The sequence below is a fragment of the Dipteris shenzhenensis genome, chromosome 23 (assembly GCF_047967505.1).
Source record: "Dipteris shenzhenensis isolate YYH24624 ecotype China chromosome 23, Dip_SZ_1.0, whole genome shotgun sequence".
Lineage (NCBI taxonomy): Eukaryota > Viridiplantae > Streptophyta > Polypodiopsida > Gleicheniales > Dipteridaceae > Dipteris > Dipteris shenzhenensis.
Genome location: NC_141618.1, coordinates 14,255,276 through 14,327,364, shown reverse-complemented (window position 1 = coordinate 14,327,364; position 72,089 = coordinate 14,255,276). Strand labels below are relative to the sequence as shown.

The window sequence follows — 72,089 nt, the reverse complement described above, 5'->3', positions numbered from 1 at the left end:
ATATATTTTATGGCGGTTGTGGATAACACATGGTGAAAAACGGGATTTCTGGCGACTTCGATCATCTAGACCATATCTGATGGGTATGATACTTTGCACACACATCAAAATAGGTTGGATTGACACATGTGCAAAGTATCATCTCCCCATTAGGTGCGTGCATGTTTCAATAACACATCTTGAGCATGTTTTGGGTGGTTGTGTATGACATTTAGTGAAAAATATGATTTCTGGCGAGTTTGACCATCCAAAGCATATTCGATGACAATGCTTGGCACAAGACTCAAAAAAGGTTAAATTGACATGATTGAAAGGTATCGTGCCCATCAAGTATCTGCGCAATTAAATAACACACCTCAAATACTATTTTTTGGCGGTTGTGCATAATACTTGATGAAAAAGTGGGTTTGTGCCGACTTTGACTATCCAAAGCATATCGGATGGACTCAATACATTGCATGCATCTCAACATAGGTTGTATTGACATGTGTGTAAAGTATCATGCCCATTGGGTATGAGGGAATTTGAATAACACACCTCAGATGCTATTCTTTGGCACTTGTGCATAACACTTGGTGAAAAATGGAGTTTGTGACACGCTTGACCATCGAAAGAATATCCGATGGGAAAAATATTTTGCACATGCCTCAACATAAATTATATTGATGTGTATGCAAAGTATAGCACCCATCGGATATGAGGGCATTCGAATGACACACCTCAAATACTATTTTTTCAATATTGTGCATAGCACTTGGTTAAAAAATGGGATATGTGGCAACTTTGACTATCCAGAGCATATTTGATGTGCACAATACTTTGCATATAGATCAAGATAGGTTGTATTGATGATGAACTTGCAAAGTATCGTGCTCGTCGGGTATGTGTGCAATTGAATAACACACCTCAAAGGTGCCTCAAAGCGTGTGTTTTATACGGCTGTGCATAACACTTTGTGAAAAATGAGGTTTGTGGCAAGTTTGACCATCTAAATCATATTTGATCGACACGATACATTGCACAATCCTCAACATCTATTAGATTGACTTGTATCAATAGCCATAGCAATGACTGCCCTTATGGTTGCCATCCTTGCAATCGGACTAAATGTTTCTTCATAATCAATGCCATATGTCTGTGCATACCCCTTGACAACTGATCTTGCCTTGTATCTGTTCATAGAACCATTTGCATTGTGCTTCACCTTATAAACCGACTTGCAGCCAATTGCATTCTTGTCTTTAGGCAAACGCACCAATTCCCATGTAGCATTTGCTTCCAAGGCATCCATTTCTTCATCCATGGCTTTCTCCCATTTTTCTTTTCCCATGGCTTGATCAAAAGAAGTGGGTTCTGGTTCATGTATCACTTTGACCATATAGGCATAGTGAATGGCTGTAAATCCATCAAATTGCAGCCTATCCATAGGATACCTAGATCCGGTAGACTTGCGCAAAATAGGCTCACTACCAGCTGCTCTCAAAACATCCCTTGTCTTCCTTAGTCCATGTGTAACAACAGAAGGAATACCTAGCTCATCATCAAGGCTCTGTTCTGAGCCACTAGATTCACCATCCACATAAGAGTGACTTGCATTCACATCAACCATGGGCTGATCTACTTTCTCTTTTCCTTTTCGTGATACTTGCATACCACTATCTGCATTGCTTTGAGGAGATCCTCCTGATCTCAATCTGCCTGTCCATGGCAAAGTATGTGAACCACTGCTAGAGGACACTACAAGTCCACTAATATTTTGTGATTGCTACTATGAATTCTGTGCAGCATTACCATTTTGTGCATCTACATCATCAATCACATTTACTGGTTTATACCAGCTGCTCATCTTATAAAAAACATCTCTGCTCACTATAAACTTACGAGTAGAAGGGTTATAGCATCTATACCCTTTCTGCTGTAGAGAATAACCAATAAAGATGCACTTCTCAGCTTTTGGATCCAACTTGGATCTGAACTCATCTGGCACATGAACATAGGCAATGCAACCAAAAACTTCCAAATGAGAAATATCTGGTTTCCTACCAGTATACCTCTCCTCTAGCATTATGCCATGTATTGCTGCAGTGGGAGTCCTGTTCATTATGTAGACTGCTGTAGCAACTGCTTTAGCCCAATAATAATATGGCAGGTCTTTTTCATTGAGCATGGCACGAGATACCTCTTCAATATGCTTGTTTTTCCTTTCTGCAAGTCCATTTTGCTGTGGGGTATGACTGCATGAATATTGCTGCTTTATGCCATGCTCTTGCAGGAAACTTGCAAACTCATTTGAGAGGTACTCTCCCCCTCCATCTGACCTTAGGCATTTTATTTGCAGGCCTGTTTCTTTTTCAACCATAACTTTAAAAGCTTTGAAATGCCCAAACACTTCACTTTTCTTTTTCATAAAATACACCCAAACTTTTCTGTTGTATTCATCAATAAAAGTGACAAAATAATGATAGCCTCCAATAGATGCAGCTTTAGTAGTCCACACATCATAGTGGATTAATTCCAATGGCCTCTTACTCTCTTGAACATGTCTAGGAAATGGTTTCCTTGCCTGTTTTCCAAATTGATAGGCTTCACATACCTTATGCATTTCTGCAACCTTGAACTTAGGCAATCCTGCAACAATATTTTGGGCCTGCATTAATTTAAGTCGTTGTACATTAACATGACCAATGCGTTCATGCCAGATATCAATATCTGCAACTACACCGATCCCATGTGAAACTCTTTGGCACCCCCTGCCTCTAAAGTTACCACGTCCTCCTCCATAGGACTGGTTTTCTTGAATTTGCTGCATATTTTGATTTCTGCCATGGCCTCCAAATCGGCCTGCTCTACCTCTTCCAGTATTTGAGTAGAAGACAACTTCTTTTGAAGTTTCTCCTGAAGAAGATGCACCACCATTTCTCTGCTCTTCAAAAATTAGAAGAGCAATCAACTCCTCAAAATTAGGAAAATTCTCACGGACGGCAATGGATGTCCGGAATTGTGCATAATCCTTTCCTAGACCATTCAAGGTCACAAAAACTAAATCATCATCTTCCACTGGTGACCCAATAGAAGCAAGTGCATCTGCAATCTTCTTCACCTTCATGTGGTAGTCATTGATGCTCATATTTTCTCTCTGCACATTATGCAACTCTTGCTTGAGCTGCATTTTCCTAGCTTGCATATTTGTGTTATATATTTTTGTCAAAGTATCCCATGCCTCCTTCGGCGTGCTTGCATCCTGAATATGCACAATCATAGAATCTGAAATACTAATAGATAGCCAGTACATAACTTTTCTGGCTCTCTCATGCCAACCTTTAAATGCCTGCAACTCCTGTTGATTGGGAACATTAGGAATAACTAGTTCTTGTTCAGCTCCAGTAATGAACTCCCAATAGCCTTTTTACTTAAGGAAATTTGTCATTCTAAACTTCCATGCTTGGAAGTTGTTCTTGTCAAGCTTTTCAGTGACAATCTGTGAAAGAGCATCAGACGCCATTACAGAACACTGCAAAATATTCTGTCACTGCAAAAAAAAACACAACTTCTGCCTCACAAGGGCAAATCTGCAAAATTGATGAGAGTGGTATTTGACCACACAGTCACTTCCTAGTGACGATTATGCATCAACAGGCAATAAGAATGATTCTATCACTCCCAATATCTCTGTGTACAGGCATACGATATAATTTCTGCAATAACTTTTCACTGACCTGCAGAACAGTGGTCGCATAGCAAAACAGGGCACTTTCCTGAGTGCCTGTGGAAAACTTCTGCCATTTAGGGTATGGGGTGGAGTTACAAATATTAGCCATGCTACAAATATTAGCTTGTGAATTTGGTTTAAGTATAATTAAACTTCATTCACAAGTTTTTAATAAGCTGGAATTTGAAAATTCTAACCCTATAGATGACTTTAGATGGCTTATGTTGATCGATTTGAGGACTTGGAGGGCTAAATTTGGACCTCATACGATAAAGTTATGTTAATTTTTGGGTGAACTTATCAAATTTCAAGATTGAAAGATTAGCCACACTAGTTTGGAGAAGCTCCTAAATTCTTCTTTAGGAAAATATTCGTGCTTAAAAATTTATCTTGGGGAGGGTAGGAAAGAAAGAAAATTAATGGAATGGAGGAAAGGGGGAGGGGGAGGAAAAGGCAGGGAGGGGGAAAAGGGGAGAGGGGGGGGTGGAAGGGGGGAAAGGGAGGGGGAAAGGGGGGGGGAGGGGAGGGGAAAAGGGGGGAGAGGGGGAGGAATGGGGGGGAAAGGGGCTGGGGGGGGGCAAGGGGGAATTGGGAATGGGGGAAGGGGGAGGGAAGTTTGAATTCTAGAGCGAGAAGTTTGAATTCCTTGAGGGAATTATATTGACTCTCACCTCTCCCTCTCCCTTTGCAATCACACCCTCCCTCTCATCTTGTTCCCCTTCCTTCCTGTCTTACTCCCCCTTCCTCTCTCCCTCTTCCTTCTACTCTAGTCCTTCCTTCTACTCTCACTCCCATCGTGGTCCCCTCCCTTCCTCCCTCTCCCTCTCCCTCGTGTTGCGCTCCGTTTCCCCTCTCACTCTTCCTTCCCTTTCTCCTCCCTTCTCTCCCTCTCTCTTCCCATTCTCCTCCCTTCTCTCCCTCCTCCCTTCTCTCCCTCTCTCTTCCTTCTCCTCTCCTTCCTCCCTCCCTTGTCCAAGAGATCACACTGCCACGGTAGTGCGGAGGTGGCAACAAAAATAAAATAAAAGTTTTATTTTTATTTTTAAAAAAAACTTCTTTCCATCTCTTTCCCCCTCTTTCCCCCTCCATCAAGATACATAATTTGAAGGTGTTTGCTAAAAAAATATATGTAACTATTGCAAGGTGTTTATTGGCACCATTATAAAGTTCTTTGAGATTATACCATTTTTGCTTTTTGAAACTCTGAATGGTGTTTATTGGCACGTTATTAACTCTTGGAGATTTTAGAGTTCTGAAACTCTGAAAGGTGTTTATTAACATCGTTATTAAGTCTTGGAGATTTTAGAGGACTCTCATGGTAAATTAATCTAATGCATGGACCTTATATATATATATATACGTACATATGTACGTATGTGCGTACGTACATATGTACACACGCACACACACACACACATAGACATATAGTTTATCCATGGATTTAAATGATTTTTATTTATTAAAGTTATTAATAAGTTAAGAAGACGTTAAACTTTTAAATGAAGATTCTTTAAAATGAAAAATTATACTAGGATTCCTACAATATAGAGTAATGTATGAATTACATTTCTTAGTTTTTGCATTAGTACAATATGATAGTGTAAGTAAATAAACTCTTTATTTCAAAAGGGTAGTGTCATCTTTTGGTTTTGGAAGGATATTTTCATAAAGTAGATTTTTTCAATAGAAATTCAAGTACAAAAATGAATCGGGACTGTGCACCAGACTATGTAAGAAGTTACATTAATTTTCATAAATTTAGTTTTATTTTGCTATTGTTTCTTATCTTTTGGTGTAGCTTATCTTTGTTGCTTTTTATAATTCTATGCGAGCGTATGGGACCCCTCATAACCGGTGCCCCTTGTTTTAACATGTGGCGCAATCCGACGACCTAACAAATTCAGCTCATCAACTAGCTCGAGTAAAACATCCTTGGTACTTTTGGAGTTAGTATATTGTGTACACATGTTCTACTTCCTGATCTTTATGAAATGTTTTGGGAGCCATGTCCTGCTCTCGAGCTACCTTTTTACCTTTGAGATTCTTGAGCTTAGCTACCACTTGAAATAAATCAATCTCAACAATTATGATGATTTCTATCTCCATTGTCGGGTGTGTATGTCCTTTTAAGAAAATGATCTTCCAACTTGGTTAGTGTTCGATTTTCTTTGTATACATCAAGGATTTATGCAAACTGAGATCTCACTATCCTCTATATGGAATGTCGACATCTTGATACCCCAATCATGCATAATACCTTGTCCATTTTCAACCATGACCTTCCTAATAAGAGGGGATTGGCATTTTCCTCCATTGTCATCATTATCAAATTGATAATAGTGTATAAAAACCACCTATGCTAAAATAGGCCCATTAAGTACAAAGCTATGACACAACTCCACAATGTAAATGGCCCCTCTAGTAGTTATTACCACATGAGCTACTACGAGAATGCTAAGAATAACATGGTTGGTCAATCTTTTCACCCTAATATTAGCATAGGTTTATGTTGATTCATAGGACATCATAATGATGTGGAAGAAAGGGAACAAGGAGAGCACATCTTAAGGAATTCCAAGTTTGGGAGGTTGTAATTTCAAAAAATAAGCATGCCAAGGGGAAAAGAGGGCATGAGAAAACATGATATTCCCTTTTTAAACTTTTTAGAAAGAGGGAAAATAGCTATTTCCTTTCTGTTGTGCAAATGTACAAGGCAAACGAGGGAGGGGGAATAGAGTGGAGCATCGGAAATCACACCCCAAAGCTCTCTACCTCATGGTGCTATTTCCCCTACCCTTGATTATTTCTCGCCCCCTCATGACATAAGCCCCTAAGGATGAGGCCATTTTCGGACCCCATGGCTTCAGCATATATCATGGAAAGAAATGAATACACCTTTATTAATGCATGATATAATATTTTTCAATAACAATCTTAATAGTCTTCAATATTAAATACTAATGATATTAATAAATAATGTAATAACCATTAATATATATTATGTAAATAGATGAAGAAGCTTCCAATTGACTTAATACATTTGTAGGCCACGCATTTCTTTGGACTCGTTTTTTACAGAATTGTGTGCTCCCCACGAAACTCAAAGCGTGTGCCAAACCAACGTTCCACGCGCATTCCCATGTCTGCATATATTCATGCTCCTCGACTCTCCAGCCCAAAATCATAGTTCATCCTCCTTCCTCGTCCCTGCGGAGTTCCGTCTCAATTTCCATTCCCTGTGTCACAGAGCAAAATTTGGCTACTGTGAAGCCTCTCCACATCTTGCACCCCCTCTGCCACACCACGTCCACCGATCCAGCCCAAAAAAATGCATTCCGCTCAGCAAGAGGAGAAGCAGCACAAGCAGCGCCAACATATGGCAGATGCCTGCGCCGTAGCGGCCGGTGTATTTGCCCTGGTGAGAAAGAGCTATTGTGAGCAGGCTACTCCTGGGTTGCCTGGCCTTTGTTTGACTCGTTGTCCTGACTCTTGCTTTGCTGTTCGATTTTGTGCAGCATGAGCGGCATGAGGCAAAGAAGCATCCTGAGGAGCGTCACGCGCACAAGGTGCGAGAGCACGTCGCTGGGGCGATTGCGATCGGAGCTGGTGGGGTGGCAGTTCATGAGAAGCACGAGAGGAAGGAAGCCAAAAAGGAGGCCAAGCACGCGCTTCACCACAAACACTAGAAAAGTATATTCCAATAAGGGTTGTGTTGTCATTATAACCTTGAAAGTTTTCTCTTACGTGGCGGCGGCATCTCAGGCTGTTTGGTTGTTCGCCCACCTAAGCTGGTTGTTTGCATTCGACTCCCTTGGAAGCTCCTCTCTTGTTCACATAGTTCATAGGGAAATGAGCTAGAAATGAAAAATTGTACATCCTTTTACCTTGGAGTTTTCTCTTATGTTTATCTTGTATCTCTTTCTAATAAAGGGTCCTTTGGAATTTTAATTACTCTTCCCTTAAAGCTTCATTTATAGGATCGATCTTGGTTCTCTTTCATCATAATGATAGACAATCCAATCTTCAATCTAGAATAAGAGATATGCCCTTCAATAACTAAGATGAATCCACTACTATTCAAGGTGACCTATTATCTATCTATTAGACTCATCCAATGTGATTTTTCCTCAACTAATTTCTTGTAAAGAAACATATAGGTAAGGCAACGTTGTAAAGTATATATTCTCTCTAAAATATCCATAGTAGTAACTCACATTTACATAATTGCTTATTGATTTCACTTTCTAGTACATATGTTCTCATCTACCATCTTTCTCCATTTCGATAGCATCATGTTTTCTCTACTTGCTTTTGCTCACATTGTTTAAACAAGAGTCCCCTCATATTCAATTCAAGGATGTATAATTACTGGAGGAGGGGCGGGTGGGAAAGGCATGGGGAGAGCAAAAGAGGACACTGATTCATGAGGACATCCAGCTACTTATGAGGGGAGGAGCCCTTATTTATGAGGGTAACAATTCGAAACCATCTTCATGTAGCCTAGTGGAAAAATCATTCTAGGTGGGTAAAGGATGTCTTGCATTCAAGTCCCCCCTTTGCATGACATTTTAAAGCTATCCCTTTGACCTTATTGAGCTATCCCTTTAACCGTATTGAGCTATCCCTTTGATCTTATTGAGCTATGTAATCTTGTCACCCCCAAAAAATTAATTGAGTTCCTCTATTAAAAGGTTTTAACTCTCCTTGGATGAATGAATAATTTATTGACATCAAGGGCAGATGGAAGTATGGTTGAGCAAAAATTATGAGAGTTCTCCTTAGGTCTAGTATATGAATGGAACAATTTGTTGATGTTAAGGCCTTCAGAACAGATAGGTGGAAAGTATGATGCACAAACCAATTAATGGAGAAATTAGGTGACAACCAATAGACAGTTAACATTGCATTCACACTTCTAGCCATCATCCCACTTTGAGTGTAATGGAGTGTAGTTGACTAAAGGCGAATGGTTGCCATAGCCTCATCTTATACATTCATGTTTCTTCTAGTCATCATCCCACCTTAGACCAAGTTTCTTGTGTAGTGGGAGTATAGTTAACTAAAAGTGAATACTTGTCATAGCCCCATCGTATACATATTCACAATGGAGGAGGAAACATTTGTGCACTCAACCCATAGAACCTCTAAGCATATATAGGATTTAAATTGCTTGATTAAGACTGTTCTTTAAATTGGTTTAATCGATTACTTCAAATAAAAATTGTTTTAAAAAAAACCTCAATCAAGGTTTTTTTCCCTTGGTGATTGGTGGATTAATCAATGCTTATCAAAACATGGCCTTCTTACTAGACACATGATAAATACTACTTGTGTATATATACCATGCAAAAAAAAGAGATATTATGTGGTATAATAATGGTTAACTAAGTGCGAATAAAAGTAGATTTTTTTAATGATTTAAATTGTGTAAATGTGTTTAAATGGATATAAAAATGCTTTTTGAATTAAAAAAGGTTTTTAAAAAATCCTTGCATTTGTAAACATGATTCGAGATGTGACTCCCAACAAAAACTAATGCTTTTTGAATTAAAAAAGGTCTTTAAAAAATCTTTGCATTTGTGAACATGATTCGAGATGTGACCCCCAACAAAAACTTATGGATCATACCCTTTAGGTCTTCTTGAAGGTAAGATTTGTTCATAGCTATTTGTTTCCTTTAAATTTTAAGTGTGTTATACTAATGCTTCTTTTGGGCTATGTGCATTGCATAACCTTAGTTACCCTTCACCTGTATCAAAGTAGGCTTGCTTATTTATCATTCACAACTCATTATATAATAATATTGGCATAGTTATCACTTGCCCACATCTATGCATGACCTTAGTTGCCCTTCAATTGTATCAATTCACAACTACTCATTACACAATCATATTTGGCATAGTTATCACTTATCCATAACTACTTTTTTAAGTTCTTACTACTTGCAATGATTTATTGTCTTAGCTTGCAAGTTGCAATATATCCATCAAAGTACTATAGTTTAATATTCATCAAAGTAGTCTTGCCAAAAAATCATTTGTAATGCATTTAACAATCATATTCGGCATAAGTTTTACTTATCCACATCTAGTTTTTTGAGTTTTTACTACTTGGAATGGTTTTTATCTTAGCTTACTCTACAAATGATGTATGCCTTAGAAAGAAGACATTAGACATCTTCTCTGAGAATGTTTTGTACCATGCAACACATCTATGTTGGCCCTTCCTCAAGAATCACTCATGTCCAAATGAAAAGTGTAAATGAAAACAATATTAGGTCTTCATAGGGATGAAGAGATGTTCTTGTAGATAGTTCTCAGAAGGATGGATCATTCAATTCTTTATCTAATAACACTTATTTCATTAATTTTGGACTCATATGTCTACTTTTGGACTATTCCTTAAAATCCTTCCCAAATGAAAAGTTTACTTTATGAAAATGTCATTCGAGAAACAAAAGTTTACTTTCTGGCACTATCATTTCCACATAATACATTTCAAAATATCTCTCTACAATGTTGCACTAATAATGCAAAAACTACTATTAAATCCTAATTTTGTATTTCTTGTTTTTAAGAACCGTATTCTTAAATTAAAAAATCCAAGTTATTAGTTTAAATCCATGAAAAACCATGCTATTGAAGATTCACAAAATTTTAAAAAGGTATACACAAGAGACCTGCAAGACTCTTTTTACTTTCAATGAAGAAAACTATAACACTCTTGAATATTCAAGAAATTAAAAGATTTATACAGACATGAGACATGATGGAAGCCTCTTTTGTACTCTAAAAAATAGCAATAGCTATGCTTGCAATTTTACATAATCATAAATTTACAAGAAATATTGCTCTGGATGAGTCTTTGTACAAAGGATCTGCCGTGGCCTTTTTAATAATTTATTTTTTCCTTTACAGTGAGTTAAGTACAAATGGGCAATCCAAACATCACTACACAGCATAAGCCCTTTTCCGATGAAAATACCGACGCTTTTTAGATTAAATTTTTTTTTTTCACAGGTTCAAACGTCGTTATTAAAGTCGCTAAAGGCATCGGAAAAGAACTGTCGCTATAAAGCGTCGCTATATAGCGACACTGTTAATCGTCGCTAGATAGCAACAGTGGTAAACGTCGCTATATAGCAACGATTAACAGAACTTAAAAAAAAGGATTAGTGGGGCTAAACAGGGCTTGCTATGGCCCTATTTAGCCCCACTAATACTTTTTTTTGTTTGGTAATTACAAAACAAAGTTTTTTTATAACAAAATTTCCCTTGCGAAAAGGGTGATACAAAATCACTCAAATGAAATGATCGAGCAACAAAAGCATATACTTGTCGAACATATACAACATTGTTTGTTACAAAATTACCCTTTTGAAAGGGTGATACAAAATTGCTCAAACGAGCGGATATACAAAATGACATACAAAGCGAAGAAAATGCAAACTGCTACTACCACTACTACTACTACTACTCATCCGAATCGTCCTTGTCCTCGTCTTGTTGGCCTGTTCCTTGGTCCTCGTGAGCTGCGCCTTCTCCCTGATCCTCGTCACGTGCATCTAATCCTTGGCCCTGGTGATTGCTTGCCTCCGGTGATGGGACGCTTGAGCTTTGACCCTAAGAGTGAACCATATAAATCGAAAATTAGATTGGAACTTAAAGAATAAAACAATTTAAAAAGTGAGATTACAAGTTGGAGTAGACTTATACCGTGCAAGCAGCCACCTCAGCTCAATCGATCGTCGCTCCCATTGTCTCTTGCTCAATAAACCACGACTTTATTTCTATGCGAAATGCACGTCGCGTCTCTGCATCTGTAGGAAGATGACCCATCGTAGCTTGTTGTGGATCCAATTTACGAGAGTTAGAGTTAGCTAAAGTGCATGTAATATGTAGTAAAACAAATAGAACAATACATCAAATGAGAAGTAGACTTACCACGGTTGCCTCGAACGGCAACCGTCCGCGTGCATCAAAGTGCGAAGTACCTACGATGTCTAGCCGTCTCTTCATAGCCTTCCTCTGACCCTAAAACATTTCGGGATTGGCCCTATTCTGCTTCTTGAAAAACTTCCAATCAGCTTTGTCTACCCAGCTGGGTTTAGCCAACCCCTTTGTGATGGAAGTACGCAAGGTTGATCTACGATGCTTCAAGGCCAAACCCATGCGCTCTCGCATATAATCCTCATTAAACTCTCGATTTGGCGGGTTAGGGTATTTTTGTTTTAATTCATTGATGACCGTCTGCTTCTTTTGGTCATCTTGATACCGCCAATCGGTAGCAATGCCGCTCTTGAAGTGATGGCTCATCAACCGCCTCATGGTGGCCATCATTGCTTTGCCCTTTCTATCTTTTATTATCTCTCTAGCAGCCGTGATTTGATAAGAGAGGTCCTCGATTGAGTAAGGAGGACTAATGGTAGCAGAGTCAGAAGGAGTGGAAGCTATACGAGCACTTTCGGAGCGAGGAATAGTAGTGGGAGTAGGAGAGGGCAAGGGACCTGACTGATACTGTCTCTCTGGACCAAGTGGAGACCCGTAGGAATGTGAGTCTACTGACTCATCTACATCTCCCGAGTCAGCACAACATAAGCTGCCCTTCCTACTCTTCCTTCCCTTACGAGAGGCACGCGCAGGTGATGACCCCTCGATTGAAGGGGCACGAGGGGACGGCTAGGCAATATGTCCAGCCGTCGGTGTAGGGGAGGGAATTGTTGAGGTCCTCTGAGATAGCAGACAGAAGAATCTCGTTGCCTCCTCATCACTCAGCTGCACTACAAACTCGTCGGGACTCCCGACAAAGCCATGCACGGCTAGCAAAGGAGTTCCCCGAGGGGTAGTCGCAGTGCTACATGGAAGAGGAGTCCGACCAGGGGTAGTCGCAGTGCTAGGTCCGAGAGGAGTTGGACTAGGGGTAGTCCTCGGGGTAGTCGCCTGAGAGGAATCAAAGTCCTTTGGAGCATATAGATCGTGAGCTCTCCTCCTACGAGGCTGTCCGTACTCGTCGGATGTGTGACATGATCCCATGTCTAACATAGACACAAACACGAAAACAAAAAACAAAAAAACAAACATAAGCATAGGCATCGGCATAGGCATAGGCAAAGAGGGAGAGAAGAGGAAGAAGAGGAAGAGGAAGAGGAAGAGGAAGAGGAAGAAGAGGAAGAGGAAGAGGAAGAAGAGGGAGAGAAGAAGAAGAGGGAAAAAAGAGACATATGCTCATGCTTATGCTTATGCATAAGAGGAGTCATGCATAAGCATAAGCATAAGCATAAGAGGGAAAGGAGAAAGAGGGAAAAAGAGAGAAGAAGAGGGAAAAAGGGAAAAAAGGAAAAGAGGAGGGGAAAAGAGGAGGTAAAAGAGGAGAAGAGGAGGGAAAAGAGGAGCATATGTCTACTTCTCTTATGCTCAAAAACATGAGCATGAAAGAGGGAAAAGAGAGGGGAAGAGAGGAGAAGAGAGAAAAAGAGGGAAAGGAGAAAGAGGGAAAAAAGAGAGAAGAATAGGGAAAAAAGAGACATATGCTCATGCTTATGCATGAGCATATGTCTTCTTCTCTTATGCTCATGCTTATGCTTATGCATAAGAGGAGTCTTATGCATAAGCATAAGAGGGAAAGGAGAAAGAGGGAAAAAGAGAGAGGAAGAAGGAAAAAAGGGAAAAAAGAAAAAGAGGAGGGAAAAAGAGGAGAAGAGGAGGGAAAAGAGGAGCATATGTCTACTTCTCTTATGCTCATGCTTAAGCATAAGAATGAGCATATGTCTTCTTATCTTATGCTCATGCTTATGCTTATGCATGAGCATTAGAACATGAGCATGAAAGAGGGAAAAGAGAGGGAAAGAGAGGAGAAGAGAGAAGAAGAGGGAAAGGAGAAAGAGGGAAAAAAGAGAGAAGAAGAGGGAAAAAAGAGACATATGCTCATGCTTATGCATGAGCATATGTCTTCTTCTCTTATGCTCATGCTTATGCTTATGCATAAGAGGAGTCTTATGCATAAGCAGAAGCATAAGCATAAGAGGGAAAGGAGAAAGACGGAAAAAGAGAGAAGAAGAGGGAAAAAAGGGAAAAAAGGAAAAGAGGAGGAAAAAAGAGGAGAAGAGGAGGGAAAAGAGGAGAAGAGGAGGGAAAAGAGGAGGAAAAAGAGGAGCATATGTTTACTTCTCTTATGCTCATTCTTAAGCATAAGCATGAGCATATGTCTTCTTATCTTATGCTCATGCTTATGCTTATGCATGAGCATAAGAACATGAGCATGAAGGAGGGAAAAGAGGAGGAAAAAGAGGAGCATATGTTTACTTCTCTTATGCTCATTCTTAAGCATAAGCATGAGCATATGTCTTCTTATCTTATGCTCATGCTTATGCTTATGCATGAGCATAAGAACATGAGCATGAAAGAGGGAAAAGAGAGGGAAAGAGAGGAGAAGAGAGAAGAAGAGGGAAAGGATAAAGAGGGAAAAAATAGAGAAGAAGAGGGAAAAAAGAGACATATGCTCATGCTTATGCATGAACATATGTCTTCTTCTCTTATGCTTATGCTTATGCTTATTTGTGGCAATATACGCTATAAAATAGATGCATCTTCATTGTTTTAATGATGTTCTTTTATAGTACAAAAAGTATAGTGCATTATGGTCATATGGACGACATTTTTGCATGGAATGCATCGATTCAAAGAGAGTCACATATGATTGTGGAGTCATGGCTAACTTCACACAAGATAGCCGAGCAAGTGCTTCGGATATCAATCTTCTCTCCTCACAGTTGGATTATTGTGGAACCATATGTGACATCTATGAAGTTGATTTCAGACGATTTAGTATTTTCATTCTTGATGTAAAATGGTTTAGAACTATTTACAACGGTCCCCATGCGACAGTGAGAAAAGATAGTGGCGGTTTCTTTGCAATAGACTCCACCAAACATTGGACCGATGAAAGTGATACTTTTGTTCTTCCCGAGCACTGTGAGCAGGTGCATACTAATGATTTAATTAATCGAAGCTTTCATTTTTAAAGATCCATTAATACATGTACTTGAGCATAATTTCATATATATAATTGATGACATTTGGCACCCATCTTTAATATAGGTGGTTTTTCATCCGGATCGTTTTGATCTAAGATGGTGGTACGTGATCAAGTTGCACCACAAAGTAAGCAAATTTTTGAAGATAGAGATGTGGATATGGAGATGCCACTACCCCAATTGATGAATCTAGTGACGAAGATGTAGATCACAATATGAGCCAAGAGGAAGATGCGCATAATGACATCACACGAGAGGAAGATGGAGATCATGATATTGAGAAAGAAGACAACGATCATCAAGAATCACCACACTTTATTGAAGAAGATGATCAAGTACTTTTAGGTGAACGTACGATGCTAGAGTACGATGAGTACGATGATGATATAGGAGATCAACTCGGTATAGAGTTGGAGATAGACTTGTTTGGTGCCTTAGACTTGGGTCAAGATGAAACAGTTGATGTAAATGCTCTTAATTGATTTTTTTCATCTCAAACTTGGACATGAATATATGAGCTTCAAAGGCTTGATGTACATGCTCTCATATTTTTATTCTCTATGAGATCAAACATGTATGAAAATTTTAAAAAAATTGTCATTGGAAAAAACTAACTTTTAAGGCCTATATGAAAAAAAAAACCTCTCTGGAAAACGTCGCTTTATGGGACCTACTTTTCATACTGACGATTAGCGCCACGCACGCGCTAAACATCAGTACGTAAACGTCGCAATAGGATCCATGTGTAGTAGTGCATTTTCTTGTTTGAATGTCCTTTTCTATCATCATAGAAATGAGTTATCCAAACATTTGCTTGTTCGAATGTCCTTTATGTCTCGTCACCTGTTGCTTGGGTGCCATCTTCATTCACTCTCATCTGACACCATTCGACACCTTTACTCTTTCTTGATATTTGAATGGTGTTATCATGGGCATTCTTCATTTCTGCTATCTCCTTCTACTTCCTCCTGGGTAAGCATCTTTATAAACTCTGTAATGTGCAAAATAATTCATTACGGTAATTTTATTTTGTCTTCTAAATCATACCCCATGTGCTTCTTTGTCTTCTTTGACCTTGATTTCCAAGATACTATGGCTGTCTCTGTGGAAAGTCTTGAAATTGCATCATGATTTAGGACCCATTCCTTTTTTAGACAACTACTATACAATGTATTGTTATCTTGGTTCTCCTTCCTACCCCTTGGCTCATACCATACCACTATAAATGTTGTAGCTCTCCCCCAATCATCCATGCTCACGTCAACTACTTTCACAACCCAAAACTTCACATTTTCATGTTCATCATCCAATGGTTGAACTGCAAGAAAACAATGGACATCTATGTCTATTTGTGGCATAAACTCTCTCTTCTTGGGTCTACAATATGGACGTGGGAGCAATGATTCAAACTCATTTTCAAAGAGACCACATGCTGGGCGCAAGTTGTTACCAACATTTGGCCAAAATAAAGGCCGTTCTGCCTTAATATCATCTTCTCACATTTTTGCAAGGTCCTTTATCAATCGGTAGGTCTTGCTAATTACAACAGTAGTGTGTTCCTTCCAAGAGGGCTTCCAATCATGAAATCTCCGAAGCATATCCTCTTTGTATGTAATAAAAGCTTTTAAGCCTTCTATTTCACCTTTGGATTTCTCATTGAATTCTTTTATAGGAGCCCACGTTTGATGCATTTCTTTGATCGAAATTGAAGTTAAGAGAGAGTAAGGTTCTTTAGGTTCCCATTTTGTATTAAGAGACTAGTGTTGCGACTACATCACTAGTTTTTCATCCTTTAAGAAAAAGCAAAAGTAGTATGGAGTGCCATGACCTACAGGGCATCACCACCTTTTAGAATGAAAGGTAGAATAAAGCTCTTCCAATCATACATCCTCCCAACCATTGAGCATACTATTCCTTCCTTATGGCCACCAACTTGCCTCCCACATTTTCTTATCAAGTCATCCATCGTCTCCATGTCCTTGTGTTTTAGTTCTCTTGAAACCATGCTAAATACCTGATCGATATCCTCATGTGTGTGTCCAACCAACAAAAACCCAACTTCAATCTCATTGAAGATTCTATGAGCAATTAGCATTGACAAAATGCAAAGAAGAGTACATTCTTATTCTGTCATCTGCAATTGTCTATTTGTACTCTCAAAGTTGCTGGTAGGTGACCTTTTTCTGCATGTACATTGTGAATTGCCTTCATAACAGATGTTACAACTTGATTGCTATCATGTAGATACAAGGAATCAATACATATGTCTACAAAAAGCTTAAATCCATGCACTAACACTCCACATAGATGTGTCTTTAAAAATTATTTTCCTTGTAGCTTAGGTGGTGTTAAACGAATTGAGGTAATGTTGTTGTATTTTGATCCATACCATCTATAATAACGCACATGTACTCATTTGGGTGAGAAATTGCTATTGCCGCAACCGTTGAGGCTCTTATTTTGGGACTTCCTGTGTTTCCATGAATGTTAAATTTAACTCCATACTTTGCTTTATTAGCCAAATTCCAATGTGTGCCATGTGATAATCATGTAATAATCCGATATGCATTATTGCAAACACCTTTTCCATTTATAAGAGGCCTTATCTGTTGTCCTGAACTTCACCTTCTCTTATCATTTACAAGAAAGCAAGACAGTCTCGTGAGTAGGTATTCATTTCTTATGCTCCCTTTCCTTTGCTAGACATGTTCTCTATAGCCCTTGATGTCATGTAAGTTAATGGATCGCATACATCTACACTTACAGCATGTAGATCACATTGCTTTTAGCATAACATCTTCATTCATTTACTCTTATTCTCTTTGGTTGCTTTTTTGGATCTGCTTGGACTCGCTTTCATTTCATGCATCTGTATGTCCATTTTGGGACCTTCAGTAAATCTTTATTTGGATTTGTGCAATTCTCCTTGTAAGATTTATTTCTCACATTGTTTTCATGGGATGTTGCATCCTTGATCTTGTCACTCTGATAGTCAAATACTGAATAGTCCTTTGTTGATGTCATCCTTGCTTTTGATACATTCGTCGAACCATTTGTAACATTAACTGTTTCACAATCAAAGTCAAATACTGAATAGTCCTTTCTTGATCTCATCCGTACATTTGATACAATCGTAGAACCACTTGTCACAGTGGTGATAGAGTGTCCAGAATGATCTTCAAACTCATCTATTCCTAAGAGAACATCACTCATTGATGCACTTTCTATGGATTTCATAACTCCATAGTCTTGAAACTCCTCTACTCTTGAGAGAACATCACTCATTACATCATCGTGCACGATTTCCATAATTCCATAGCTACTTGGTTTGACTCCAAGAACTTTATCAGTATCCATGAAGCCATCCATCTTGATAAGATATCACTTTTGACATCTTTGCCTAAGTTCTCAATGTGCATGAACTCATCCACCCCGGATAAGGCATCACTTATGAAATCTTTTTCTTTCTCGGTACGAATGAACTCATCAACTCTTGATAAGATGTCAGTGCTATAGTTGAGTGCATTGGAATCATCCATCCCTAAAGGAATAGAGCTTTTTACATTAGCATATTCTTTCAATTCTTTGATGTTGTAGTATTCATTATGTTTATCATTAAAACCCACATGCCGAGTACCATCATTAGTAACTTTTTGAATTCTCATCTACACAAAGGTCCAGTGTTCCACCTGTTCAAATCCCAAGACTTGGCCTTCTGCTATGTTCTTATTTGCAAATGATAACATTTGTAAAATATCTCCCACTCTAAAATCCAAAGATATGCACTGTGTATTCTTGATGACATGTGTTGGATAAGTCTCATCTTTGTCCCATGCAATAAATGCTTTGTTGGAAGTATTATAGGGCATAACATCTCCAAGTATTTCCATATCCCCACACTTATGCTTTAGCTCAACATGTGCACTAAGAATCCTTGATACGATAACCACCACCTTATCTTTGCCAAGTCTTCTAAAGTGACAAATAGAATTTGGATCACTTTCATGGATTGTAGCAAATGAAACTACTTCTCTTTTGCAACATAGAATCATCTCTATTCCCATGATAAATTTTGTAGCCATCTCCTTTGTGAGTTTCCTTTGCAAACAAGCTATAACAACCATTATAAAGAACATTAGTCTCTTCTAAAAAATCTACTTTATTAATTATTTAGAAATCTAGATCTTGTTTAAAAAATTAATTACACCCTAAACCCTAAATCCTAACCCCAATCCCCAAACCCTAAACCCTAATTAAGCCCTCGAAACCATAAACCCTAATCCCTAAATCTTAAACCCTAACCCCTAATTCCTAAACTCTAAATCCTATTCCTAGTCCTCAAAACCCTGAATTCTTTACCCTTACCCCTAATTCCTAAACCTTATCCCTTAAACCCTAAACCCTAAACCTAAATCCAAAACCCCTAAATCCTAATCTACAAACCCTAACCCCTAATCCCTACTCCCAAAACCCTAAACCTAAACCCTAACCCCTAATTCCTAAACCCTCAATCCTAATCCTAGACCTCTAACCCCTAAACCTTAAACCCTAAACCCTAAATCCTAAACCCTAACCTCCAAACCCTAACTCCTAAACCTGAACTCCTAAACCCTAACCCATAAACCCTAACCCCTAATCCCTACATCCTAATCCCTAATCCCTAAATCTTAAACTTCTAAACCCTAAATCCTAAACCCTAAACCCTAATCCCTAATCCCTAACCCCTAATCCCTAAACCTAAATGTTAATCTTGACCCTCTAAACCCTAAACCTTAACCCATTGAAACTAACCCCTAATCTCTAAACCCTAACTCCTAAACCCTAACTCCCAAACCCTAATCTCCAAACCCTAAACCCTAATTCCTAAACCCTAACTCATAAACCCTAAACCCTAAACCCTAAACCCTAACCCCCAAACCCTAAATCCGAACCACCAAACCCTAAACCTTAAACCTAAACCCTAGCTCGCAAACCCTAAACCCTAAAGCCTAACCCCCAAACCCCTAAACCCTAAACCCAAACCACCAAACCCTAAACCTTAAACCTTATGAGTGATTTCAGTAATATCATTTATTTAAGTAATAGTTTTCATTAGGATTCATAAGTGGGAGTGGAATTGATAGTAGGAATGTGGGGATGGGAGTGGGAGGTGGGAGGGTGGGAGGGAGAAAGGGAGAGTGGGAGTGGGAGTAGGAGAGGGGAGGTGGGCGTGAGACTGGGAGAGGGAGTGGGAATGGAGGAGGTGGGTGTGGGGGTGGGGGTGGGAGGGAGCCAGAGTGGGAGAGGGAGTGGGAATGGGGCAGGTGGGGGTGGGGGTGGGGGTGGGAGTGGGGGAGGGAGTGGGAATGGGAATGGGGTAGGTGGGGGTGGGGGTGGGGGTGGGAGGATGGGTGTGGGAGTGGGAGAGGGAGTGGGAATGGGGGAGGTGGGGGTGGGGGTGGGGGTGGGGGTGTGAGGATGGGAGTGGGAGTGGGTGGGAGAGGGAGAGATACTTGGATGGAGGGACAAATGGAAGAGAAGATAATGTGATGGAGAGGCCAATGAGAGAGGAGACAATGATATAGAAGGACCAATGAGAGAGAAACACTTAAAACCCTAGCTTTTCTTATATTTACTCTCCTCCTCTCATTGTTTCTCTCATTTCAACAAGGAAGAGCAAGAGGAGAAGCAAAAGGAGGAGCAAGAGCAAAAGCAAGCACAAGCATACATCTCAACTTTCTTCCAGGTACTTTTTTTAAATTTTATTCTTTGAATTTTTATTATAGAGAGAACTTAGAGAGAGAGAGGGAGGGAGAGGTGGAGGAAGAGAGGCAAGGTAAAAGAAGAGAGGTGCCGCTGTAGCGGTAGCGTGATATATATATATATATATAGAGAGAGAGAGAGAGAGAGAGAGAGGGCCGTGTGAGAGAGAGAGAGAGGGAGAGAGGTTGCACGAGAGAAAGAGGGAGAGGTGACGGAATAGAGGTGCATTGTCGTGGCAACATGTGACACAGAGAGAGAGAGAGAGAGACAGAGACAGAGACAGAGACAGAGAGGGAGAGGTGAAGGAAGAGAGGCGCTGCCGCGGCACAGAGAGAGAGAGAGAGAGAGAGAGAGAGAGAGGGGGGGGAGAGGTGAAGAAAGAGTGGCACGTTGCCACGACAGTGCGGAAGAGATAGATAGATAGAGAGAGAGAGAGAGAGAGAGAGAGAGAGAGGGAGAGGGCAACGCATGCACGAAAGAGAGAGAGAGAGAGAGAGAGAGAGAGAGAGAGAGAGGTAAAGCGAAAGACTAGGAAGAGAGAGAGGTAAAGTGAGAGAGTAGCGACACGAGAGAGAGAGGAAACGGAGAGGAGGGGGGAGAGAGAGAGAGAGAGAGAGAGAGAGTAAATAAAGACGAGAGGAAACGGAGAGGAGAGGGGAGAGGAAATAAAAAGGAGAGGAAAGAGAGAGAGAGAGAAAGAGAGAGAGAGAGAGAGAGAGAGAGAGGAGATGAGAGATGAAATTTAGAGAGGGAGGGAGTGAGAGAGAGTACAAGAGAGAGGGAGAGAGAGAGTAAGAATGAAAGAGATAGAAAATCTTACCAATGAGGAGGAGAAAGGAGTGCACGACGATCAAGGAGGGATAGAGGAGAGATATTTTGATGGAGGGGCTATGATCAATGAGGGATATTAGAGGAGAGATAGTGAAGGAGAATGTAAACATGTGGAAACTTGCAAACAAAACTATCTACCTTGGTGTGTGATTTAGTCGAAACTTAAACAAATAAAACTATGAACCTTGGTGTTTGAAAAGAGAAATGTGTGGAAACTTGAATTGCATGTTTCTTGCCTTCTTTTAAACTATGAACTTGTGTTTAAAATGGCAAACGTGTGGAAACTTGAAAAGTGTGTGAAAAGACAAACCTGTGCAAAAAGACAAACTTGTGAAAACTTGAATTTTAAATTTTTAAAAAAATTAAATGCGTTTCACTTGCATTTTCAATTTACTAGTTTAATTTCTCAATTAAAACTTTTGGAATATAGTAGAAAAAAATGCATTTTGTGTTGGAATATAGAAACTATAATTTACAATTTCTCACCCTTTTGAAAATTTCAAAAGTAGTTTAACTTACATTAGTATATTAATAGTTTAATTTATTTCCTTTTAGGAGAATTAATATATTCTTCTACGTAAATATTGAATTCTTTATTTTAAGTCTTATTTTCTTAATTTTACGTTTAAATTTTTATATTTTTCCATAAACTTTAAGTTAATTTAAATTTATTTATATTTAAAATTTTGTGATTCAAACTAATAAGAATTTACTTTGTCAAAATTTAAACTTCTTATTTATGTGAATTCTAAATCTTATTAGTTTTAAGTTAAATTAATTTGAATTAAAAAAGGGTTTGGGGGTTTGGGTTTAAGGTTTGGGGATTGGGGGTTTAGGGTTTGGGAGTTAGGGCTTAGAGTTTGGGGTTACGAGTTTAGGGTTTGGCTTTGGGATCAGTGTTCAGGGGGTTAGGGATTAGGATTTAGGGGTTGGGGTTTAGAGTTTAGGGTTTGGGGTTTAGGAATTAGGGTTTAGGCTTTGGGGGTTTGGGTTTAGGATTTGGGTTTAGGGTTTGGGGTTTGGGGGTTTGAGGGCTTGAGGGTTAGGGTTTAGGGTCTAGAGTTTGGGTTTAGGGTTTGGGGGTTAGGTTTTAGGGTTTGAGGGTCTGGGTTTAGGGTTTAAGGGTTAGGGTTTAGGGTTTAGGAGTTAGGGTTTAGGGTTTAGGATTTACAATTTAGGGTTTAGGGTTTAGGGGTTTGGGTTTAGGGTTTAGGGTTTGGGGGTAAAGTTTTAGGATTTGAGGGTTTGGGTTTGGGTTTGGGGGTTAGGGTGCAGGGTTTAGGGTTTGGGAGTTTGGGTTTAGGGTTTGTTTTGGGGTTAGGTTTTAGGATTTGAGGGTTTGGGGGTTAGGGCTTAGGGTTTAGGATTTTGGGTTTAGAATTTAGGGTTTGGAGTCAATTTGAATTTTTAGTTTTTATTATTTTTCATAAAGTCAAATTTAACTTTATTAAGATTTTAACTTCTTATTAATGTGAATGTTAAATTCTTATGAGTTGTAAGTAAATTAGTTTTTATAAATAAAAATTATCTTATTTTTAAAATTGTTTGTCTCAATAGTAATTGTCTTTTTTAAATTTGCAACCTGAGTATATTAAAAAGAACAATGGAAAAGAGATTATTTCTTGGTTTAATTCGCTTTGACGGTTGGTGTAGTCTAGATTAGCATATATTAGTTTCTCATTCTTGAATATACAAATGCTTGCAGAATAGTAGTGGAATTAAGGCACACTTGTGAAGGTTTGATAAGTAATTTCTCCTTTGTTGTATGCCTCTCTAGAATGCTCATTACAAGCATAGGCATAGTGCTGACCATCTATTGCCTCAAATGTGCAATGAGTAGTAAGAAATTTCTCTTGGCATCCTTTATATGTCATTCTAGATCATTCACTTAACTCTGTCCTTCTTGAAGTGAGGGAACTTGTTTTTTGAGGAACTTAGTGAATTGCATCTCAAAATCTATAAGCTGAAAGAAATTGATGGATTGACTAGAATGGCCAAAATGCTCTTGGATGGATTACCAAATTAGAAACAACTGGTTTTTTCCCATTAATCAAAGGTTAAAAAATGTTTTCAGCATAGAGAATATCTAAGGTCCTGCTGTTTGTGAAGATGCCTGCTTTGATCACCATTGAAGCATGTACAACTTGAGTCTTCTAGCCCCATATATATCTTGGATCCTCATCTGTCACTGCCTCATTCAAGTGAAGATTTAGGTTCTTCATTGATAACATTCCTGCTTCTGAATCTGACTCCATTTTAAGACCCTTTGTGTCCTCTTCGTGCTCTTCCTCTTCTCTTCTTGCCCTTTCTTTGTAGATGAACGACCTCTTTTTCGAGTCATAGGACTTGGAACTGTAGCTCGTGAAGTACTTGCCTTTTGCATTTGATGTCGGGGTTTATTTTTTAGGGGCTCTATGTGAACCACATGTGAACGAATGGACAGACTCCGATTAGGAGCTAGTCGGGAAATTTTGAGCATGGCTTTGATTGGTTTTTTTGGAGTTCTCTCCTCTAAGGATAAACTAGGGATAGGTATCAAGACTACACAAGCATACTTTTCTGTAGTGATGAAGTTTTTCATCCGATAAAACATGTGTGTCTTGCATGTGAGAAGGGAGATGTCACATATGAGGCTCCATCATTGATTAAAGACAAGGCAACAAAGATTGAGAAAAAAGAGATGACGGCTCGAATGTGGAGGCCTTAAAGAAACTTGCCAAACAAATATGCAAGTCTTGCTCTGCAGAGAAATTAATGTCCAAAGAATGGTTTTTTGGCAAAAAGGATAAAGATCATTGCATGGAAGATTGCATCATCCAGTAGGTCAAGCATGATGCAATAAAGAGTGCAATTGAATATTTGCTGGCAGAAAAAAATATTCCAATTATCCAATGTAAAATTGATCATAGCGTTGTGAGGCAAATGGCATTAGCTTTACCATCAGCTAAACAGAAGGCTTGGATGCACAATTGGGTGAAGATAGAAGATGATGGATCTGAAATTACTCCTTCTATGGCAAGTGACATTTTGGAAAATGTGTATGCATATGCACAAAAAGTCATCAATAAGCACACTCTCAGAAAAGCAAAAACTTTGAACAAGGGCTTTTTTTTCATACATGAGATCATTTCAGAGTCTAGAAAGAGTGTTGAGTGCAAGGGAGTTTCATTGAATGATTTTTTGTCCGATGACCTCGGGGGGGTCACTCATCATATGTAACCCTATCACGTGAGTTCAAAAGAAGGATATTTTTTATTCCTAAAATTTACAGAAATAAATATACATAAGGGACTATTTAAAATAGTTTTGGAAAAAATTTACAGATTTGTATAGAAAAGGGGTACATTTTATTAATGAAAAAATTTACAGATAAGGGATTTTAAATATAGGCCTTGAACGCACGTGATATAGAGGATTTATACATAGTGACCCCCCCCGAGCCGATGACACTGCTTGGGAGAGGCCTCAGCTTTTCTTTGTCTATGAAATATCACCAGATGACATTCGTCAACTCCTTGACAGAATATTACATACCACCATTGGTAGAGTGGGACTATGCAACACATAGTCATATTTGCTGATAAAGATGACAAGGAAAAAATGTCTGCTACCCTAGAAAAGCAATATGGCAATGAACTTAAGATTTACAATGGTATATACTCAAGAAAGAGGGACAAGAGAGAATGCGGTCTCAATCCCCTCCATTGTAACACAAATCACTATGAAATGCCAGCAAAAAGTGCTGATCTTTTAATTTTAGTATGATGGAAATTTTGCTGCCGCCCGGATGGGAAGTCACATTGTATCAAATGAGACATTTTTTTGAAGCTCTTATCAGAAAAGGACACCATGTAAACATTATTGAGAGCCCTGCTTTCTTGGAATACCTTGATACCATGGCTTCTCTCACAATAAAGTATGATAAGAAAGATCCGATCTCACATGAAGAGGATGTTGACATAGAGATGGCCATGTATGATGAGAGCAAGAAAGAGGATAAAAATGTTGAAAGCTCTAGATATGATAGTGAGGACACCAGCAATAGTAAGGAAGATGAAGGAGATGGATATGACATTGACCTTGCCTCAGAAGTTACATAAAAAGACCACGAAGATATCTAGAGGTATGAAAACTTATCCTTAATTTTCTTTATTTATTTAAAAGCCTTTTTTTAATTATAATTAATTTAAATTTTGAATCTCATAATTATTTTATCCTTTTATAGGAGGAGGAAAAGGAGGAGAATGAGGAGGACATAACTGATGTAGAGAATATAGGAAGCTCATCTCAAGAAAGCAAAGCTGCTCTGGCTATCCATCAGATGAGTCTAGAAAATAATCATACCTTGCAGCAAATGGAGAAGTCATTTCAAGTTAGGTTTCAAGTTCGAGAACAACCTCTTAAAGGGGCATTTATAGCACAATGAAAGCTCCTATTGAGGAGAGTTTCCAGTATGAAGCATGAGCGAAATGGTACATGATTTCATTCAAAAACGCTGATGTGAAGAGCTACTGTATTTTTGCAAAATTCTCCTTAGTTAGTGGACCAAATGGTCTCAGACTTGTACCCAAGACACCTTATACCATTGACCAATTGTGGTTGGAAGGAATTAAAGAAGTGTATTCTCTATCTTTGGAATTGCATGATTGATCGACGGATAGAAATAGTGGTGGCACGACGCATGTAGCTCATTTTTATCTAAATGCTTGCTGCTGTAGGTTCGCCCCTATAAAGGAGTCTACTGCTGACAGCATTCTAAAAATGGTCGCGTGTGGTAGGAGAACCAAGCTTTGCAAATTTTGGAGAGAAGGGAGGAAATATGGAAGAAGATGGAGAAGATGAAGGAGGTGATGACACATGGCAAAAAATGGAGGCTAGAAGTTCAAGGAGGATGTGGCTCTGATACCAAATGAAGGAACTAAAAGGAAAACATGATGAGATCAATAATGAAGGAGAAAGTGTTCTTTATTCATGAGAGGAAGTACCAATATATAGGCCAGTGATACAATGTATGTGAGCTCAAGAGAGAGCATCCTAGATCCACAAATCACTCCACTGATCTCTCCATGAATCTCTCAATCATCCAGTAGAACCTTCCACACTCACACCTACTGACTGACACATCATCAATCAGACCTACTACAGGCACACTCACTACATAGGTGGTCACACACATGGACACACAAGCACACACAAACATAGGTATATCTTCATCAATTTGTTCTAACAATAGACACTCTGCAAAATTATTTTTTTAAAAAAAGCAAAATTTTGTGTGGTTGAATAGAATGTTGTGTATGCTGTGTAATTACAAGAATCCCATTTCCACAGTGTGCAACTCAATTCTTACAGCCAACTGCATTTTAATTAGCATGGTTGGCATTTTAATTAGCACGATTCTAAGCACATCTACAGCTGATGATTACAATTTCGAATAAAACATTACAACTCCAAAACGTTTAGTTCATAAGGCATTCACTGATAGAAAATTGCACAAGGAAATTGAAAGCCAAAAAAACAAAGGAGTGTATATTAATTCATAGCCCAAAAAGTTCTTGTATGTACATATAGCACAAAGCCAAGCCACGTCTTCTGGCTTCAAGTACAAAAAATAAGAGGAGTGTATATACTAGAGAGACATGAAGCCATGCCAATGGTTTCAAGTACAAAAAAGAGTAGCTAGCACTACTTCTATGACTAATCTAAGTCATCCGTGTCCTCGCTCCCTTCTTCGTCGCCTTCTTCCTCCTTAGTATCCGCGCCTTATTCCTCTTGAATATCCCCAAGGGCTTGTAAACGAGGGACAACATGTATCAATGTATGAAAAATCAAATCTTTATTTACAATATTGACATTATTTAAGTACTTTTAAATACTTGGGGGGGTGCTCCAGTAGCCTGGATATATTGCTCCTTAGTAATCAAGCCTTCATCATAGAAGTGCCTGCATATATGTCCTCTGTGATGTCCACGATGGTAGGCTATCTTGACAAGAGTAGGTTACCTGCCCATGGTATCAAGCTGCAAGATGACACAATTTGCAGAGGGGTTAGTACAAAGAAACAACCTCCTAATAAACCACATAAACCCAATATAATTTGAAATCAATACTTACAAATTAGGCCTCCCATGATTCAACACCCCCTACTCCAAAATGCACGTTTCCATATTGCTCCATTTGGATCCTTCGTGCCTCCACGTGATGCAGATTGGGGTCCACCTTCGTTGCCTTCGTTGCTTTATTCCACTCTCACTTATAAGTGGTGTGGGGCTGGCCCCTTGGTGGTTGACCTCCCTCTCTCTTGGCAAGCTCGGCTAGTGCATGCCTCTTAAGCGAAGATCTTTTATTGGCAAGTATAACAACAATCTTTGACTTTGCCCATTTATCTGTGAACTCAACATTGGGGGGATTGGGATACCTAGAGCGAACAACATTGATGGTGTCATCAGCCAACCTTTTTGGATGCTCTTTGTATGGAATAAAGCAATCTCTGTAGTTGTTAGCAACTATAGAGCACATGAAGGCCATGATGTCCTTACCCTGTGCATCCATCAAGATGGCTCCTCTCTAACCCTGACCTCAAAAGAGCTCCCCATTTTGTCTAATACAGCGGTTACATTAAGACAACTTATGGGCATAGCAACCAATGCTTCCTCTAGATGCTCCACCATGTTATCAATAAATGGCTTAATTGTAGATGACATAAATGGAGCATAAATGCATGTAGATGCAAGTCTGTATATGTCAACAATGAGGTTTCACCGCCGCTCAAATTAAAAATTTGAGCAACGAGCAAAAATCAGTTATATCCAACTCTCCACCCACAACTATGGCCATCATTTTGCTTTGCTGTGGGGCATGTTACATACTCTATTTGATCTTCTAAGTCACCTTCCATTTGCATAAGTGCATCTATAGCACCTACCAAGATCTACACATCAAAATAGATAACATAGATGAATGTGCGCATTGCATACGATGCATCTCATTTAAGTAATTGTGATACAAGTAGGTTATACTTACTCTGACACACTGCCATGGATAGATGCTATTGAATTGACAAAGAAACATTGCTTGGCTAAGATGTCCACAGTCACCAAGCTCCAATGCGAGTTGCATTATCAATTAAGAATAATTATTCTTTGACATAGTCCTCCACAATGTAAGAGATAAGTTAAGTAAGGTTGATACTCACTCCTCGTGATATCCAATAAAGATAACTCATGCCGCAGTCGAATCAACACATTGCAACCACTTAAAAACATCATCAATGGTATTTTGCTTATTGCTAAGTACATTAGAAACAAGAGGATCGGACATATATGCACATTTCTGTATATATAGGGGAAGCTATTTTAAAACCATACTGTAATAAAAAGAAAAAAATATTAGCTCATTTGATCCAATGGAAATACAAAAGCATAAAGTCAAGAAAAAGTTTGTGTCAAACCTGTCATTTACCTCTTTCTTGGAGTTTAAAAGAATTGAAATGTCCCCTTCATCGAATCGACTCAAGATAGTTCAAATTGGATCCTCTAGTTTCTATTTGCTCAATTTGGGGATAACTCAGAAATCTTGGTCAAAGCTTGACTTTTCTAGAAGTCTGTCATTTTAAAAAATTTCTTCTATATGTGTTTCAATTGCTTGAAGTGATAGATCTTGAATTGACTGAGTATTGACTTCAATATGGACCATGGAAGTATCATGGTATTTTTCATATTGAAGTGGCTTATAGTCAAAAATTTGACTATCTTTATGAAAACTATGCTTTGCATGATGAATGCTTGCTTCAACAAAGATAAAGCAAGTATATTCTATGATGATAATCTTGTGATGACATGGATGTTGGCTATGTATGAGCTTCAATGTATAAGAATAGACACTGCCCTTGTTCTTCTGACAAGTAAGACCCTCTTCATCTTCAATCTATTTGAAGGCTTATGGTATGCAAGAAAGATCAAAGAGCAAAGGAGTTACAACATTGGCTATACCAAGAACCTCTCCAATGACAATGAACCTCACACTATGGTAGCTTGGAAGAGAAGAAGGAAAAGGACAAGATATGCCATCAAAGGGGGGTATTTCCCACATCTTCAATTTAGAATTTTTGTGTGTGTGGTCAATAAGGGTTCTTTGCCTTGGGATGTCCCCCTGAAAAGATTGTATTGGGTTTTGTAAGGGTTGCTAGTCATTTTATCAAGAAACCTCCAAGAGAGATTGTAAACCAAGGACCAAAATTGGAGTAAGATCATGTTGGAGCTAGGGTGTCCAAATGAGTCTCCTACCAATGCAACTTAGAGTGAGTCTAGGTTGAGATCATGTGTGTTGCCACCAGAGGTGGGAAAGCCATGAAGTCTCCCATAGACTACTCCTAGGGGTCAAGGTCATCAATTTGTGGGGGGGTGTTAGAACAAATTGATGAGGGTATACCTATGTTTGTGTGTGCTTGCGTGTCCATGTGTGTGACCACCTATGTGGTGAGTGTGCATGTAGTAGGTCTAATTGATGATGTGTCAATTAGTAGGTGTGAGTGTGGAAGGTTCTAGTGGATGATTGAGAGATTCGTGGAGAGATCAGTGGAGTGATTTGTGGATCTGGGATGCTCTCTCTTGAGCTCACATACAATGTATCACTAGCCTATATATTGGTACTTCCTCTCATGAATAAAGAACACTTTCTGCTTCATTGTTGATCTCATCATGTCATCCTTTCAGTTCCTTCATCTATAAGCACGTTTATAAATGCGTCTTTCTATTTTTTTTAAATTTCTACATATCATCTAATAGTGCCTCTATAGGCGCATCTATATGCACATCTATCTATTATATAGATGCGCCTATAGACGTGGGTCTATAGATGTGCTAATAGATGTGCAAATAGACTTCCCCTAAGTTTTTTTTAAAGTTAAGAAAACGCGTATGTCTGCTCTCTCTCTCTCTCTCTCTCTCTCTCTCTCTACTACTACTACTACTACTACTACTACTACTACTACTACTACTACTACTACTACTACTACTACTACTACTACTACTACTACTACTACTACTACTACTACTACTACTACTACTACTACTACTACTACTACTACTACTACTACTACTACTACTACTACTACTACTACTACTACTACTACTACTACTACTACTACTACTACTACTACTACTACTACTACTACTACTACTACTACTACTACTACTACTACTACTACTACTACTACTACTACTACTACTACTACTACTACTACTACTACTACTACTACTACTACTACTACTACTACTACTACTACTACTACTACTACTACTACTACTACTACTACTACTACTACTACTACTACTACTACTACTACTACTACTACTACTACTACTACTACTACTACTACTACTACTACTACTACTACTACTACTACTACTACTACTACTACTACTACTACTACTACTACTACTACTACTACTACTACTACTACTACTACTACTACTACTACTACTACTACTACTACTACTACTACTACTACTACTACTACTACTACTACTACTACTACTACTACTACTACTACTACTACTACTACTACTACTACTACTACTACTACTACTACTACTACTACTACTACTACTACTACTACTACTACTACTACTACTACTACTACTACTACTACTACTACTACTACTACTACTACTACTACTACTACTACTACTACTACTACTACTACTACTACTACTACTACTACTACTACTACTACTACTACTACTACTACTACTACTACTACTACTACTACTACTACTACTACTACTACTACTACTACTACTACTACTACTACTACTACTACTACTACTACTACTACTACTACTACTACTACTACTACTACTACTACTACTACTACTACTACTACTACTACTACTACTACTACTACTACTACTACTACTACTACTACTACTACTACTACTACTACTACTCTAAAATTCTACATGACATACCACTCTGGTCTTGATCTCTACAATCTACTACTACTACTACTACTCTAAAATTCTACATGACATACCACTCTGGTCTTGATCTACTACTACTACTACTACTCTAAAATTCTACATGACATACCACTCTGGTCTTGATCTCTACAATCCCTTTCATTGTTGTGGCTGCCACCTTCCCAAATGCTCGGGCTTCGATCCCCTCCCCTAGCCAAACCTCTCAATTACCCTCATTCTCCTCCTATTTAAACCCCCTCTAGTACGCACACCCCCTGATGCACTCCCAGTTCCTCCCCAACCCGATACCCAATGCCCACTACATGTCTGCCCACAACCTCGGCTCACCTCTCCTACAGTGTGAACCCTTGCTCCCACAATCTTCTTTCATGGGCTGCCTCCTCTAAACTATGTTGTAGTACTGCCATCCCTCCTATGTATCCTATTACCCTCTACCCTATGGAACATACCCTACCTCTGCTTAGCTATCTCCCTCCCTCCGCGGCCGCTTCCCCCACCCACTGTTCCTCTTTGGACATGTTGATTCTAATGCAATACCTATAGCCTACCATGACGTTTGATTCCACACGCTCTTCCTGCTCTAGTACGAGTACGTTTTGCAATACCTATAGCCTACCATGACGTTTGATTCCACACGCTCTTCCTGCTCTAGTACGAGTACGAGTGCATTGCCATCGAATCGCTCCCTCGTTCATCTAAAAGGACTCACAGGTCCCCATTATCAAGCTCCTCATTATCAAGTTCCCCTCTTATTATCCGCATTTATTTACTTTAGTATTTTATTAAGCCACCCCCCTCTCTTTTGTAAATTTTCTCTAGTAAATTGTCTCTAATATATAGTTTTTAGTAAATACATATTCTGTAGTAATTTTTCCTCTATATATAATTTAGTAATTCCCCCGCCGCCTCATCTCCCCCTCTATTTATATGTATATATATATTTTTCTCTCCAACCCCCTTTTATATATTCCCCCCTTTTTTCCCTCCTTTACACTATATCCCTCCCCCCTCTACATTCCCCTCCTTTTTCTTCCTCTAAATTCCCATTAGATTTATGCTCTTAGATCCCCCTTTTTTTCTTTACTTCTTTCTTTCAAAAAACCACCCCTTAGTCTTTCATTTGTAACATCCCCTTGTTTCCTTCCAATCTCTACTCTTCAAACTATTTCCTTCCAATCTTTCCTGGGCACCTCTTCTTTCTAGCTACCTTAGAAAAAACCCCCTCTAAAACTTTGTTCACCTCATTCTCCCCTTTATATATCCCATTAAAATTTTCCCTTTATTAATTGCCCCAAGTAATTGTTCTTACCCTCCATTGTTTATAATTGAAATTTTCTTTTCCTATACAGTTCCACACAACCACTCAACCTAACCATGTACCTTATACACTCTACCTAATCCACACTTGAACAAACCCATCTTTTTTACTTAAATTTTTACATCATGCTGGTTAAGTTTATGGCTAAGCTTCTAATTTATTGTTACCCCAATAACAAGAGAGGAATGTTTATGACACCTATCTTCCCAACTTAAGTTAACCTGGTTCTTATCATGTTTTCTTGTTGCATGGTGACATGTATGCAGATTCTCCTCTTCAGTAAATGAGATACTTGTCAAGACTTCACTAGCTGTACTTTTGTTTGCAAATAGTTTTTTAAACATTATTGGCATTTCTTTCCAAATAAACTCTTACCTTCTCGTAAGTGGACACTGATCCCAGAATGTCGACTACGTGAAGGATTCAACACTTTTGTAACAACTTTTGTTTTATGAACACCCATGTAATAAATAATTTTTAATCCACCCTTATCTGAGCTTCGTGTGCCTTGTTGTTAAAAGGTTTTATATTTTAAACACACACACACACACACATGAACACTTCCTCAACTATGAATTAATATTTTATGTACCCCCATGAAATCTTTCCTTTACACTTTTTTTAAAACCCCCCCACATACCAAGCCCACTAATACCTCCTCTAATCCCTTCTCAACCCATGAATGCATTCGCTCCTTACTCCACTTGTGACTTAAACTTCAATTGTGGCTAATTAAACTTAAAATTAAATAAAAATCTAAGAATCCATATGGTTGTCTATATTCCCAGATAGAGCGATAACAAGCTGGGAAAAATAGGCATTACCTGTCTACCCAAATGTAACTATGATGTTCTAACACCTACTTTGTTTGAATGGTGGTAGGTAAGTGGACCCCGACCTCGGAATCTAAACAACTTGAGGATTTGACATCTTTTTTCAATATTATGTTTATCAAACTCAATATTATTAAAAATTCTTAATTTTGATCAAAAGTTTTGCACACTCTAGTTGTATTTTTCAACTTAGATGTCAAAAACATTTTTTCCTTATATGTTTCCCTTTTTAAACTTTTGATGGAATTAATTGCATGGCTCAATTATTCATGGGATTTTTAAATCTTAACACACACACACACACACACACACACACAATTTCACTATTATCTTAATCTACAAAGGCACATGCCCCCCCGGCAATGGAGCAACTCCTTCTGGGTGATAGCTTCTCACTTGGATCTTTCTCCCATGATGTATTGCAATTTTGAGACTCTTACAAAGTTTGAGACCTACATGGTGATTGAGGTTTCTACTCTTAAAACTATGTAAAGTTTTATGGGTCATATCTATTACCTCTCATAGGTGTGTACTTATAATTCTTCCTCCTTTTTTCTATAATCCATAGGAAAACCTTGGTGATGTATGCATTTTTTTAATAATGAAACCTTATTCCTCTCTTAAAGTTCTTAAAATTGGATCATAAGATGCCTATGTATCCACTTATTGGTGATAATTGGTTCTAACTTTCCCCCCCAAACCTTTTTCCCCCACCTCCCCTCGCCACCCATATGCATACACACCCACACACATATAGGAAATACTTTTGTTCCCACCTTCCCTTGCAAAAACTTTATAACCAAATCATTAATAAGCATTCAAGGTTCCCCCTCCCCCCTCCCTTCTTCCCTTGCAATGCTACTAAGTCATGTTTTATAGCACCTTGAAAATTTTTTGGCTTCCCCTCCAATTTGTTTTTCTTTTTTTAATTTTGGCCCCTAAAATGAAAATTTTTTTGGTTATCTATATGTATTTCCTTGATAACGATTATGCACACACTTACTCTCCCTTATTAGAGTTCCTTCATAACCTAGAACACTCCCCAACCCCCCGCCACACTCTTCCCATTTAGTTACACATATTGTTAAGATGTTTACTTAATTTCCTACTTGTATATTAATATTATTACTATGTTATAGTCTATTATAAGACCTACACTCGAGAGTATTTTTTGCTTAATTTAATATAATAGTTAGGTCTAACCCCCTTTTTTTCCCCCTTAAGGGTTTTTATTGTTATGCATACTCTATTAAATATATATACATGATGCTTTGGTACTTATTATAAGAGCCTAACCTAACTACATAAAAAACCACAACTCTTAAATTTTAAGTACATCACTAATTTCCCATGCACCACCTCACTACAACCCTTTCCTTTCTCAACTATCATCGTTTTCTTGGATGTTTTGATACAGGTCTCCTCCTATATCTATGAGAAAATTCTCTCATTGTTTACCTTCTCTTAATTTCCTCACCCTTAGACTAGTATTGCAACAATGGCCTCAAACTCTTAGGTGTCTATTTTCTTCTCACTATTCCGCTCCCCTTCATTTGCCTCCTTCATCGTCGTTGTGATTATGAGCTAGATTTGTGCCTTTCTCTATAGCATCTTCTTGTTTGTACCTTGCTACATGTGCTCACTTTTCTACCTACCTTAGTCATCACCATAGTTGCCACTTAACTTGTCACTACTTTCTTTTGATGTGCCTCCTTCTTCTCCTCTATGCATTCAAAGGAAGTCCTTCCAGCCACATTGAATTATCTACATATGGAAAAACCTTTTTACCAAGGTTCAAGATCCTTTTCCTTTGATCCACTCGGGTTCTGTGTGGCTCTTGGGCTCTTCATGACTTTGCCTTCTTCTTACACCTAAGCGTCTCCTAACAATGAGGTTGTAGACTCCGTTTTTGCTTGTATTGCTCTCAAGAGGGTCACTCATCATATGTAACCCTATCACATGAGTTCAACAGAAGGATATTTTTTATTTCTAAAATTTACAGAAATAAATATACATAAGGGACTATTTAAAATAGTTTTGGGAAAAATTTACAGATTTGTATAGAAAAGGGGTACATTTTATAAATGAAAATTTTACAGATAAGGGATTTTAGAAATAGGCCTTGAACGCATGTGGTATAGAGGGTTTATACATAGTGAACCCCCCGAGGTATTGCTTTCATTCATGATACTCTATAGCTTCACCTCCTTGCTCGCAATTCTCAATTTGTCTCCTCTCTTCATCCCCTTGCTCTCCTCTTTGCTACATTCTTTCGCACATGCTCTCTTCATCACTTTGATCTCTCTACTCTTTCACACTCAGGTCTCTCTTCATGCAGCTTGAACCCAATCTTCCCTTTGCTTTCTAGCTAGCCCATGTTGCGATTGTGATTATCTTTCCTTTGCTTCGTAGCTAGCCCGTGCCGCCATTGTGATTATCTTGCCTCCTCTATTGGTCGTAGAATATTATCACCTCCACTTACTTGTTCCTTCTATAAACTCATCGCCATCTTTGTGGTTTCTTTACTCATGCTATTGTACGTAGCACCTTTCTGATGACCCTTCATTATGCTAGCCTTATTTACATTGCTTTCTTGATTCATGGCCTCTCCCCACTAGAGTTGTTGTTTGAAATCTGTGTGGTTCATTAACGACATGCTTTTTGTGAAGCTTCCATTTTCTACCTCCTTTGATGGTGTTGTGGTTGTGCTGTACTAAGCGACATTTCCCAAGTCCCAAAAATCCCTTCTCTTCAACTTGTGCTAGCTCTACTCCTCTTCTACTTGCTAAGCTGCCCTTCATGGTGGCAACATTCTCAAGTTCTCTTCTTTGCCATTTGTTTTTTGTGTCTACTCTGTTGCTCCTCTCTTGTTGTTCTACAAGCCTATGGCCTTCTTGCATTGGTTGCCTTCTACTTTTTCATCTCTCTCACAATGAAATTCCTTTCATCCCACAAACTTTATTGGTTAGTGTCAATCAATGTACGTTCCTGCCTCATGTTTACCTCTTTCACTGAGCTGCCTACCTCCTTTGCCTCTCTCTCTTTTTCTTCTATCTCCTTGTGTGCTTTCCTTTACTATCTCACGCTTTTGTATGTGTGCTCACCAAGGCTCGACAATGACTCCTCTGCACCTTCATCGTTCTAGGTGCCTCTCTCTCTCTCTCTCTCTCTCTCTCTCTCTCTCTCTCTCTCTCTCTCTCTCTCTCTCTCTCCTCTCTCTCTCTCTGTCTCTCTCTGTCGCTCTCTCTATGTCCCTCAGTCTCTCAATCTCTATCTCTCTCTCTCTCTCTCTCTCTCTCTCTCTCTCTCTCTCACTTCCTACACCTTCCTCTCTTTTTCTTAGAGGTACCCTGGCCCCCTTCTCTCTCTCTCTCTCTCTCTCTTTCCTGGTTTTCTTATATATTCCTTAATTTCTCTTTAATTTTATATTTGCTTAGTATGTTCCCTACTTCTCTTTGTTTTCCCTAATTTTCCTTATTTATTTTTCCTTAAGAAAAAAAACACCCTATCTCCATTTTTTTTAATAATTAAACTTATTTATTCAAATTGTTGTAGCTTTCTTCACCCTAGAGACCACATTTATGCATAGCTTTGAAAGGAGACTTATTACATGAACAAAAGAACAAAAATAAAGGATCCTACAGTTGACAGATGAGTTTTTCTTCAACCCCGATGATCAATGAACTACCACCAAAATAGAGATTAGCTAGCTTATGAGGTGAGCCAAAAATAGAAGATGACTTACCCAAGTAGGACCTTTAGCATGCTTATGAGCAATATAGCAAGCAAGCGTATGGAAAAAGAACCAATACAACATTGTAAATAGTGTTGAATTTATTAAAGATCCTTGCACATGCACAAATTTCACATTTTTGAATTCTTCCTGTCTAGGGTGAATCTAGATACCAATATCACCAACTATCAATGTTTTAAGACCATCATGCAATAGTCCCACTAGTTTGGATTCCAAATTTTCAATCCAATTTAGTTTACAAAAAATCAAGAAAAAGTTATGGAGTGTGCCCTCGAATGGGTGTGCATAAATTTAGCATAACATTGGAGTGGTGAAGAAAGCTACAACATTTGTGAGACTGGCGTCACATCTTTTAACTCCAATAGTTCCTAGATTTTTTATTCTTTAAAGAGGTATTTTTTTCATGTAATAAAGTCTCTTTACAAATAGTGTGGATATGTGGTTTTTGGGGTACATCATGTGTGATCTTGGCATCACATATTTCAATTGCAATAATTCCTAATTTTTTTCTCTTAAGAAAGATTTTTGTTCATATTCTAATAAGTCTCATTCTAATATAGTTTGGACGTGTGCTTTTTAGAGTGCATATATATGGCATCAATTGATTGCATTTATTATGGACAATGCTAACATGTAACTTGCGTTGCATAATAGTTTTGAAATTCTAATACTTGTTAAGCTAAATTACATTGTCTGGTTTATTTGGGGTTACGGTTTATATATAGCTAACCACTAGCCATACACTTAAAGGACCATATTGCAAAATGCCAAGGCCTTTTTGAGAAGAAAACTATTTATAGTTACTATATACTAAGAATTATACCTTCTCAAGTTCCTTTCAAGACACACTCACCAACAGAACATCAAACTCTTAACCTTACAAAGTATTGTCTTCCAATCACATCAAGAAGGTGTTATATCATATGAACGTCATGTACTAAATTGTAGGCCTGGCTTTCTCAATTTCACACTTCCTGTACCCAATTTTCCTGTTTTAATTTTTTGAGTTCCAAAAGAAGATGTTCTAGAACCTAGAATTGTGGATACCCAATCGTTCCCACTGGAGATCCCGTCATATCCGAAATTGTGGGAGGGCTCCTATTCGGATATGGAGCGCTACACTATGGAAGACGCAAAAGATATCGTCGAGTGAGTATACAGGATAACGTTCCGGGTATTCGTTTCACTTGGATGATGGATCTATCGATCTTCGAGTGATTTTGCGGAGATTTGCTATTGCAGATACGCACGAAAAAGAGGCGTGAACGTGATGCCAGAGCTCGATGTTCCAGGCCACGCAGCATCGTGGTAATCGCTTTGCAGACCTTTTCTTTGTCCTCCCTATCACTACACTGGCAAGACCATCTGTTCGTTCTCCCTACAATTGTTTAGAAGATCTCATATAATCAATCAATGCCGCGAGTATCACCGTTCACCAGCTTTATTGCGTCCAAATTTGTGTGAGCGAATCTCCTTGCATCCATGGTAATTTGTTCGACCTTTTCGTTGTCCTCACTATCACTAGAGTTAACAAGCACTAGCATTGTTTATAAGACCTCATATACTCAATGGCTGAATTTGTTTTCATACGAGTATTGGCATACAAATTGTTTGAGGGAATCTCCTAGGTCTTCTCCCACTTTTTTTTTATAACTTTGTTTTTTTTTTAAATGTTGTAACGGTATTGGTTATCCAACCAAAGCTCTCACCTTCTCCCACTTTCTTTTTAACTTTGTTTTTTATTCGTGTAGGGGTGTTGGTTATCCAAAGCTGTGGCCCTCCCCCAATTGCACACAGCCACTCGATGTGTCTAGGAATTTCACCTTCCAAGTTATTAATGGCATCATATCTGGTGAGTCTGATCTCAAAAAAGAATTAATTGCCCCCTTTCTTGATCAAATGTGGTGATTTTTTAGCATTTGATTAGTCTCTCAGTATTGTTTGAATTTTTGGTAGCATTGCATGGAAAGGTTTCTTTTCAACTCCCCTTTAAATAGTCTACTCATTAGTCACGTGCCCAAGTTTTCACATATCCAACTCCAATAATTTAGTCTATATGAAAGAGATGCATTTTGCATAGCTACACACCACATCCAACACATGGGAAGGGTGCTAGAGATGGGGATGCATGCATAATGAATATGCCTACTCACTCCCACGCCATGGCTTTACCATGGGGAAACACACTAGTAACAATAAAGGGAGTCCTTTTTAAAAACCAAATGTGGCACCACTTGTGTGATGTTGCCCCTAGGTCTTGCAGATTTCTCCAAAACCTTTTCATTTGACTTTGTCCACATGGGCGGAGATGAAGTTAACACCTGTAAGATTCTCTTCATCTCTTCACACCTTTTTCTCTTGAATTGCACAAATTGATGTGTCCGTATTACAAAACTATAGAGTATACTCATGAAAACCAAGCTTTTTCTCCCATCTGTGTGTAGCTTGTTGGAGTCAAACATCCCATATCAACAGTTGGTAATAGATCTTCTTCCTTGGCTAAGATAATTTCAGCATTTCAATAAACATAAGTAGAGCTTAGCTCCAATGATGTGTAAACTTCGATGTTTGGACTTGCTCCTTTCTAAATCAGCTCCTCCCCCCTTCATACAACATCCACATTCTAATCATTTTTGTAATATTGCATAGTGCAGGTTGCAAAAGCATAATTTCACTGGCTTTGATGCATATCGAAATTTTGTTTTGCAAGGAGAATCAATAAGCATATCCCATGGATATACACCTGTGAACTGGTAAATCGATTTGAAAATTGACATGTTGTGGTATGATATGCTTCCCTTTAACATGTTAGTTATAAATTCTCTAAGGTGAGGCTTTCTTGATTAGGGAAGAGCCCTTTGACAACTTCGGCTCACAACTCAACAAAAAAACAATCATTCACAATTGGTCTCTCTCTCTCTCTCTCTCTCTTCTTTTTATGCACTCATTTTATCAACATTATTGTTGCATACACTAGTTACTATTTTTTCTCCCATCATGCTTTCTGATCATCAATATGCTTTGTATCACAATGGCAGGCTTCAAGCTGGCATTGCACCAAAAGTGGTGAAGGCAGGGTTTAGGTGTATCGTGAGCGATCAAGACGTATGGTACTTAGACTATTTGGATGTTACATGGGACAAATTTTATATGAATGAGCCTTTGACAAACATAACAAACCCAAATGAGCAAAAGCTAGTTATAGGAGGAGAGGTGTGCATGTGGGGTGAGACAGTCGATCCATCCCCGACATTGAACAAACGATTTGGCCCCGAGCGGCTGCTACTGCAGGTAGCCCTGTAATCACACTTAGCATGGTCAAAGTCTTATGGATATGTCTTACTATTGTTTTGATGTTAACAAGGGCATGCTTGTATCATCCAAGTCACCATTCTATTATGATAGGCAAGTTGTCTACTTTTGCAGTAGTGCTCCTACATAGATGTATGCAAGTGCAACACATAGTGGGTAGTAATTCTTATTTACAGTTGCTTATTGGTTTAAACATTTGTTAATATGTGGAAGAGCAGCTATGGACCAATGTGCAAAGAATTGCAAAGGACCCAATGGAGGCGTTGCCAAGATTACAGTACTTTCGATGCCTATTGAACCAGCGTGGCATTGCAGCAGCTCCTGTTAATGGCACTGGACGTGAAGCACCCATTGGACCTGCTTCTTGCTACTTGCAATGAACTTATAATCTTTATTATTAACATCTTCTCTCTCTCTCTCTCACTCTCTCTCTCTCTCTCTCTCTCTCACACACACACACACACACACATACACAAACATGCGCACACAGACACACACACACGCTCACCCACGTGCATGTGCACATGCATGCATGGATGGATGCTTGCAGACGTGCATGAGTAGACACTAATGTAGACACAGACATAGGTGAGCACGTGTGCATGTGCACACACACAATGAAATAAGGTGTGCATATGGAATTATTAAAACAAGGAACTAGTTACTTTTTAAGTATACCTTATTTGATATGGAACAATAAGAGCTATTCTTACCTTGATCTTAACTTATTATGTGTAGTTTTTACACAATGATATAATTGATTTGTTCCTTATTTTTTTCTCTTTAACTAAATTAATAGATCCACTTATGGGTGACTCGGGGCATTGAAAAGAGCTTACTAAGAAGAGTATATAATGAAACTTGCATGTATTGATAATTTGATTTGTTCCTTATTTTTCTCCCTTTCACTAAATTAATAGATCCACTTAAGCTTGACCCAAGGCACTGAAAAATAGCTTACTTAGAAGAGTATATAATGAAACTTGCATGTGTTGATAATTTGATACATCCTAAGATATTATTGGCAATTGCACTAGACTTATACTCCTTATTGGATTAGCTATATAACAAAGATATAATTTACTTGACTTCATGGACTAAGAGTATATTGAATTACCCTAACTCATGGACAAGTTAGATAGGTTGTCCTATATAATTAATTCTTCCCCATGGGCTAAGAAATGAGATAGGACCCCACTTTACTTATCCTTGACTATGGGGGTGTTGGACCACCATGTCTTTGCGACTTAATTATTATAAGGACTAGCGATCTTGGACCACCCTCTCCCTTGGTAATGCTTGAGTAATGGAGAGTGGCAGCCAACTATGAATCTGAATTGACCAAAAGACAAAGGTGTGGGGAGGTACACCTTTCAGTTCTTGTCGAGCTTCGATGACCGAGGACATGGAACCTGAGGAACCCGAGGACACATAACCTGAGGAGCTCAAAGACTTCCTAGTGAACTACAAATTCCATTAACACTTTGCCAGAAGCCTGAGCGTGTCTTTAAAAATGATTCAGAATTCATCAGAGAATGTAGATGACTAGTAGAGGAATGATAGAACCCATCCAGGTATGCAAAACAAGTAGGCCTTTGTCTATAATGGCTTTGGAAATATAGTTCAAAATCCAATCATTTTGAAGAGCAATGGCTCCTCTTCAACACCTAATAGTTTTTCTGAGTATAATTTTTAGCATTCATAGAATCTTCTAAGGTTCCCCAGAGTTGTTTTGCATAACTTTTTGCAATCCCTACTCTATTGGCAAAGGACCTCAAATGTCAAAAAGGATTTGTCATATAGTGTTTTAGGATAATGGAGTGTTGTCCAACATAGGCCAGCGCAATTGAGCCTTAAGGATTTTTATTAAGGACTCAAAGGAAGTGAGTTGGGTCACTGCTCCACTCCTCTCTCCCCCAAGATATGTCGCTTCAGGTTCCAAATGGCTTACTACCACTCACTTGATGTATCAAGGTTCTTTTTGAATTGTAGTCTTTCTTTCACGATGGAAGGTGTTTGAACTACTGCTTTACATGGGTTGTTGTTGATAGTGTTGAGCTCGTACCAGATGCCATACTGTCGGTTTGCTCTAGCAACATCATGACTCATTCCGTCTTCTAAACATGTCTAGTTAAGATTTCATGAGCACTCTTTTATTTGAGAGCTTATGCTTCAAAACTAAGCATTTTGTATGGGCTTATGCTTTGAAACAAAGCAATTGATATGGGCAAATCTTCAAAACACTTGGACCTAAGCTTGTTTTGATTCGAGCTTAGAATATCACTTCCAAGCCACATGATATGAAGAACAGACATGCAAGAGTGATATAAACACCCTATTGACACTACCATTTGCAAAATCTTTGCTATGGGTGACTCCATTTTGTGAGCCAGTTCATCTTATGCACTGGTAAATATTCGGCTAGGACACTGTAATATAACAATTGATTACGATTGGTCTTAGACCACAAATTAGAATGCATTGATCCTCAGAAATGAGGATGCATACAAACTAGTCCTATTGCTCACCCATTGGGAGAGAGTTAGGATCGTGGTCTGGTAGTTTCTTTTTATCTATATGGCATAACCTTTGAATGCTTCATTCTTTTCCTACACATCTGTATGGGATTTTCATGGTCAGCTACTACTAGTAGTCGTATCATTGGGAGATTTGTGCTATGGTAGACTTTGGATAAAGGCCTGCCCTCCCTTTTCTAGAGGTCCAGCTACCTCATTTATGCATTACATCCAACTAATAGATGTTGAAAGAGGGTCATTGTTTGCTTGGGTGTAGCCATTTTTTGTGAGGTTCAGGGACTTTTTTGTATATAGGTATCTTGCATGACCCATAACTTATGCATTGCTCAACGGAATTTGGCAAACTTTGTCTTCAAGTTGTAATACACATTCCAAATTGAACATGAGAGAAAAAAATTATGGAATAAACATTTGGAACGAGACTATTAAAGCATTACAAGTGCTATGTTGCATGTGAAGCATGCATCCTGAAGACTATACAATATAGAAATTTATTCAAAAACATCAAAATTATGTTCTATACATACATGCAACCAAGTAATCATTCAAAAGTACACTACGTGACATTCTCCTCAACCCAAGGAGACAGCTAAATGAGAACATTAAGTGTGGTTTAATGGGCCTCCAATGTTGTGCTAAAGTGATGCATACCCATTTGAGGGCACACTCCATAACCTTTTTTTTATTGGTTGTTAAAAACCAAAACAGATTGAAAATTTGGAATTCAAACTAGTGGGACTACTGCATGGTGGTCTTAAAACATTGATAGTTGTTGGTATTGGTATCTAGATTCACCCTAAAATGGAAGTTAAAAAAGTGCACTTTGTGCATGTGCAAATATCTTTCAATAAATCCAACATATTTATAATTTTGAATTGTTTCTTTTTCCATGCACTTGCTTGCTATATGCCTCATAAGCATGCCAAAGGTCATTGCATTTCATAATACACAGCATCAAACCTGATACACGGCACTTGCTCAAACTCGATATTGTGCCCTTTGTCCTATTTGTGTTTTGAAGCATTTTAGGCCACATTGCACTTGTTTGGAATATCCAATTCTGCTGACGTGTATCGTTCGAGGGAGAAAAACCGATGGCATCTGAAATTTTGCTACTCCCGCAAATTTTGAATTTTCACACCTCTCGCCCATCAAATCTTGGAAGATTAAGTATTGCAACCTGTCTTGCCTTGTAAATGCCCTATAGCCCACATGCACCTGGATGTGACCTTCAGACTTTGGTTTGCCATTGTCTTCTTTCGAGTAAGTTGTCTTCTATTATTTGCTTGCCTCACTAGCTAGGTTCTCTGGGTCTATTCTGGGCTAATTGTGGCCATGGTGTCACCATGGCTTACAAGAGAAGCAGACAGAGGTTGCAAGAGATCAAAGCTAAAAAGCCAAGTCAAGGCACAAGGAACAGAGTGCGGGTCGAGGAAAGAGTTGGCACGATATTGAAGTGACAACGGAATAACTTTTGCAACATCTGCAAAAGGAGAAACAATGAGAAGAAAGAAGACTCCTTGCAGAGCAGAAGCAAGAAGTGGTTGCAGATGCACGCATTAAATCATTGCCATATTGGAAGGAAGAACATGAGCTATGGTGTCACAATTGGTGGGAGCATTTGAGGCAGCAACATTAGGCCATTCAAGTGATTACCAGTCTTGAGTCTTCACAAGTTTTAGCCTGCACCCTAAAGTTTGTAGAGCAACAACCCTACCAACACCTCGGGAGATGCATGCCCAAGAGATGATGCTCTCCAACCTGAGAAATGGCCTACAAAAAGTGAAAGGGGTGCACAGCTTAGATCAACTAGCTACAAAGAGAGCGACATTATCTATGTTGGTGTCCCCTAAAACAAAGGAGAGATGGCTTAGGCGCACAATGTCAAAGATATTATCAATCAGAAGGACCAACGTGACTCCAGTGGTTGAATGTAGAGCAGAAGCAATGCATGATCATCCCGATTTGAGAAGTCTATGGGCTTTAATAGAACACAAGAAAAGGAGAGATAGCCTAAGTGCAAAAGTCATTGGAAGGTGTTTGAGGAGCACATCATTCACATGCTAGATACAATGCAAGTCAGTGGTGCCTAAACCATCTTGGTGGTTGTTTGTGATTGAGCTTTGGGATAGTTTACTTTTCATTTCTTAAAGCAAGCTTGGAATAAATGTGATTGTCATAAACCAGTCTGGTGGTTGGAACATCATGCAACCATAGGCTAGTTCAACTCAATCGCCAGTTATGTGATTGTCCTGAACCAGTGTGGTTGAATATACATTAGTTGTTGTCCAGCCCGATAGCGTGGTTGAGCAAAAAATTAACAACAATATATTTTGCAATATATTGTTATTTTAGTAAACCATCCCGGTGGTTGGAACATCATGCAACCATGGCTGCTTCAACTCAATCACCAGTTATGTGATTGTCCTGAACCAGCTTGGTTGTATAAACATTAGTTATTGACCAGCCCGGTGGTTGACATTATTGTGTTTCTTAGTACTTAAATTCGTTAAATTTAATTTCCTACTGTTCGGGTCATATACCACTATTTCTAGACTGGGATGGCTTGGAATAAGTGTGATTGTCCTAAACCAACCCGGTGCCAGTTCACGACATATAGCAAGCATTTACTGAAAGAATTGTGATTAAAATTGTAAATTTCAAAAATGAAGAGCAACATATTGTTCTTTTCTAATTGTGAAATTCAGAAATGAAAAGAAATATACTTGTTATTGTCTAATATGTGAAGATGAGACCGTCAGGCTAAACCAGCCCGGTGGTTGAAATTGTGACATTTTCCTAAACCATCCCAATGGTTGAAATTGTGACTGCTGTCCTAAATGTGTCCTAAACTAGCCCAGTGGTTGAATGTCCTAAACGTAGCTATGAATGACTTGAAATATGGTCATGCTGGAGCATTGCTCCATGGGGATCGATGCCCATGCCTCCCCGATGCATGTGCAATCTGTAGGCCACCTAGATCCTCATCGTGTGTTGCAACAAGGGAGGGTAGGTTTTGTAGCCTAAGGTCTCTATGGAAGCCATTGGTTTGTCCAAAGTGAGACTATGAGTGGCACCAGATTGAATGCATTCATGGCACATGCTTGTAGTTTGAAGCTGAAGAAGAAGACATTCAATGTCTATCCAAATGAAATGAGGGAAGACAACCATGTTGCCCTAAAATGGAGATTTGAAAATGTCAATGTTGAAGGATCCGACGAAAAGAGATGGCTACTATCATATAAGAGCACTCAGCCAAGGGATCTTATAGGTCATGTGGTTCAATCCATCCCAAAAAAAGTACTTCACAATTTCACGACCACTAGCAGGATAAGCAATTCAAGACATGCCTAGCCAATTTTCCCCGTGACACTATTGTCTCTATCATAGATTTTGCTAAAAATTATTCATTTCAAGAACAAGATGAGATATAAAGTGCTCACTGGTACAACAAGTAGATAACAATTCTTGTGCATATCACGTACAGTCATTTGCTTGATTCTTCCACGCCTAATGCCAATCTGCTTATTGACTCACATGAGTCCAGGTCAGTGCAATGCACATAGCATTTCTACATTTCAGATAATAGGGAACATGACACCTTATTTGTGCAGCATGCTTTTCTACTACATTGGGAATGGCTGAAAAATAAAATTTCCCATGTAGAAAATATAAAACAACATTGGGTGTGGTCAGACGGTGCTGCTTCTCAATTTAAATTAGCTCTGGATTCTACTTCATCTCAAGGTTCAAATCCGTGATGACCGGTCCAGACATGATGTGGAATTTCTTTGGGTCTAGCCATGGCAAGGGTGAACATGATGGTGCGGTGCTATTATTAAGCAAGTTCTGTTAAAACACCAATTAGCATGCCCTCAAGAAAAAGTTCAATGATAATATATACCCATGATGTTGTAACATGGCTTACAACCATCCTCTCCACAGGTGCGCATTCAACATATAGTAAACAAAGCCTTAAGAATATTGTACATAAGTGTCCACAAACATTTGTATACTCTCATCTAGTAAGAGCTATTAAGTTCGAGATGCAACCTGTGCCACAATGAAAGAAGGACAAGAGTGTCTTCAAATTGGATTTAGACATGCATAAGCACATCTCGAGGTGTCTTGGAGCGGTGGACGAGGACGACTAAGATAGTATGAAGAAAATGTAGTCTCACTGCAAGGAAATAATATTCCACTTGTCCTAGAAAATGGAAAATGTATTTGATACTATGCTTCTTTTTAGAATATCCCAAGCAACCACCGTGCTGGTTTTATTAAATTATTTTTATAAATCCCAAATGGGAGATCCCATGCTTGTTTTTAGTATATCCCAACAACCACTGCACTGGTTTCCCATAACGAATCCACACATCCACAAATCCATTCATCTTGTAATCATAGAAGCAAACCACTGCACTGGTGGCTATAAATATCCTAATGCAACCAACCACCGTGCTGGCGATCACTTATCCTACACTACTACTATGCTATCCCTACACTACTGTCATGCTAGTGCACACTGCTATACAAAAACAGTCCCCTTTAGACTGGTTATTATTAACCTTCAGATTTCATCCCATTCTTGTTTTTAATATGTCCCAACAACCACAACGTTGGTTTCCCATAACGAATCCACACATCCACAAATCTTTTCATCTTGTAATAATAGAAGTAAACCACCGCATTGGTGGCTGTTAATATCCTAGTGCAACTGACCACCATGCTGGCGATCACTTATCCTGCACTACTACCGTGCTATCCCTACACTACTGCCGTGCTATCCTAAAATTTGTTGCACAATGCTATACTAAAACAATCCCTTTGAACTGGTTATCACTAACCGTCTGATTTTAAGCACCGGGCTACTTAAAACATTTAAGTACTAACGTGAAAGTAGGTTGACACAAAATCAGGTATTACGAGCACCATGAGAAAGTCCACAAGTCCAAGAAATGTCTGCAAGATTTTTTCTTTTTCAAAATATGACATTTAATGGCTCAAGGAAATTCCAAACTCCCAACTATCTTATCAGCCTCTTTATAGCAAGCATCTCCCAACTCTTTAGGCTAGTCTAATGCACAATGGCAAACCTCTTCACACACTCGGATTACACACTACTTGCTTGACTCTAGCAACTTATACACCCATAGTAATTCCTCCTTTCGTTGAGGTTCCTCTTCATCCTAGACTTTGCGCTCTATACATCTTCGCGCCTCCATCATGTCCTACCAAAAGAAACCTACATCATGAGCATGGCAAGTACCTTAAAGAAGCAAGAAAAACAATAGCCAGGGTAATTACTATTCACCGTCTGTGCCAACTCCAAGTAATACACCCATCGTCCTCCTTATAGCTATTTTCCTCCTTCTTTAGATCTGTTTTTGCAAGAAGGTCATCCAACATCGTTTTTAGATAGAACAAAAGCATTAAAAATTCTTTTAGGTATGCTGTAGATTCGCAGTAGATGAATCTGTGTACAAAGTTTTGAAGCTAGATTTCATAATAGGCTCTTAATTGTGTCTGCACTGCACTTAAATAGGGAGAGAGTTCATTGAGCCTGACCTTCTCATTCTTTAGTCTCATGTTAGTTGTTTAATCGAAATCTTTTGTCTCACATTAGTTGTCTAATCGAAATCTTTCGTCTCACATTAGTTGACTAATCGAAATCTTTCGTCTCACATTAGTTGACTAATCGAAATATTTATGTCTCACATTAGTGATCTAATTGAAATCTTTTGTCTCACATTAGTTGTCAAATCGAAATCTTTTGTCTCACATTATGGTTCTTGGCATGTCAAAGGACACTATCTAGTCACATAGCTGAGAAAACATTGCCCAAGTAAACTCTGGAGAAGATTAACATTTTAATAGATTATAGACATATTACATAGATTACATCTCAAAGACTCCTTTCCTTCAGACTACATCTCAAGGACTCCTTTCCTTCAGGGGGTTGGTTCCACATTGCTTTGAGCAAGTCGCCTTGTTGATCTCTCTGATTGCAAGCTCCTCCTTTCTCCTTTCCTTGCTCCTTTCTAGAATGGGGCTGGTTCCTTCCTTTAGGGGCCTGGCCCCTCCCTTCATGCCACTTCCTCTTTCCTTGATTTGAGCTTCTTGGTTGCAAGCTCAACCCTTCTTTCTCCTTTCCTAAAGGGGGTTGGTTCCTCCCTTCAGGCTCCTTTTCCTCTCAGTCAGGCTTGATCTTGGCCTTCTTCAATTTTATCTCCTTGTCTTTTGCATCTTTTGCCCAAATGGCAAAGTTGAGTAGCAACGTCTACTTTCTCGTGGTAGATGGTTGCAGCAAGTAGGCACATTTGATCTTTCCATGACCTAGGCGATGGCAAATGGCATTCTCTACATAGCAATTTTGTATGCACAAACACCCAAAGCAAAAAACATGCCGTAGGGTGGTAACATGCAGGCCATCAGATCATGCAATCATCTATGATAGGGGTATCTCAAACCATGCATTTCAGCCCCTACTACATAGCAGAATAGGCACTCTAGGGGCAAGGGCCATATCAACATGCATTAAATGGCATGTCGATATGGCCCGTGCCCCTAAAGGGGACCCCTCAATGGCCATATCATCAATTGCATTTTGCTTAGTTACACAGCGGAATACATTTTCCTTGGTACACAAATATATAACTCCAAGAACCAATGCAATGGCTGTCATAGATCTTCTACTATTTGCTAGGGTGCTAGTCATCATAGACATCCTCCTGTAATATGTTAAAAAAGGTAATGGAGCTATAACTCCAAGAACCAGTGCAGTGGTCTCTCCAAGAAAACCTTGAATTTTGGGCAATGACAGGCTGTCAAGCCAGAGAATGCACTGAGGCAATGCTCATAATGATAGATTGTGTCTCATTATTATGCCAAAAACCAACATGGTGGTTGCTCCAAGCCAACCTATGATTTGCATGGGCAAAGATGCAGCAAAAGGCTGCACGATGATAGGTGATCAAGCTAGAAACTATGTTATGGTGTCATTCATAATGATAGATTGCGTCTCATTATCATGCCAAGAACTAGCACGGTGGTCTCTCCAAGCCAACCTTCAATTTTAATGATCTGCATGGGTGCGGTGCCCAGTAACAGGTGGCAAAGTTGTGGCAAAAGGCTACGCAAAGATAAGTGGTTAGGTGGCTCAGGCCAAATATTACGCTGCACAAAGTAGTGTAGAGATGCCGTGTGTCAAGCTATGCAGTATTCATAATAAATAGATTTCTTCTCATTATTATGCCAGTGCGCCATTATGATGTCAAGAGAATTTCCAGTGAGAGCGTGGGTCCATGGAAAATTCAAATATTCACTCAAGAGCACGTCACGTCACGGCCCCAAAATGGCCTTGAAAATAGTTCCGTGATTGGCTACACCCAAGCAAACATTGACCCAAGAGATGTAGTGTCAAACTTTGATAATAAAACGTTATTATTTAGGGCTCGTAAGGTACATAGGTTGTTCATGTCATTGGAAATGTTTTCTAGTTATTATATTACTTCATTGATGTAGAGCATAATGCACAAGAACCATCTACACCCATTTTATGAGAGTTTTATAAGAAATGGGGAATGGAGAAGCTCTGTCAATCGAAGTATTTCTCCCACCTCTGTGTCTTTCTTCTATAACTCGACTTTTGGATTCCCAGGTGCATTGTTATTGATGCACACGTTGTTTGAAGTCTTGAGGAAGGAGGTATTTTTGGATTCCAGGTGCATTGTATTGATGCACACATTGTTTGAATGCTTATCCTTCTTTCCATTTTTTGTCACGATTATTCTTGCTTTCACTAAGAAATACACCCTACTTACTTGGGTGAATGATGGACCCTGTGAAATGTTGTCTGGAGTCGGTTGGATGACTCTATCCAATCCCTAGAACTAATGGCATTCTCCAAGAATGATTTTTTACATAAGGTAGGGTGATACATTGAGATAGTGATGTTATGCTACACGAAACTTCTTCCCATAGATTTTGATTTAAGGCTTAGCATCTACTTTACCTACTTAGCATCAGTGCTTCTATGAAAATTATATGTTGCTTGCTTCAACGACTAACTTGAGCCTCTTTTGACAATATATTTGAATGTATGGTGGACTTGTGGTGGTCATGAGCGAAGCAAGGGCCAGAATAGAAATCACGAATGAGGCAATGACTAGCATGTTACATCTTGGCCATATGCCCTACACCCGAGATTTGTGGAAAAATGGGTTGCCTAGGGCTTGCCAGGGATTAGCTCTACATTTAGAGGTTTGACTAGATTATGCACAACTAGGTGCTCTAAATGCCATTCTTCCCTTATCTAGGGTCAAGAGAATTGGTTGCACTTTCACATTTGTTTCCATCTTTCACTTAGCATGGCATTGGTGCTAGTCTACATGTGATTGACATAAATATTCTACATAAATCATTCATTTATTTCCAATGTTTGGAATATTGATTAAGTTTAGAAGAGCACTGACATAAATCTTACCCATAAAGCTTTGATATTTTCACATTTTTCACTTAGAATGGCAGAGGTGCCAATCTACATGGGATAACAAAAATCTTTCCCATTTTTTCACAAATTTTTTAATGGAAATTGGCACTGATGCCAATCTCACATGGAGATTGGCAGTGCCATTCTGTAGAACTAAACTAGAATGGCACTAGTGTTATTTTCCATGTGACTGACACCAATGAGATTGGCACCAATGCTAGCCATTCTCCACAAACTCAAATGGAGCTTTGCACCACTGCCATTCTCCAGGTCCTAAAATGAGATTGATCCAAATGAAAATCTAATTCAAATTGTAGAGAATGGCATTGGTGCCATTCAATGAGATTGGCAGCACTACCATTCTACACAAACTCACATGAAGAATGGCACGGATGCGTCAATTTTATGAGCAAAAACCTATGAGCAGGTTTATACGAGCGTGTTTTTCAAGAGATTTCAAATATAGTATTTATTTAGGAAACATAGTTTTTACACTTTTATTTTCATTAAAACTAGATCCCTTTATCATAAAATTATACAGACTAGTCACTCATTCATTTTTACATAACATAAATCTTCTTATTCATAGACATCCCTTTGTACCCTTGTTATTACCTTAAAAAAGTATTGAAAAATAATTCATTTAAGAAACGTCCCTCATAATCACTCTCAATATAATAATATTATACATAAATAATTACTTATTAAACACATTTATATTATATGGCAATATCTTTCAAGTGTTTTTATAGTATTAATAACAAGATATTTATGGACATGTTTCTACAGAAGTTTAAATTACTATAAATAAGTATGAACTTGGGCTTATATATCACTCTCATAAAATACATGTATTATTTAATACTATATATTCAAGGTTTTCCAAAATATAACCCCATAGATGTGCTCAAATGGGGTTTTCGATCAATTTGAGTGGCTGAATGACTATATTTGGACATTGGATGTGAAAGTTATGTCACTTTTAAAAGTGTTGTCCAAGGTAGTTTCGCGAGCAAAACTACCTTGAAAGACCTTGTTCAAAGGGGTTTCACTGGCGAAACTACCTTGATGGCTTGCTTCAATGAGTTTTCTTTGGAGAAACCCTTTCTTGAAGATAGGTTGAGAGAGGTTTTTCAATGTCACCCCCTATTAAGTAAAAAGTTGTAAGAAGGATCATAAGCGAATTTTCATAGAGAACTCTACTCTACATGTGGGTTTCTTCAAAAGCCATCCCATTATGTTCTCACCATTCCCAAAGATTCACATAAATATTCGTGTATAAAATAGGCATTCCTATAATACTTTTCATATTTCTAAGTGAAACTATGTTTTCTTCTAATCCATTTTTGTCATATTTTTGCATAGTTGGAAGCTTTTTTTTTCCTTCGCTTAGACGCTTGGAAGATTTCGCTCGAAAAATGCTCGTCCCTGATTGGCACCAACATTTTAATCCAACTGAGTTTGTGGAGAATGGCACTAGTGCCTATCACACATCTTTAACCTATTAACCATGGACAAAAAAAAGAAGGGAAGACACGTGACAATATGAAAGAGGGAGAAGCTCACAAATTGTCACCATGGATGCTCAGATACCTTTGGAGGATGACCAATGGCATTTGATGTTTGAGTTGAAAATACCATAAAAGTGATGAAAAAATGACCTCCATAACTCCATCAACATAGCCATATCCATAGACAACCTCCATAACTCCATTAACGTAGCCATCTCCATTCAACTCGCAGTCCTCCCTTTCCTTTCCCATATCCTTCTCACATGGCTACCATTCCATTATCCTTTGCCTTGTGAGATAAATTTTCTCCAACCCCCATCCCAACCCATTCAATTTTGACAACAATGCAGATAACACTCCATTCCCTGCTCGATGGGTGCACTCCTAAGAAATCCTCGGTATCACGTGCATTCAAGGGGTACTTTAAAAACCCCTCAACTAAAAAATTTCCCCCAATAAAACCACCCCTCTTTACTTATGAACTAACGGATTTTTTCCTAAAGTTGAGTTTTAAAACCCCTCTTGTTATTGTAATCCTGTTAAATTCTTCTCAAAAGTGGGATTAAAATACCCCTCCTTTTGAATGCACATGGTACACTAACATTTTTGGAGGTGAACCTCTTGAGGTTCCCCGTCTCTTTCATACTATTGCAGATGGTAAGCAAGCGGGTTCTAGGATCTTATATCTCCATTGTAAGGTCATAAGCTAGGCCATGAATTCCTACGATGTTGGTAATATTACCACTTATTGATGTGCCATGTACCACTCGAAAGATAAGAAAAAATGCATACTGTTGTTATTGATGCCTGTCGATATATTTGAGTTGCAACTGATAGTTGTGTGGCAGTACGGTTCAGCACAAGGTGGCTAGGGTAGAAGAAATTAAGAAAAATTCTCACCAAAACAAGAATTTGTGCCGATTAGGTAGCAAAGTTGCAATCAACTACCAAAGAATCCAAGTTTGCATTTATCAAAAAGCAAAAAACATGCAGGCAGAAGTTTCATCAACCATGTTGAAACTTATTGTTCCACCAAGGATTAATGCTTTTGCACTGCCATTCAAACCCACTACTTAACACTTGATACCACACCACTAGGAGAGATGGAAACAAGGGAGGAAAGGAGGAGGAATAGGTAAGAAATGTTGAGGATTGTGGAATGAAGAAAATGAGAGAAAGGTAGAGGTCCCATCCATTTTAGCTCCTATCCTTTCATTCGTAATCCCTCTTCTAAAAAAGATACATATATCCAAACTGAATCTACTAGCTAATGAATATGAGAAAGATCTACCTTTACAACATTTTGTATACTTTGCTCGGCCACTTTGGTCTATTTCGTCCATAAACAATCTCATAGTTATGATGGATGAGATGTTGGAGGCTATCCAATTTGCACTAAGAATCCATTTCATTTGCGATCAAGATGCACAGGCAGAGACATTTATTTCTACAGCAAAGCATAGGTTGCATACTAGTAAATATTATACATAAATCTTTCACACTTGTTTCCATCTTTCACTTTAGCATGGCATTCTTTGATTCTTTTTGCATATGTCCAAGTGGCTATTAGATAAATTAAAATGTAAGACAAAAACCCAATTAAACACGTTATTCCCCTTTTCTAAGTCTATGTAATTGCTCCTATTAAAAGAGTTTTTAAAGAAAACAAGAGAGATTGGAGTACATTTGTTTTTGCAACCTTTTACATCATGTTAGAAGCACCAATATTGAACTTTTTGCTCATGTATGTAAACATAAACACCAATTAAAATAATACCATTGAATATTAAAAGAATAAGATTGATTGCTCAAAAAGTAATATAACAACAATTGAGAAATGAGCAGGAAACCTTTGATATATGCTCGAAGTGTTTTGTTATGTTTTGCTTGGACTTTGTCCCTTCAATTCTAGCATGCCAGGGTGAAGGGAGGGTAAGATGAGTGATTTGAGGCGAGGAGAGCATCCTTGTAGCTTGTAGTTTTAGTGGATGTAGTCCTTAAAGGGAAGGTAGATCTTAATTTCATTAAGGTGGGCTTTGAGCCCAAGGACGGAGGGGTTACAAGAGAGAGTTTAGGCCCTTCTTCAGACATATCTATGTAAATAGATAAAGATATTTGAGATTGAAGAGACGCTTATTATTTCACATGTGGATATTGAGAGGCATGAGAAGGTGACTGATCAAAAAGGGCTACTCAAAGGGAAAAAGAAACACAATTCTATGTGCAGTGTCATAGGAAATGGTTAAATCTAGATTCATAAAGCTTGTCAAGGCTCTCCTTCTTTGAAGAGCATATGGAGTAGGTGGTGTTTACTTGCTCTTTATAAGAAGGCTCTCCTCCTTTGAAGAGCATAGGGAGTAGGTGGTGTTTATTTGTTCTTTATAAGAAGGCTCTTCTCCTTTGAAGAGAATAGGGAGTAGATGATATATGAGTATGAGGCATCTGTTAATTCTTTCACTACACAAATATTGGGTAAGAAAATTTGTGATATGTGTAGAAGAGTTCCCCATCATGCTAGTCAACCATATCTTTGGGATTGCAATCATGGCATTCTCTTGGAACTCATCCTTTAGTATTGATGAGATTATTTTCCATCAATGCCTATTATGCGCTTCATTCCTTAAGTTGCGCTTCATTTCTTAAGTTGCTAGGATGCTTGCATGATGCACTAGATCCTTGGCTACGTTTTGGGCAAAGTTTTGCTAATCCCTCTGTCAGCCAACCTACCTCAGGATGCTACGTGTTCTTGGACTCTTAGAGATCATGCTTACGAGATCTTGAGATTTCTCTTTTGATAATTAAATGCTTAATCCATCCAAACCCTATTGGAAGGATTGAAAAAGAGATTGGAGATATAAAATTAACCCTATTGGAAGGATTGAAAAAGAGATTGGAGATATAAAATTATGTTACATATAAAAGGTCACACAAATATATTTTTATTTATTTATCTATTTATATGCATGCATGCATATGTATGTGTCTATGTCTATACACACACACACACACACACCCTCACATATAATCACATGAATTTATTTATTTATTTAATTATTTATGTATTTATGTGATCTTATATATATACATCCATATAATATATATATATATATATATATATATATATATATACATACATGCATACCCATTGCCACATTACCCGATTAGTTCCCACCGGCGTCAGTCCCTTCGGTTCAATCATTGGTGTACACATTCACACACTGACACCAACTCAGTCCCTTGGCACTCAGCAATTCACCACACTAGCATGACACTTGGCAGAGTTCTCCTTCTCGGATTCATGATTGTTGCATTCCTCTTGTATGCACACATGCCACCCATATACAGTCACGTTTGTTGACTATTCTTTGGCATTGGTTTCTCCACATACACACAGCCTTGTACCAACCTCTTGGATATCCCGACACATAGTTGTCACCATTATATTACAGGCTTGATCCTTGGCATACAGGTTGTTCTCACATGACTTGGTTTTGACAGATTCAGTGTAAGCCCCCTAGTGGCAACTCCCACATGGTGTTCTCAGGGTTAAACACTCTTGCCGATACATGGGTAAGCCTCTGGCATGGAGCACCAGACTGCCTCCAACACAGACTTATTCTCATACACAGTTGATGATACACCATTCATGACTCTAGAAGAGTTTTGTGAGTGGAAAGAGAACCTTCTTTGACCATTTATTGCCACAGGGCATGTATGAGTTTATGATGTAGACTCAAGCCTCATTGGCCATGAGAAACCAAATGTAGATGTTTCGGATGTTAGCATGGATCAACCTGTAATTTCTGATCATGCTGAGAGTGCTCTCAACGGAAGTAAGAACGAAAGAGGGAGAGAGAGAGACAGAGAGCCACACAAGTTTTGGTGGGTGCAGAACACCCTAATCTTCTTTTTCATTCATTTATATATGCATTTGAGTATTCTACATAACCGAGGTAAAGGCACAGTGACCTTTAACCCCCACAACCTCCCACTTAAAGGACAATGTGCCTTTAAGGCAGAACAACCAGTGAGCATACTATCCAACGCCCATCAATACATGACAATACTCAAACCGCTGACTAAGTAGACTCTTCGTCAGCATATCTACAGGGTTATCATCTGTATGAACCTTGACAAGCTCTATGCACTTGTCCTCAGAAATGGTACCTGACCTCAATGTGTTTGGTCTTTGCATGAAAGACCAGATTTCGTGCTAGCTAAATAGCACTCATGGAATCACTACGCAATGTCGGTACACCTGTATGAATCCCCAAATCTCCCACTAGCCGATCAAGCCATATAGCCTCCTTGCAACCCTTTATGGCTGCAACATACTCAGCCTCTGTGGTAGACAAAGCAACGCACTTCTGTGTGCAAGACATCCACGACACTGCACCACCTGCAAAGGTGAACACATAACTAGAAGTGGATCTCCTACTATCCACATGCCCTACATAGTCTGAATCTGTGTACCCAAGTAGACGCATGTCTCCTTTACCAAAGTAGATGCACATCTCCTTGGTACCCTTCATGTACCTCATGATGCACTTAACTGCCTCCCAATGCCTCTTTCTTGTATTAGCCATAAACCAGCTAACAACTCCCACTACAAATGTAATGTCTGGTCTATTAGCTATCATTCAAACTTCTGATACCATTCTCTAGGCACTTGCTTAAGACCATAAAGACTCTTCTTCAGCTTGCAAACTAAATGCTCTTTGAACTTTTCTTCAAAGCCTTCCGGCTGCACCATGTAAATTTCCTCATCCAAATCCCCATGCAAGAAAGCTGTCTTGACATCCATCTACATAAGCTCCATATCCTCTGATGCCACTGGTCCAAGCATGCATCTAAGTGTGGTCATCTTCAAACCCAGAGAGAACATCTGATCAAATTCCTCACCCTTCTCTTGCTTGAACCCTTTAGCGACCAAACAGGCCTTGTACCTAGGCACATCATCACCTGTGACCTTCATCTTGTAGACCCATTTACATGGCAATGCTTTCTTTCCATGTGGCAAAGAAACCAAGTCCCAAGTCTTATTCTTCATAAGTGAACTCATCTCTGATTGCATAGCATACTCCCACTTGCGTTGATCCTCGCGCATCATAGCCTCTCTGTAGCAAGAAGGCTCCCTGCAATCAGTAAGCATCACATAGTCTACCCCTAGAACAAACCTATCAGGCGGTCTAGACACTCTAGATGCTCAAGGGCATTTCAGCTTGCTGTCCCACCTGCATATCAGCCACATTTGGCTCATCATTTCCACCAATAGATGATCCATCATTTACACTTGATTGTATACATGTGGGAGTATTTGGTGGTACCATTTGGTGCATGGACAACTTGCTCTCTATCAACATATGCAGGTGGATTCACATCCTCGAAAGTGATTCTCCTCATTTCAACATCCCTCATGGGTGCCTTATGCATCTTCTTCTCATTAAAGACTACATCATGGCTATGTATGATCTTCTTTGCTTCTGGATCCCAGAGATGATAGCCCATCTCTCCACTTTCACCATAACCCAGAAAGATGCATTTTCTAGACTTAGGATCTAGCTTCTTTCGAAGCTCTTTTGGCATTTGTGCATATGCCTCACACCCAAATATATGCAAATGAGAGTAAGAGGGCTTCTTGCCACTCCATGCCTCTTCAGGAATACCACCATCCAAACTCTTACTAGGTGATCTATTGATCACATGCACTGCAGTCTTGATTGCCTCAGCCCAAAAACCACCAGAAAGACTTGCATTGGAAAGCATGCATTGCAGCCTTTCTTGAATGGTACGGTTCATCTTTTCTGCAATTGGATTTTGCTCTGGACTACGAGGGGATGTGAGCTCCCTCTTAATCCCACGTGTATCACAGAAATGCTGAATGTCATGAGAGAGATACTCTCCACCATTGTCAGTCCGTAGGCATTTAAGCATTCTACCTGACTGACTAAGGCCAGCCATTTCTGAAATACCTGGAACACATCACTCTTCCGAGCTATGGCATAAGCCCACACTTTCCTAGTTGCATCATCAATGAATGTCACATAGTATTCAGCCCCGCCTAATGACCGTGTAGGCATGGGACCACATACGTCTGAATGCACCAAATCAAGCTTTTCAAACTCTTTCTTTCCCCTTCTTTTATGGGCTGATTTAGTTTGCTTCCCATAGAGACAGTGCTCACAAAATTCAAAATCAGAGAAACTCAAATGCGGTTCATAACCGAAATGGCATAAGAGTTTCATTCCATTCTGGCTCATGTGCCCCAACCTGCAATGCCACAAAGAAGTGCTTGGCTGCTCGGTTATTGCAACAACATGATCAAATACCCTTGATACATGTAAGGGATACAAAGTCCCACACTTGGCACCCTTGGCCAAAAGCATAGAGCCCTTTTGAATTTTCCAACTCTAAAAGCCAAAAGTGGTGTGAAAACCAGCATCATCTAGTTGACCCACTGAAATAAGACTCTTGGTCAACTTAGGCACATGTCTCACATGTTTCAAAATAAATGCAAACCCATTTGCAAAAGAAAACTTTATGTCACCTACTGCCATTATGTCACATGCATAGTCATTTCCAAGATGCACACAACCTGTCTTTCCACTGTCATAAGTGCAGAATTATTCCCTATGGGGAGTAATAGGAATGAAGAACCAGAATCCAAGATCTAATCCTGGGAATATGCATCATCTGAAGTGGTAAGCAACTCCACAGATAAAGTAGACATGAAAAGAATGTCATTGTCACTATCATGTGTGACTGCATTGATCTCCTCGATCTTCACTTTTCCTTTGTCCTCCCTTGGACTCTCTTCCTTTTGATTTGCACCCCGATTTGCATTCTTTTTCTTATCCTTTTTCTCTCTTTTCAGCTTGTAGCAATCCTTTTTCATATGGCCCTTCTTGCCACAGTGGTAACACTCAATGTTCCGTGCCCTGGATTTGCTACGAGACTTCCCTCTTTCTTGGGACTTCCCCCTAAACTGTGATCTGCCCCTTTGCACATTTAAGGTTGCATCCTGCTTGTTGCCGTCCATAGACTTCCGTCTAATCTCCTCAGCCAACAAGCTACCCACAACATCGTCAAATTTCAAAACTCCACCAGGTGTAGAGTTATTGATAGCTGTACGGAAGGTATCCCATGTGGATGGCAATGAACATAAGAGAAATATTGCCTTAGTCTCCGCATCAAAATTCATCTTTTGAGCCTGAAGCTGGCTGAAAATAATATTGAATTCATTCAAGTGAGAAGAAATGGAGACCCCTTCCTTTATCTGTAGCTGAAACAACCTCTTCATGACGTAAACTTTATTAGAGGCAGTTTCCTTCTCATAAGTGGCACACAGTTTCTTCCACAAATCTTCCGTAGTCTGCTCATTTACTACTGTGAAATAAACAGACTCTGCAAGATGAAGTCAAATAGTAGACTTTGCTAATGCATCCAACTCATTCCAATCATCCTCGGACATATTTGCAGGCTTAGCTTCAATACCTGCCAAGGGTTTAATTTGCTTCTTTTGAATAAGCACATCCCTTATTTGTTCTTTCCACAAAGAAAGTTTGTCCCATCAAACTTTTTAATGCTGAAAAACTCCTTTTCAAACATGGAAGAGGATGCCATGATGCAAATGAAGCAAAATCCCAAATGCTAGTGCCTGTAAGAGAGAATCACACCAAATACCAAGTGCACCCAAATGTGTACGCCACAATTGACTGAAATATCACCAAAACTCAAAGCTCAAAGCATCAAAAGATGCAGCTGACTCATGTTCATGTACTATGCATCCATATGAGCAAATCTGGCCCAAAAGAAAATGCCAACTGCAATGGCAATCCAAAATGCCAATAAGTGCCAAATGGCTCAAGCATAAATGCCGTCCATGGGCATATGCATCAATAATATCTCATCCAAGAGAGCATAACACTATCAGTGCATCACCTACAATGTGTCAAAGCTGTCCCTCAGCATAATATAGCCTCCATGTGCAAAGCATCCATAAAAATAGCATCCCACAAGGCAATTTGGGCCTATCAGCGCATCCAATAAGCATCGCAATGCATCCAAATGGCCTATAAATCATCCACTGCAACCTAATGCACACCACGAATGAGCGCACATGGCTCAAACTGCAACCAAAGTGATCTGCATAAGGTATGCTCAAGAAATCATGGTCCCATGGAAAAGACCGCTACTTAAAATAGAACCTGAGATGCCTCAAAACATGGGTGCCATTGCATAATCGGACTCAGTAAGAAAATCTGCAAATATCTCTCTTCTGTCGGAACTCCAAAGTCCCAACCGATGAGTGAGAAATGAGAGTCAACACTTATCCACTGCCATGTGGCATAAATCTAAGGTTTCAAAACCTTAGAATGAAAAATGCATAACAGAGAGACGAAATCAAATACACAGAGATCTATAACTCTGAAAATACTCCACCGAATCGCGCAAGAACTGACAGGTAGGGGTTTTTGGGCGTCCGAAACGCAATGGGACAGACGGTTTTAGAAACCGTGGTCTCAATCACTGGGTCCAACACACGGACTGAAAAACGTTTTTGGAAATAGAGCTGTTTGTAAACTCCACCGGAGTGCGAATGATGAGCAACATATAAGTTTTAGGACCTCCTGAGTCCACCAAAATTGACAGATCTGCAAATGGTTGCTCCAAACTTGAGTTTCAACACCCGAGCAGAAAAACGTAGGAACTGACACAGTGAGTCAGAAATCCAATTAAATGATCCCAGATTCAAGAATGAAGGTGTTTCCAAGCTCCTGAAGTAAAGTGGACACCAAAAGCAAGCAATAGTTGCCTCTACAGAGTCTCTGTCATCGAACGGAACAGGGAAAAGCTCAAAAAATGACTTTTTCTTTGAAAACACTTAACAGGCTCTCAAAACCACTTCACAAAACCAAAGTGACTTTTCCAAAGGTTCCTCCAAGGTCTCTGCACACTCGGATGCAAGTAAAGTCACCCACAAAGCTTCCCACAGAGCTTCTCCTTCCTCCCACAAAGCTGCTGAGCTTCCAGGCATTCACACACACTCAACTAGATCCAGTTGAGAGTGCTCTCAACGGAAGCAAGAACGGAAGAGGGAGAGAGAGAGACAGAGAGCCACACAAGTTTTGGTGGGTGCAAAACACCCTAATCTTCTTTTTAATTCATTTATATATGCATTTGAGTATTGTACATAACCGGGGTAAAGGCACAGTGACTTTTAACCCCCACACATGCACACTTCTTGGTAAGCCCTCAGCATGAGGCACATTCAAGAGTAAGCCCTCAACACAAGGCAAATTTGATGGTAAGTCCTCCAGCATAAGGCAATCCCACTCACATCAACACAGTCAGAATGTCATGATGCACAACTTTCACTCTCATGCATGCGACTCCATCTTCTACCACAGACGCAAATACTCAATAGGAGTTCAGTTATGATCATGCAGATTTACAATAGGTAAGTTCTTAGTACGAGGCACTCACATATTTTGCCGCATGTAGAGATATATGCCACAATGCATTTAGTTCCTCAGGTGATACCATTCATGCATTGGCTCAGTCATGCCAGATTGCATTGCCCATGGATCTAGTTATCACCATCTCTTTTGATTAGCAGATCATTACTCAGCACGAGCATACCTATGCATCAGTGCGGTCCTACCCCAGTGCAGTGGACATCATCAGGTTCAGCCATAGCACAACCTGGGGAGACTCAGTGTTTCAACATGCACTTATGGCTATCGTATATAGTTCTTCCTTAATGTAGATCAGTGGTTGGATCCACGACTACAAATCAATTCTTACATCAGCATTCGGCCCCTCATATGCTTTAGGGACATCTTATGATTTTTCAGTTGTATTTTAGGTTTCTAGGCCTTTATACTGTCAGCTCCACCTTGAACCTATGACATGTGGGGGTTAAAGGTCACTGTGCCTTTACCTCGGTTATGTACAATACTCAAACACATATATAAATGAATGAAAAATAAGATTAGGGTGGTTCTGCACCCACCAAAATTTGTGTGGCTCTCTGTTTCTCTCTCTCCTTCTTCCGTTCTTGCTTCCATTGAGAGCACTCTCAGCTGGTATCAGAGCTCGGGTGATCTAGCTGAGCGTGCGTGAATGCTTGAAGCTCAGCAGCTTTGTCGAAGGAAGGAGAAGCTCTGTGGGAAGCTATGTAGTGTGTAAAGACCTTGGAGGAACCTTTGGAAAAGTCACTTTGGCTTTGCGAAGTGGTTTTGAGAGCCTGTTAAGTGTTTTCAAAGAAAAAGTCGTTTTTTGAGCTTTTCCCTGTTCCGTTCGATGACAGAGACTCCGTATTGACTTGTAGAGGCAACTATTGCTTGCTTTTGGTGTCCACTTCACTTCAGGAGCTTGGAAACACCTTCATTCTTGAATCTGGGACCATTTCATTGGATTTCTAACTCACTGTGTCAGTTTCTGCGTTTTTCTACCCGGGTGTTGGAACTCAAGTTTGGAGCAACCATTTGTAGATCTGTTAGTTCCAGTGGACTCAGGAGGTCCTAAAACTTCTATGTTGCTCATCATTCGCACTCCGGTGGAGTTTACAAACAGCTCTGTTTCCAAAAACGTTTTTCAATCTGTGTTGGACCTAGTGATTCAGACTACGGTTTCCAAAACCGTCTGTCCCATTGCGTTCCGGACGCCCAAAAACACCTACCTGTCAGTTCTTACGCGATTCGGTGGAGGATTTTCACAGTTATAGATCTTTGTGTATTCGATTTCGTCTCTTGTTATGCATTTTTCATTCTAAGGTTTTGAAACCTTAGATTTATGCCACATGGCAGTGGATAAGTGTTGACTCCCATTTCTCACTCATCGGTTGGGATTTTGGAGTTCCAGCAGAAGAGAGATATTTGTAGATTTTCTTGCTGAGTCCGATTATGCAATGGCGCCCATGTTTTGAGGCATCTCAGGTTCTATTTTCAGTAGCAGTCATTACCGTGGGACTATGATTTCTTATGCAGATCACTCTGGTTGCAGTTTGAGCAGTGTGTGCTCATTCGTGGTGTTCATTGGGTTGCAGTGGATGATTTATAGGCCATTTGGATGCATTGTGGTCCTTATTGGATGCGCTGATAGGCCCAAATTGCCTTGTGGGATGCTATTTTTATGGACGCTTTGTACATGGATGCTATTTTATGCTGAGGGACAGCTTTGACACATTGCAGGTGATGCACTAATAGTGTTATGCTCTCTTGGATGAGATATTGTTGATGCATATGCCAGTGGACGATGTTTATGCTTGAGTCATTTGGCACTTATTGGCATTTTGGATTGCCATTGCAGTTGGCATTTTCTTTTGGGCCAGATTGCTCATATGGATGCATAGTATATGCACATGAGTCAGATGCATTTTTTGATGCTTTGAGCTTTGAGTTTTGGTGATATTTCACTCTATTGTGGCATACACATTTGGGTGCACTTGGTATTTGGTGTGATTCTCTCTTGTAGGCACTAGCATTTGGGATTTTTGCTTCATTTGCATCATGGCATCCTCTTCCATGTCTGAAAAGGAGTTTTTTAGCATTAAAAAGTTTGATGGGACAAACTTTTCTTTGTGGAAAGAACAAATAAGGAATGTGCTTATTCAAAAGAAGCAGATTAAACCCTTGGCAGGGATTGAAGCTAAGCCTGCAAATATGTCTGAGGATGATTGGAATGAGTTGGATGCATTAGCAAAATATACTATTAGACTTCATCTTGCAGAGTCAGTTTATTTCACAGTAGTAAATGAGCAGACTATGGAAGATTTGTGGAAGAAACTGTGTGCCACTTATGAAAAGGAAACTGCCTCTAATAAAGTTTACCTCATGAAGAGGTTGTTTGAGCTGCAGATGAAAAAAAGGGGTCTCCATTGCTTCTCACTTGAATGAATTCAATATTGTTTTCAGCAAGCTTCAAGCTCAGTAGATGAATTTTGATGCCGAGACTAAGGCAATATTTCTCTTATGTTCATTGCCGTCCTCATGGGATACCTTCCATACAGCTATCAGTAACTCTGCACCTGGTGGAGTACTAAAATTTGATGATGTTGTGGGTAGCTTGTTGGCCGAGGAGATTAGACGGAAGTCTATGGACAGCAACAAGCAAGATGCAGCCTTAAATGTGCAAAGGGGCAGATCACAGTTTAGGGGGAAGTCCCAAGAAAGAGGGAAGTCTCGTAGCAAATCCAGGGCACAGAACATTGAGTGTTACCACTGTGGCAAGAAGGGCCATATGAAAAAGGATTGCTACAAGCTGAAAAGAGAGCAAAAGGATAATAAAAAGAATGCAAATTGGGGAGCAAATCAAAAGGAAGAGAGTCCAAACGAGGACAAATGAAAAGTGAAGATCGAGGAGATCAATGCAGTCACACATAATAGTGACAATGACGTTCTCTTCATGTCTAGTTTATCTGTGGAGTTGCTTACCACTTCAGATGATGCATATTCCCAGGATTGGATTTTGGATTCTGGTGCTTCATTCCATGTTACTCCCCATAGGGAATGGTTCTCCACTTATGACAGTGGAAAGACAGGTTGTGTGCATCTTGGAAATGACTATGCATGTGACATAGTGGGAGTAGGTAACATAAAGTTTTCTTTTGCAAATGGGTCTGCATTTATTTTGAAACATGTGAGACATGTGCCTAAGTTGACCAAGAATCTTATTTCAGTGGCTCAGCTAGATGATGCTGGTTTTCACACCACTTTTGGCTTTCAGAGTTGGAAAATTCAGAAGGGCTCTATGCTTTTGGCCAGGGGTGCCAAGTGTGGGACATTGTATCCCTTACATATATCAGGGGTATTTGATCATGTTGTTGCAATAATCGAGCAGCCAAGCACTTCTTTGTGGCATTGCAGGTTGGGGCACATGAGCCAGAATGGAATGAAACTCTTATGCCGTTTGGGTTATGTACCGCATTTGAGTTTCTCTGATTTTGAATTTTGTGAGCATTGTCTCTATGGGAAGCATACTAAATCAACCCATAAAAGAAGGGGAAAGAAAGAGTTTGAAAAGCTTGATTTGGTACATTCAAATGTATGTGGTCCCATGCCTACACGGTCATTAGGCGGGGCTGAATACTATGTGACATTCATTGATGATGCAACTAGGAAAGTGTGGGCTTATGCTATAGCTCGAAAGAGTGATGTGTTCCAAGTATTTCAGAAATGGCTGGCCTTGGTTGAGAATCAGTTAGGAAGAACGCTTAAATACCTACAGACTGACAATGGTGGAGAGTATCTCTCTCATGACTTTCACAATTTTTGTGATACACGTGGGATTAAGAGGGAGCTCACATCCCCTCGTACTCCAGAGAAAAATCCAGTTGCAGAAAAGATGAACCGTACCATTCAAGAAAGGTTGCAATGCATGCTTTCCAATGCAAGTCTTTCTGGTGGTTTTTGGGCTGAGGCAATGAAGACTGCAGTGCATGTGATCAATAGATCACCTAGTAAGAGTTTGGATGGTGGTATTCCTGAAGAGGCATGGAGTGGCAAGAAGCCCTCTTACTCTCATTTGCCTATATTTGGGTGTGAGGCATATGCACATGTGCCAAAAGAGCTTCGAAAGAAGTTAGATCCTAAGTCTAGGAAATGCATCTTTCTGGGTTATGGTGAAGGTGGAGAGATGGGCTATCATCTCTGGGATCCAGAAGCAAAGAAGATCATACGCAGCCATGATGTAGTCTTCAATGAGAAGTCGGATGCATAAGGCACCCATGAGGGATATGGAAATGAGGAGAATCACTTTCCAAGATGTGAATCCACCTACATATGTTGATAGACAGCAAGCTGTCCATGCACCAAATGTGCAAGAAATGGTGCCACCAAGTACTCCCATAGGTATACAATCAAGGGTAGATGATGGATCATCTATTGCTAGAAATGATGAGCCAAATATGGCTGATATATGCAGGTGGGACAGCAAGCTGAAATGCCCTTGAGAAGATCATCTAGAGTGTCTAGACCACCTGATAGGTTTGTTCCAAGGGTAGACTATGTGATGCTTACTGATTACGGGGAGCCTTCTTGCTACAGAGAGGCTATGATGCGCGAGGATCAACGCAAGTGGGAGTATGCTATGCAATCAGAGATGAGTTCACTTATGAAGAATAAGACTTGGGACTTGGTTTCTTTGCCACATGGAAAGAAAGCATTGCCATGTAAATGGGTCTACAAAATGAAGGTCAAAGGTGATGATGTGCCTAGGTACAAGGCCCGTTTGGTCGCTAAAGGGTTCAAGCAAGAGAAGGGTGTGGACTTTGATGAGATATTCTCTCCAGTTGTGAAGATGACCACACTTAGATGCATGCTTGGACTAGTGGCAGCAGAGGATATGGAGCTTATGCAGATGGATGTCAAGACAGCTTTCTTGCATGGGGATTTGCATGAGGAAATTTACATGGTGTAGCCGGAAGGCTTTGAAGAAAAGGGCAAAGAACATTTAGTTTGTAAGCTGAAGAAGAGTCTCTATGGTCTTAAGCAAGTGCCTAGAGAATGGTATCAGAAGTTTGATGCTTTCATTCGGTCCCAGGGTTTTAGAAGGAGTGAAATTGATCACTGTCTCTACACTAAAAGGGCTAAGGATAATAGCCTGATAATCTTGGCACTATATGTGGATGATATGCTATTGGCTAGCAAGAATACTTATGAGCTAGATGCATTAAAGACCAAGTTGCATGAGGCCTTTGATATGAAGGATTTGGGACTTGCAGGTCATATTCTTGGTATGCGCATCATGCGTGATCGGAGTAGGAAACTCCTTTGGCTTTCACAAAAAGAGTATGTTACAAAAGTATTGCAGCGTTTCAATATGGAGGGGGGAAAGGCAGTGAGTACTCCATTGCCTCCATATGTGAAACTGAGTCATACAGATAGTCCCAAATCCGATGAGCAAAGGGCCATGATGGCCAAGGTTCCTTATGCATCAGCAATTGGGAGTCTTATGTATGCTACGATAGCTACTAGACCAGACATTGCATTTGCAGTGGGAGTTGTTAGCCGGTATATGGCTAATCCAGGAAAGAGGCATTGGGAGGCAGTTAAGTGCATCATGAGGTACATGAAGGGTACTAAGGAGATGTGCATCTGCTTTGGTAGAGGAGACATGCGTGTACTTGGGTACACAGATTCAAACTATGCAAGGCATGTGGATAGTAGGAGATCCACTTCTGGTTATGTGTTCACCTTTGCAGGTGGTGCAGTGTCGTGGATGTCTCGCGCACAGAAGTGCGTTGCTTTGTCTACCACAGAGGCTGAGTATGTTGCAGCCACAGAGGGTTGCAAGGAGGCTATATGGCTTGATCGGCTAGTGGGAGATTTGGGGATTCATACAGGTGTACCGACATTGCATAGTGATTCCATGAGTGCTATTCAGCTAGCATGGAATCTGGTCTTTCATGCAAAGACCAAACACATTGAGGTCAGGTACCATTTCATTAGGGAGGTACTTGAGGAAAAGCGCATAGAGCTTGTCAAGGTTCATACAGATATGATAACCCTGCACATATGTTGACAAAGAGTCTACCTAGTCACGGTGGTTTGAGTATTGTCGTGTATTGATGGGCATTGGATAGTATGCTCACTGGTTGTTCTCCCTTAAAGACACATTGTCCTTTAAGTGGGAGGTTGTGGGGGTTAAAGGTCACTATGCCTTTACCCCAGTTATGTACAATACTCAAACACATATATAAATGAATGAAAAAGAAGATTAGGGTGGTTCTGCACCCACCAAAACTTGTGTGGCTCTCTGTTTCTCTCTCTCCTTCTTTCGTTCTTGCTTCCGTTGAGAGCACTCTCATGACAGACGCTATGTTCCATGCCAATGGATATCTAGCCATGCACACATCAGACCGACCTTCAGCTCATGACAATTGAGCATACAGGTTCTTATACCTTATCATTCGTATGGGTCTCTTCATCAATAGAGTAGCATATCACACCTGCACCTTCGGCCCTAGCTTCTATGCAGCCTCTAGATCAGTCTATCCACATCAACTATGTGGCCTTCTTCGACCCCGCATCATTCAGCAGAGATTATACTCCTATTGTAGCATACCTTCGACATTGTTGTCAGTTCTTTTGGGTTGGTGACACTCTTTTATGTCACAACCTATCATATTCTTTCTCCATAGCTACATCGACTAGCCTCAGATCCAGATGCCTCAGAGCAGCTGCATAATCCACGATGACTTATGACATGTTCAGCTTTGACATGGTTAGCAACAGGCAGCCACACATGCAGTCATTCACGCAGTCATCTTTCCATCGCCTTGTCTTTGATCCATTGTCTTTGATCCAAGTGGACTTTACTTTCTGCACATCTCCTTCCTCTTCTCCGACATTGTTGTCAGTTCTTTTGGGTTGGTGACACTCTTTTATGTCACAACCTATCAGATTCTTTCTCCATAGCTACATCGACTAGCCTCAATCTAAATCTAGACCAAAAAATGAGAGTTTTCAAACCATGTCCCATTTTTTTTTTTTCCCAAATCAATAGCATAAAATTAGGGTTTCTCAAAAGAGGTCCCAGATTTTGAAAAATTTTGATTCTTTTTCCCAAAAAACATATTTCCACATTTTTGTACCTCAAAATGGGGTTTTCTAAGAACAATTGTTCACATTTTGATATTTTTTTGAAATTAACAAAAAGCGAGGGATTCTCAAAAAAATGTTTGTATAATTTGATTTGTTTCTAATTTTTTGCCATTAAATTTGGGTTTAGGGTTTAGATTTTAAACAAAGGAACTTATTTCACATTTTAGGGTTTAGGGTTTATCTTTTAAGATTTAGGGTTCAGGGTTTAGCATTTAGGGTTTAGGGTTTAGCATTAAGGGTTTAGGGTTCAGGTAAGAAAACGGGAAAATATGCATGTCCAACATGAAAATTATATCCAAAGGATATGATTCTTTGTACAGGCCTTAACCTTAGCTAGATTAAGGCTTATGTAAAGTATTATGCCCAATAGATATGGGTCCATAGGCTAGATGTACACTTATGCATATTTCTTAACATTCATGCATCATTCATGGTAAGAAACCAGGAAATATGCATGTCCAACCATGGAAAAAAAAAAGGATACTTTATAGAGCCCTAAATCCCACTTATATTAATGCTTGTGCAAAGTATCAAGCCCATTAGAGACACACACATAAGCTGGAAGCATAGTCATGCACATTTTGTTTTGTTTCCTATTTTGAGGGATGGTTGCTTGTCAAGTAAACAAAATGTGCATAGTCATGCACATTTTGTTTTGTTTCCTATTTTAAGGGATGGTTGCTTATCAAGTAAATATTTTTAGAAGTAATTAAATTCTACTTTGCATTTCCATTGCTAGCCTTTGTTTCTTTGAATATAGGATTTCACTCTACATGAGAATTCATGTGTGCATCAATGTGCTATTAAGTTTCCAATTGTGCATCAACGGGCTACAACAAAGTCTAATGACTCTAGAAGAGATTTAGAGGCATAAGAGAAGATATATTATGCATTGTTTTTAAAAAATGGTGTATCTTTACATGACCTCTATGTTGATGGCAACAACTCTTAGATTATCATATATAGGTTATCTAATTTATTTACTATTCAATTAATAAATAATAAGAAATTAATTAGTAAATGATTAAGAAATTGTTTAATAAATAATTACGGAGGTATTTATCAATAAAAATTATATAACAACTAGTTTGACTGTTAATTAGCAATTCATATATTTTTTAAATGAAACTAATTTGTAAATATTGTTAGTTACAAAATTAATTAATAATTAATTACAAAACTAATGAGAAGATAAAATTGATTAGAAATTATGGTTCTCTTTGAGCTTATGTACTTTGTGATTTCTGGTTATACGTAAGTCATAACCCCAAATTTCTTACCTTCCCATGTTTCCATCATAACTTTCACTAGAAATTTGAGAATGTAGTGGTGTTTGTTGTCAAATCAATTGGAAAAGGGACAATGAGTTCATTTATGATGTCAACTAAGCAAAATACTATATGGTTGTGTGCAGGTGAATATATGTAGTGCTCTAAAAATACCCATTTTTGAGTGCACTAGGTGAATATGATGTGGAGGTGACCGGTTTGGAAAAAAAGTCCAAAATAAGAGAAAAATTCCAAAATTTTTGAATACAGTGTTGAGAGAGAGAGAGAGAGAGAGAGAGAGAGAGAGAGAGAGAGAGAGAGCTTTGATTCCCAAACTTCATGATATGGTGTAGTGTCTAATATTTGTTTCAAATTATACGTATGATCAACACATTGCATTATGATAGTAGAGCTTGTAATCTTTGGCATTGCATCGAAACTGAGGAGTACAACACTATGCCTTGCAAACTTTATCATAAAGTTGGTTGAAATAAGCGGGCATCCAGTTGTAATTTAAAAAGGCCTGCACTTAAATGGTGTATTTTAACACCAAGAAGGTGTATACGTACACCATCTCTCCTAGAGAACAAGTCATCTTTATATACTTAGGACTTTGGTTCAAAACTATGTGGTGTGGAGCAAAGTGTAACATAAGGTAATTTTGTAAGCTTATCTAATATTTGGTAATTTGACTAAATTTTGGTTTTCAAAGTTTGCTAGAAAAACTGCCAATGGTTACTCTATGCAAGTGAGTTTCAACTAATATTGCAATATTTGTTTTGAAGTATATGGGAAAAAAACCATGGGACTATGATATTCAAAAAAATTGGACTTGTATTTAGTCCAGTTTTGGAATTGGACTTTATACAAGTCCAAAATTTTTGAATATAATGTCTCTCTCTCTCTCTCTCTCTCTCTCTCTCTCTCTCTCTCTCTCTCTCACACACACACACACACACACACATATAGAGAGAGAAATAGATAGATAGATATATATATAGAGAGAGAGAGAGGGAGAGAGAGAGAGATGAATCCAAAAACATGCTCGAGCTCACTCTTAAATCACAAGACATAGTGCAATTTCAATCTCATGAAAGTCGCTCACAAGGTTGAAAACTATAAACTCCGTCATGCAGAGTAGGGACTAGTTTTTATGTCATC

At 39.1% G+C, this 72,089-nt stretch overlaps 2 protein-coding genes across 2 annotated transcripts; both read left to right on the top strand.

Moving 5' to 3' along the window:
* The first annotated feature begins 6,838 nt into the window (after window positions 1–6,838).
* Window positions 6,839–7,638, top strand: LOC147887032 (uncharacterized). Its single transcript, XM_087394941.1, has 2 exons — window positions 6,839–7,127; window positions 7,225–7,638. Exons 1-2 carry the CDS (start codon window positions 7,038–7,040, stop codon window positions 7,393–7,395), a joined length of 261 nt encoding a protein of 86 aa, XP_087251067.1. The 5' UTR covers window positions 6,839–7,037; the 3' UTR covers window positions 7,396–7,638.
* Window positions 7,639–38,286: 30,648 nt separating this feature from the next.
* On the top strand, window positions 38,287–41,114 carry LOC147887031 (beta-hexosaminidase 3-like). The gene is given in 10 exon segments (XM_087394550.1): window positions 38,287–38,351; window positions 38,445–38,510; window positions 38,954–39,054; window positions 39,466–39,525; window positions 39,647–39,680; window positions 39,857–39,955; window positions 40,050–40,109; window positions 40,241–40,448; window positions 40,451–40,493; window positions 40,728–41,114. Coding segments are annotated over 10 exon segments (879 nt in total). The 5' UTR covers window positions 38,287–38,310; the 3' UTR covers window positions 40,895–41,114.
* Window positions 41,115–72,089: the final 30,975 nt, after the last annotated feature.

What these genes read in the sequence shown, in the direction of transcription:
- LOC147887032 (XM_087394941.1), top strand. Translation starts at nt 7,038, where the DNA reads ATGCATTCCGCTCAGCAAGAGGAGAAGCAGCACAAGCAGCGCCAACAT. An exon ending in CGGCCGGTGTATTTGCCCTG is followed by an intron (nt 7,128 to 7,224) that starts GTGAGAAAGAGC and finishes GATTTTGTGCAG; the next exon opens with CATGAGCGGCATGAGGCAAA.